Here is a 55,265-nt window from a genome sequence, read left to right as displayed (position 1 = left end):
ACGCCCATTTCGCTTGAGTTACAGAGGATTAACGGTGCACCCATGTTTGCTGCTGAGGTGTAATTGCTGTGTTTACAGGTGAATGTATGAATGAAAATACGGTGGCATGACCTCACTGAAAAGAAGGGTTTCTTAGCTTCTAGCTGTCCTTCACAAACGGCTGGGACAGCCCCAGCTAAATTGGGATTTGTGCAAGAATGCTGTGCAAATGAAATATATTGTTCTGCTTAGACGGTGTTAATTGAAAATAACCCATGTTTCACCTGTGGCTAATGTAAATTCCACTTCCTGGAACATCTTTATTGTTCATTCATCTATTTCCCCGTGTCCTCTCTCCTCTCCCTGGCTTTAATGAGGTGTTCTGTTCCTCTGTCTCATAAACTAAAACCTTTCAGATGAATTACATCTCCTTAAGATTCATCTCCAGCGCCATGGCTTCTTTTCCCCTTTTATGATTGTATTTAATCCACATCACATCTTCATCCGAAACAAATACCCCCCTTATGACACCTCGCGGAGCTCGGGCGGGAGAAGAGGAATGTTTCTGTGAAGGTGTAGAGACGTGGAGATGTGCCAGCACAGCCAGCTCAGCCCGTTCTCTGATGATATCCACGATAAGACTTTTAGCTAATTACCGACCGCTGCCTCTGAATGCAGCTTCAGAGAAGAGAGAGGCAGTGAACCTGCCTGCTAGCTCAATAGAGAGGCAGCAGGAAAAAAGAAAAGGGACGCGGCTGTTGAAAGAGAGACAGATTAACATTTGTTCTTTTACATGCCTCCCTCTGCCACACACACAATAACTTTGCTTATACTAATTAACAATTAGCAAAGACTGGTTGGCTAATTGTGTTATTGCTCCTAATCAAGAGGCTAATTACCAGAATGTCAATTTAGATTTAATTACTAAGTGCTTTGTTAATTCCCACTGAGCATAAGTTACCCTTTCTCTCTCTCTCTCTCTCTCTCTCTCTCTTTTTCTCCCCCCCATTCCAAGTTGAACCTTTGGTGTGTTCACTGGTCCTGCGTTGGGTTGGAGGGGGGGTAAATACAGAGATAAATGAGGCAAGGTGTTTGAGCAGGAGGACCAAGAGGCACAGACATTAATGAACAGCTTTTACCGCCGGGCCTCCAATTAGCCAACTCTCTCCCGCCAACATCACAGAGAGCAGAGATCTGCTAAGATCCACTCAGCTCCCTCCCTCACCACCTCCAGTCCCTCACTGCTGTCCTCACACTCCACAGACATCCAGTGCACGGAGCCCTCAAACACAACCTGACTGACTATGAATCAGCAGGTGCACTCGAAGAATTTTTAATCTTATAGTTTTTTTTTATAATAACTCAATTAATAAATTATAGATTTTATATTTCAGTTTCAATTTTATATCATACTATTGCCACTTTTCTCTTCCTGTAATTCTCTCTTTTCTTTCTTTTCTCTGTACAGTGATAATAATAAAGGCTCAGTTACCGTTAACCCTGTCCTTTTTTTTCTGCAACAGAGGTTCCTGTTTGTAATGTGTTAATTTTAACATGATAATTGCAGTCATTTATTTTTATTTACTAATTTATCTATTTTCATTCCACATGAACAGTGGCCGTCCTCCCCCCCATAGTTCCCTCTTTTGATCTATGAGGCTCTTCTTTGCAGCTTGGGGTCTGGGACATGGATTTAATGTTCATTACTCGTCTTCCTGACTCAGACAAGGCAAGCAAACTACAATATATCATACACACGTGCATACCTAATCACATTCCCAATGAGTACTACATTTGTTCTGTCCCAGAAAGTCATTTATCTTACTGCGTTTTTTCTGTTTAAGTCTCTCTACACACTCCAGTCTTAAGTGGCATGTTGCCTGGAACAAAATGTTCAAACTCTGGTCTTGTTGTGAACGTTGCTTACCTGACGCCTGTCTGTTTTATGCAGGCATCTTCTTCAGCCACTGTTTGGTGCTGTTGTCTTACTATTATCCATCCTCTCGACCACTGCCGAAGTTGGGGGGGTTGAACACATACATGCGTGTGTGCACACACAAACACACGCGTGCACATCTCTGTCTCGAAAAGAGCAAGCGCTTTCACTCTCCTCTCTAACTGCCTGGCTCCTCACGCTCCTGCCAAAATACCATAAGACAGGGTATAATATATATAATTATCCCCACTTACATTAGCCATTATGCCAGTGGAGCATTGCCTGCAGAATGACACACGACCTGTCAAGACTTCATTCACGCCATTAATAAGCGTCATTAGTGTCTGCTTTGAATACCCCTCTTGCACACTGCAGTCATTTCAACATGTCATAGATTTTAATTTGAGGGTAAAAATAGCTGTGAGGATATTATGCACTCTCCCAGCCAGTCTTTGTGGTCTTCTGATGGGGAGGAAGTTCACAGTGTGACCTTGGATTTTCTCTTTATTGGAATTATAACCATTACTGTTCTTTAGTGCTGTGGGGCAGCTTCTAGCACCACGGCTGCTATGCTTAGTGTGCTCCGTCTTTTGTGACGCCCATCAACAGCGTTAAAAATCAGAATTTTAAACCATTAGTTTGTCACAAAGGACATTGAGGCAATTGACCGGCATCTTATGTAGGCTTATACAAAGTGGGTTGACTGCTCTAAATTATTTCAAAAACAGAATGCACTTAAGGACCTTATGTCACAATGGCCTGCTGATAAATGTCAGCTGTTCTCATCACTACATAATGAGCGACACATAGAAGCAGTTGATCTAATAGTCAGGTTCTTCACTCATCAATGGAGTATTTACAGAACAACTAAAGTGAAAATAGGTTTGACATATTGAACATACATATTGTTGACAGACACATATTTAGGAGATATAGATACAACACAGTATCTGTATAGTGTGTCATCTCATTCACCATGCTCAAATGATGTTCCCTGGTCACCTTAATACCTCAACACGCCAAAGTATTATGCACACAATATCCATCTTTGAAATATTCTAATCAATTTAAAACTGTATTCTGCAAACCAGTGATATAATTGATGTACAGCTGACTGCCAACAGCTTGAGGTGCAGGGGTACATTAGCTTAAAAAGAGGACACAGCCAGAGAACACTGTGCAGAAACTGAGCTTTACAAAGCAAACAGTAATTGATGCGTCTTTGCTCAAACTGCTGTCCAATGCCAACAGGGAATCATTCTGCTGTTGTGATTTTTTCAGTGTTGGCTGATTTGTTGGACTCTAGCGCCACTGCCAACTATAAGGGAGTGTGTCTGGGTTTGCATTACAATGCATGGACAGAGATATTCTGGAGATCCCAAGGGAACAAATTGGAGAAGACAACGAAGACCTGTATGACAAACAGAGCAGATGACCACTGCAACATTACCACGTTTGGCCAAAAAGGTAATAGCTTCAGTCTGGAGTAGCATAGACAAGATACAGCAACATTATATCAATGTATTTGTTTATGTTTCATCTGTGTTTTAGTCGAACTAGTGAAAGGATCATTATTACAGTGGCCGTTACTTTCTGAAAACCAGCCAGCTGGTTTAAAATTCCCTCTGAATCATCAGGACAGGTTGCACACAGGTGCATGTAAGCAGTTTAATAATGACTGAGCATGCAGGCAGCTATTGACAGTCAGTATCTCGGTATCTCAGTCAGTATTCTTCATATGGGGCAATTTCTTTCTTCAAATGAGTACATTACGATCAAGCCTAACTGCCTAACATGCACATAAAATTTTTACCCTGTTACCTTATCTAAATATGCAGTAAATGTCATATTTGGTCATTATTGTAGAAGTCTAAGTCCATAGTATCCCATTGTCCTATCCACTCTTTAACTGGAAGTACAATAACTTGGGTAACAGATGCTTTAGTCTATGTTACAATGTGAAACGCTGTTCCTCTCTTTTCAGTGCTGATCAAGTGTTTAGAGAAAGTGTGTGTGTGTGCACCTGCGCTCGCGCATGTGTTCTAACATATATGGCAGCATGTGTGTTCTCATAAAAAGTGCCCCTGTGTGTGAGTGTGTGGCACTTCATCCCAGGAACGAGAGACACTGGGGAATCTCCCACAGGTACTGTACTTGATGAGTGTGCGAGAGTGTGCGCCTGCGTGCGCCTGTGTGTGTGCGTGAGACAGAGAAAGTGAGTCTGTCCCACAGGTACAACCATGTGTGTCTCTGTGTGACTGTCCCACAGGTGCAGAAAGTGTTTGAGCCTCCTGACAGGCTGTGTCTTTGATCGTTTGGTGAGTCAGTCCTTGTTTGCCTCGCCTGTGCGCAACTGCTGTAGGGGCTAATTAACCAATGAAAAGACTTAATCACTAGAGCCTGCTGTCAACTGCACACCTTTGGCTTGCTTTCAGAAATCTTTAAAAAAAAAAAAAAAAAAAGGGTGGCTGGGGTTTAGGGTGGGTAGGAGGAAAGTTAAAAGAGGTGTTTATTTAATTTTTTTCCCTATATGATCTGTGTTCAGATAAAATGGTTATAATGATCTTCAGCTATCTTTAATTTCCTTCCATGGAAAGAGTACGGAAAAGGAATGAGAGAAATAATCAAAAAGACACAGCCATTAATCCTGATCGGTGACCCATCACAGCTTCCCTCTGAAAAAGAGAGAAGGAGGATAAGGAAAGGAAGAGGGGAGGTGAGGATAGGAGAGGATGGGTATGGGCGACTGACACACTGTGAACCTCTCCTCCATGTAAAGAGCCAATTAGAGCCAGGAGAAGCCTCTCCTGTTGTCCCAGTCACCTCCAACATGGTGGCCCCTTCTCCTCTAACACTCCCCTTCACTCACCTCCCATCAGCGAGCTGCCAGCCAGGCCTGTATGCTGTCATGGCTGCTTACCTCTGACCCCCGGTAAACAATCATTACATAACAAACACAAACTGAGGTGTGTATATATGTGTGTAGGACGATGACCTGCAAGTGGCCACTAAAGTTTACTTTTTTATTCACAAGACCCTGTAATTAGAGGAACAGCGTCAAGCACAGAGCTGAGTATTTTCACACTGGATTTGACCCTGATGTTCAGCGGAAAGAGGTTGTGTGTGTGTGTGTGTGACTGTGCTGTGTTGGTGTTTTAATTGGTTTTTGTTGTTAGTGTCATCTTGTCACTATCTCTTCATGCAGATCTCGCTGCCCTTCGTGGTGCCTCTCTGACTTACCATATTGAGGGTGTTGTTTTTGTCTCTAGGGTGATTTATTTATGTGATTTACATACAATTTATAAGTTATGACCTGGGCAATTGAGACGGTGGTGTTATATGAAAAGATCAGAATTGTCACATGCTATTTATTTAAAATGTATTTCCTTGGTGTAACGTAAAGTTTCATGTGTTGAATTATTTCCAATGTATTTTCAGATAATAACATGTAAATAAAAGAACCCGTAGATTCATAAATCAAAACAAAATATAAGGAAAATGTCTTTCTTCCAAACAAAGCCCAAAACCATCTATAAATGTTCAAATGAAAGCAGCGCATTTGGGAATTAAAATCACCACAGCAGGAAATTATGAACTGACCGTGAAAAAAAAAAGGAAAGAAAGAGCTTTTTAGGAAAAATAAAAAATAATCCAAATGCAGATTCCTATTAAAATACATCTCAAAATATTTAAACAACAAGGATTTTTCAAAGCAGGCACACACACACGTGAGTCGTTTCAGACAACGTCCCATAATTCCCTCGTCCCATAATCTTTTAAAAACACCAAGGACCTTTGGGACAATGAAAAGATCCCACCAAATTATATGCAACAGAAAAAAGAAATGCTGTGATGCTGTAATTTGAATAGTTATCTAGCCCCGAAAGTACACAAAGCTGCCCTTTCTCGCATGAGGAAAAAGAACATACTAAAACCTTGACAATATGCAGGCCGAGTGCTGTCAGTCCATTAAAACAGGGAGACAAAGGCAAACCTGGCAACCAACAGAAAAGCGGCTCTGAATGTAATCTGCATTTTGGAGCTATTGACTTCATGTCCTTGCAGAAAGCAGCATTATACAGACCTACAAGGACAATTATTACATGATGCTAGCCTCATAATGTGACATTAAAATCCTTGAAATGGCTCCACTTGAGAAAAAAATATATCTTGTTACATAACAGTAAATTCAAAGTTTGTACAAGTTAGTGAGTGCTGTTAGTCAGTTTTAGATTGTCTCAAGGATGTATTCGTATTATTATGAAGTGTTATATGGATCAGAATAGTATCACTCAAACAGAATTAGATCACTATTTAATGACCATGTTAAATACAATATAACGTCTACAACTGGGGGAAAATTGAGAAATAATTGTATGTTGCAGCACTCAATGCATAATGTGACCTCAAGATTTTTCATATGTATTCAATGATTTGATTTCATATACTTGAGAGAGAAAATTGTATGTAAACCAATTTTAATTTCCCTTCATAAAATAGATTTTTAGGTAAATAAAAAAAAGTTTTCACTGCACACATTCTCACTCTCACAGCAGCAGGACTGGCCTCATTCACCTGAGTGTACCATACCTACCTGTGTGAGCGCTCAGCACGTTGGCAAAGCACCGCAACTGTTACATGGAATGCAGCTGTTTTACGCAGCCGAAATATCAGCTGTGTAAAGAATAAAGTACGATGATGTTGCTCGTGTGTAGCACTCGAGAGAAAGTTCAGCAGAGTCACAACTTCCTGCCCCGAGACTTTACACTTTACTTTTGATTTCTGAAGCCAAACTTCTCGCCTTTCACTCTCGTGCGCCAGCAGAGCTGCGCCAAAAATCAGACTGTGAAACTTGGAAGTGAAGAGAAAGTAAAGAGGGAGCGGGCTGGTGGGATTTGCGAAGAGAAGCAGGGAGCCCATTTAGGAAGTCAGACACATAAGAACAGATGGTATAGAAGAGAGGACTAAGTGGGGAACTAATAGACGATGTGGGAAAGTGATGAGAAATGAGTTGCTGCCTAAATACCCCCCTCCCCTCTCCCTATTTCCCCTCTCTCATTCTCTCCTTCAGCTCTCCTCTGAATATGAGTGACTGACAGGGATGTTAAGTGCCGTTTGACACCAAAGATGGAGGTGACTATGTGAAGGTAGCTATCTGACAGAGAGGTTTTTTAGTGTGTGCGTGCACGCATGTGTCAGGATGGGGTTGTGTAATGAATTAGAGACATGGGTCCGATTAAAATGACTGGTAATTTCTCCGGGGAGATGAGAGCCTGGAGCAGCATGAATCAAACGACAGCCAGGATGACTCACCAACACCATAGCTTCAGACAGAGAGTTGGACGGAGAGAGGGCTGGAGAGGGTGGCCAGTGGGCTGAAAGAAGAGATGGGTGAGAGCATGCTGGGATGCAGGGTGAGAGAGACGTGAGGGGAGATGCAGGGTGTGTGTGTGTGTGTGTGTGTGTGTGCTGTCCAAAGAAGAAAGGGACATTGAAAGAGTGCTATTAGCGCTCATGAAGAAATATAGTGAGATTGAGCTGACAAGATGATGGGGAAGGGAGGGGTGATGAGAGTGAAAGGAAAGGTCTCAAGCATCACTAGTTTCAATCTGTCCTCACCATTCCCACCCGTATCTCTGGCCTCATTGCAGGTGACAGCAGCATGGCTAAATTACCTCCTGCTGGCACTCAAATTAAACAGGGCATATAGCGAGGGTGAGAGACAGTGAGAAAGAAAGGGTCCAGGGGAGAGAGGCTGTGAGTGCGTGTGAGATGTGTGTGCGGGGGATGCTTATGAAAAGAGTGTCCATGGTCACATTAATGCAATTTCTCTCTCGATCCCTCCGTTCCCTCAGCCCAGCCCTGGATAATGAGCTAGCGAACACTCTCCCTTCCCCCCCACCGGGCCTACCTGCTATGCACAAAAGGCTCTGAACGCTATTTTTGGAGCCCCTCTTCTCATTTATTTCCTTGATTTGGTGATGATAATAATCATTGTGGCTTGAGGTGCCATATTCAAATTAACTGCCATTCCTCCAGTGCTATCGGCCCAGCATCACCATGCCTGCAAAAGTGTCCCTGCACCTCGTCTGTGTGCCTCCTCCGTTCCTCCCCTCCCTCACCTCTCCTGGAAGCAATACAAAGACCATTGAAGCAGCGGCGCCTGATATGTTTCCTTGTTGAGCTTATTCAAATCAGGTGTTTGAAAACTAACCTTGTTTGCATTGTAATGTCTCATGGCAGAGCATCTACAATTGACAATTTACTGATACAGGCCTGTAAGAGGGCTGGGTGCAGCAGTGCTGTGAATATGAAATGAATTAGATTCCCGCCTGTAGTTATTCAGATCAGAGTGTAACATGATCGCTTACATGAGTGGCTTTGAATGGAGGTCTAACTAAATAAATTTGATTTGGAAAGGGTGTGTTTGGCAGATTGTGCCACTCACCAGGTGCTGCCACGGATAAAGCAAGCAGTTTATTGTACATAATAGGATGCAAGAGTCTTTACATATACATTAATTCTATTAGGAGTCGCTGGTGCTGGAGGGAGGCACAAAAGGCGGCGGCGTTCACTGAGAGGAGGTGAGGGAGCCGCTCGCATCAGTCTGATAAAGAGATTTGCGTGCGCGAGTCTCTCTTCCTCCGTGTTTGTGTGTGTTCTCCAACAAAAAAATAAAATAAATAAAAAAAGAAATGCCTCAGTGCTGTCACTGTCACTTTGCACTTTTTTAGGAACAAAGAAAATAAAGTGTTTCTGTGAGACAAAACACCTGGGGGATACCTGTCACCTGCAAGAGATTCTTCTCAGTACTAAAACAGATGTGTGTGTGTGCACATGCATGCTGCCAAGGCTGTGTGTGCAGTTCCTTACCTAGGGCTGCTTGAAACCTTGCCTGGTGTAATATTTGTGCAGGGTGCTACAGTAACAGCGGAGACGTGCGTTCTTCAAACGGCGGAAGTTTTCGAGAAGTAGAACAGGAGTGATTTCTCCCATCTGTGACACTTCCATATGTGGGCATCTGTGTGTTTTATCTACTTCAGCCTAGCAGCTGCTGTGGGTAATCTGGGCTGGTCAAGGCTAATGGCTGACTTGTTTTCTGGTCCAGCTGAGCTCTTAATTATATGATTGAGCTTGTTATAGCCTAATTAAAATTGCAAAACACAGGGCAGAGAGAGAGCGAGAGAGAGAGAGAGAGAGAGAGAGAGGAATGGATGAAAGAGAGAGCAGAGAGGGAGAGAGTTAGACAAGCATCACGCACTCTCTCCCTCCCCTTTATTAAACTGTTAACCCACAATGCCCCTATCTCTCCCCTTCCCTGCCCCTGGCTATTTGGAACAGGCCGTGAACTGCAGCCATAATCAGCGGGCCTACATTTCAATAACGCATTTTATCATTTAACCTCTAGTCACACACATCAAGGTGGCAGAGAATGTTCCATACGGGGAATTGAGGTGGGGAATTTGCGTCGATAAGAAAGTTAAACACGAAAACAAAATTACCAGCGAGTTATTACAAGGGCCCGAGGACAGAAGCAAAAAGTTGACAAAGTTTGGATCAGAAACTATAAGACACAAGAGGGAGGGAAAGGAGGGGACAGCGAGAGGATGAACAATGTTTTTGTTGTTCAGTTTTATAAGAGTATACTTTTGGGTCAATTAACAATAAAGATCAATTGATATCTCTTTATCCTTTCTTCTGTGATTTTTAGCCTGCAGTAATGAGATAAATATTTATGAAGGCAGAAAGTCCCCTGCCTCCCCTCCTTGTGTCAAATGCTCAGTATGATCAAAGGCTCAGCCCAAAAACACACGACACACTGAAAGCATCAAGGCTCTGTTGGCATTGTTTTTCTGCTGTCCCACAGCTCAAATGCAGAAAACTGTTCTGAACCCCCTCACCCATACGAGAGAGAGAGAGGGAGAGAGAAAAAAAATGCAGATAGGTTTGGGACCAGAACGCTGTCGCTTTAAGATAAAATATTCTATCTTCTACATCATAATTATCTCCTTAAGGTAGAAATATTAGCATATCCACCAATCTTATTATCTGAGAAATTGGCTCATTAAGTCGACTGGCTCCCCTTGCGCCCACCTTGTTCCTCATTGTCCATACTTCATCAGCGAGGGAGGATGCTGAGGGGCATTCTGACTGACAGGAGGCGCACAGCACTTGGAGCAGGCCTCTGTGGGGACCGGCCCGGGCCAGCATAGGCTGATGGGACAGCGCTCTAATGTCCTGCGAGGGAAAAAGAACAAGAAAGCATCCTCGCTGCTGCTGAAGTCACATCTCAGTCTCTCCCCTGAGACATGGAGAGACTGAGACGTGCTCTGACCTAGTACAGCTTCAATAATGCTTTGTGATTTCAGAACCTTTGAGCGGGGGTAATTCAGCGAAAATTGATCAACATTGCTTGTGGCAAGATAAAAGTTGCACAACACGGTTTGACCTTCCTGAGTTGTGCTTGACGCAGCTGGCTGTGAGGGAGACAGTGTGTGTGACCCTGCCTGGGGATGAGGGCTAAACCCTGGACAGAGACAGTGTTCAAAGTCCAATTTATGGTCTTAAAGAGCAAAGCATACATTTGCTTAGTAATCAGAAAGACAAGCTTTCCAAATTACATCTCCTGTGCTATTAGATATTAATGACATGCTGGAGAATAGCCCTGGCCTCTAATCTGCAGGATTTAATCCCTAGAATGAAACCTGACACCCGTGGAGGCTAATGAAATCATCCTTTTAATCCAGGGAAATGTCCCCCATAAGCCTGCAGCTTTAAGAAACCACGGGACGCATGGACTGTGCAGCGGACAACACGGTACGGGATAAGTTCGGGCTCAGGCGGAGGATTGCAAGGAGAGACACACAGCTAAAAGTAGGTGTTTTTAAAAGCACAATGTGAAACAAACAGGTGAGAAAGAAATGAAGTGTCTGCAAAGGCGTAATTATATTGTAGTTTTGGTGTATGATTAAAGATGAACCAATTTTTTTGACGTTTCTCCAGAACACAGAGATGCTTCCGCACAATACAAGAGCTCTCCCTCTCCCTCCCTTTCTCCTCTCTCTCTCTCTCTCTCTCTCTCTGTGTCTGTGGGTGTATGGGATTGAGTTGTTAATTAGAATCGTGGCCAGGCCAAATGAATTCAGACCTTCTTCCTTCTGTAATGGTGCTGCAGACCCCAAGCTGTGGGCTTTAATTCTCCTCTCATCAGTCTGATGGAAAAATCACCTCACCGCCATTCAGCTCTGCCACTCATTAACCAAGCCAAGAAAAGGTGATCGGCACAATGGACAATTTTTATTATGTTTTTTTCCCCTTATCTTTTTTTTAGGGCACGTGTATGCATATAAATCATCCAGTAACAAAAAAATGTGTGCATATGCATGTGATTTAAAAATGGGGAAAAGAAGAAAGGTAAATCACCTATGTAGAAATCAGACAGACGTTCTTCTACTTTCATACCAAGAGGCTGAAGATTTTTTTGCGAAGAATTGACTTTACACTGAAGTGGTTAAACCTGGACACTTATGCATCTACTTCCTCAGGAAAAAACATACAGGTGCATGTGCCTCTGCTGTATATGTGCAAGTCTAAGTGCCCAAATACCTACGAGGGTGCAGCTGCTCTGCTTGTGTGTATTAACAGGCCACGTGTGAGGCATGAGGGTCGAGTTGTGATATGCTTAACAGCCAATTTACAAAGGTCAGGTGAGTGGGATCAAACGGGTGGGAAGATCACACCTCACACTCCTAAATGAGAAACAATCATCCCTCCAAAGGTCACAGAGACACAGCCAAGGATTAGAATAATAGAGCAGGCCTTCTGCTCCTCATCCTCCTCCTCCTCTCCACAGGGGGTACGGAGAAAACAGCACAAGGCGCCTCTCTCCATTTATTTCTGGTTTTATTCTGATTTCTCATCTTCATTTCACCAGGTAATCTTACTCATCTGTGCGTCTGTGCGAAACTGACCACTGATATCGTAAAATGACTGATTATCAAACTCAGCTGGTCTCAGATAAGAACTTCTTTGCAGGGAGCATGTACTAAGAAAAAAAAGATATTAGTTAGTGTTTTTTATTTTATTAAATAATAAAGAAAATATATGACTATTATTCTTAGTTTTTTTTCTTTTCTTTTTTTTTTTTTTTTTTTACTAACTTTAAGATTAAACTAAGAATTTTGCATGCAACTCATAAAATAGATGAGCCTCCCACAAACAAATGTCCATTGCTATTGTAATGGAAATTTATGGTTGACTTGGAGATAAAATGTACACATATTAAACATATGACACGAGTATATATTCATCACTCTAAAAAACTAAATGGAAAAAAAAGTTTTTTTTCTGGTTTTGAAACCCTTTTGAACTATTGTCAAAATAAAAGTTTAATTAATTTGAAGATGATGATGAGGTTTGAGGCTGACACGTTGTAGGTCTGACGGGATGAGGATGGGAGGAAGTGTTGTCCAGCCTGCAGATACGAGCAGACACACAGCAAAGCAACAACAGGGGGCAGTGTTGGGTCACACTAAACACCCAACTCTCGGTCCACTTCTCGCTCTCTCTCTCTCTCTCTCTCTCTCTCTCTCTCTCTCTCTCTCTCTGGCCACAGTCCAGTCTCGCCACCTTTCAGGATTAATTACACTTTTTCAATTAATGTTCTAATGAGAGCTGCTGGTGCAGAAGTCTGATAAGGCAGTTAGGCAGTGAATGAGACAGAGAGACACGCACGAAGTAGAGACACAGAGAGATGTACTTACTACCATGATTGATTGGAGTTAAAAAATGCTGATGGGTCGATGCAGTGCAGTCAGTAGCAGAGTTCAGGGTGACCAAAATTAGTAGGTGAACAAACAAACAAACAAACACACGTGAGTGTGGGGTAGAGTGGGGGAGAGTGGTATTAAAACACACACGCACAGGCCTTGTGTTGTGATGAGGGTGTTCGTTTTGGTGACACAAACCCACACATCTGCACACTGGGTTTCCATGGTAATGAGCTCAACTGGTGCAGGAGGGGACCCCTCTCTCTTCCACACACATACGCGAACTTTGCCGGCACGCACCAGGGGACCTGTCAAATATAAATTAGTGCCGTTGATGTGTCACAAGATGCCCCCGAAGGTCATTAATTGGTCAGTGATTGGAGGTTGGCATGTCATTTATATGAAGATAATTTGCATAAGGCAGTAGACTACTTTCCCCTCAAAAGAGCATTTTACAGATACTATAAGCTGAAGCCCACTAACTAGGACTTCTGCTTCTTCTTCTTCTTCTTCCCCAAGTGAGACAATCTGCTTCCTCAGTGGCTGCAGCTTTAGCTTTCACAAAACAATCCAGAGCATCCTGTAATCCTGTAAGCATCCTGTAAGCATGCAAATTCATTTTACTGTCTAATCGGAGCTCATAATGCAATAAAATCAATTTATCTGCATTTAGTAATTCAAGGCCATGTTGTCCAACAGCCATTCAGATACAGATAATTAATGGTAAGGGAAAAAAAATAAATAAATAAATAAAAAATTCATCCCAATAAAAACATTCTCAAGTTTAGGAAGCTTTAGAATTTCTTAATTGTGTTATGGACAATATGATTTTGCATATGCATGGCTATTTTGTCAAATAGAATACGGTCATATTATCATTTTGAAATAAGTCCCTGAAAGAATAAGTACATTTCGAACGAGCGGAAATGAAAATCAATGGAGATATGATTAATCTTAAAGGGGCCCATTGTTAAAGAACCAGAAACAGATTGAAGGTCAAAGGGAGGGGGGGAAAAAAGAAAATCCCTGACTTTTTCCATGACATCCTTTTCAAAGTGTGGAAGCTGACTGTTCTGGGAGGACAAAGGAGGGGATAGTGTGTGTCTGTGTGTGTGTGTGTTAGCGTATGTGAAAGAGACTGAATGACAGAGGACACTGTAGAAATATAGTTTTTAATTTAAAAAAAAAACACTGTATGTAATTCTCACTAATCAGAGCAAACCATTACATTACATTTTACACTTTTAAAGATAATAAGAATTAATAGTGTCTTGTCTGTATATGCATTAGTCCGTATATGTATTAGTTAAGAGTTTGTCAAATTAGAATACCATTTCCTCTCATGTACTTACACAGTCTTCACCAAAGGAGAATATGAAAGTACGAGTGTGAGAGATTACTTTTCTCTCCACTGCTGCCGCTACTGCTGCTTCACCCCCCCACCACCACCACCACCACACACACAAACACACACTTATCCACTCACTTTCTTTCTCCCTCTGTTTCATTTTCTTTCCCTCTCTCTCTCTCTTCGTCTCATTGCCCCATAACCACAGAGAGATGAGTTCAAGCCACCATTAAAGCGTTAAAAATTTAAATATATATAAAAAAAAAATCTTAACGCTCTTTTTAATTAAAAAGGATCCTAATAATCCACATCATATTATACGTCGCAGATTCATCGGTCAATTTAATAACAGTGAGGCTTTTGGATCTTAATATCTCTGCTACCAGGTTTCCTTCATAACTGAGAGCCCGTGTTAATTACAGCAGAGCCTAATGGTGGGGAATATTCAGGGCCTCTCCATGTTTTGATAAATGGCTTTCCACTAAGATTTATTCCTAATTATCTCATTTGTCTTTCTCCATTACTTTTTATAGCTTAAATTTATGAAGTCATTAAGACGTTAGTGGGCCTGATAATGATTAGGAGAAGGAATTGTATGAAAGTGAATTATATGAAAATGATTATGGCTAAAGGAGTGTTTAAAATGAGGGCTGCGGAAGTCTGGATATGTGTGTGTCTGTGTCTGTGTACGTGTGTGTGTGTGTGTATGAGGTACATGGCTTTGTTTGAAGGTGGTTCATGCCACCCCATCCACCCTGTCACCACAGACCCCCACCCCCCACCCCCCACCCTCATCCTGCCCAGTTGATGCTACCACCTCTCACCAGTGGAAATAAGCATGATAAAACATCTTTGTCGCTCTCCTCATCCTTCTGTGTCTCTCCTCCCTGCTGGCTCGCTTCAGCTCATATGTCTGCTCCATCCATCTGTCTGGTCTGACTGTGTTAACGCGGGGCAATGTTCCCTCCGCGTAATGAGAGAGATGATCTCTTTCTGTAAGATACTTCTACAGATATACACACACACAGACACACACACAAAAGAAGATTTTTCTTCCACTGCAGTTGACTTGTGTTTAATCTCCTTTACCGTGGAAGATAATGAAACACATAAATACAGTGGCCCACTTCTGCATTTGGGTTTTTTATGCTCTCTAGTACAGTCTCTGCAGATAGCACTGTGGGAAACCGCACTCTTCCCCTTGGCCAGCACACTAACTGTTTGGTCTACAATGCACATGTATGTTTGACAATTGCTATTCTGAACTTAAACTAAACCTTTCATGCTGGGAGCCCCTCTTGTCATTCTGGACCCTCCTTGTTTCTCAGCAGCCATCTCCTCACCCTTCTGAACCTGTTCTCTCCACCCCGACAGGCTGTGTGCCAGAGATCATAAGAGGCAGTGCAAGCCCCTGCTTAATGAATTAATTATTTGATTATTTAATCATCCAGATGAAGAGCGTCTTTAACACTGGTGTTAATTAGCCAACATCTGGGCCAGTCAGCGGGCCAGCCACACAGAAACAGAGAGCACCAGCACACACTCCACCTCTCTGCATGGTGTCATCACCAGAATCTCTGTATCCGATATTCTACTCTCAACGATGTGACTGTAAGGAAAATAACCACCAATATACAGCATTGAAAAAGTTTTTTCTTTTATATCATATTTGATATGTTTTGTCTATGCCATATTTACTTGTAAATTTAAAAAAAAATGTCTAGGTAAGATAACCCTCTGTGTTAGTTTTTCCTCTCACCTTTACTTGCCTCACCCACATGCAATACTGCCTCTCGCCATTGGGAGGAGCAATGCCTTTTCTTTTGACCTCCCAAGACAGTCCTTGAGTTACTATGATTACTGATAATGCATGCAGGTAGGGTGCAATTTAATACTTTCAAGTGATAACAGCACGGGGCGCTCCAGCTGTAAACACATGCACTCCTGTCATCGTTTATTGTAACAGGCAACAATAACATTCTGTTTCACATTGTACTCCTTGTGTTCCGCTTGGTATTCTATGACTGGAATTTACATGTAAATTTAGCAAACCTGGAGGTCGTGTATTCTTGTCTTTCTCTTTTTTCTATTCGATCTTGCATAAACAGAAGAAAAACGCAGGGAGGATGCTGGAGGAAAAAGATGTTTGTGACTCCCTGGCCTGATTAAGACCACTTCAGTGTGGCTGCTGCTACTTCACACTAGGGACATTCACTGTCATTGGACGAGGAAGGACTGGAAAGGTGTGTGTGTATGTGCGTGTGTTTAGAGAGGGAGAGAGGGGTAGGAGGGTGGGAGCGGGATTCCCTTTAATTGCAATCATTCTGGCAGCACTGCAGGGATCTACATGCCATGCATACAATTAGAGAGGAGAGGAGAGGAGAGGAGAGGAGAGGAGAGGAGAGGAGAGGAGAGGAGAGGAGAGGAGAGGAGAGGAGAGGAGAAGGAGGCAGTCTTGCCATGACAGCACTTCCAAACCAACCCTAAACACACGACGATACTTTTTTGCCAGGACTCTTGTCTGCAGACAAGTCATTCTTTCAGTTGGGTTGGCAGCAGCATCCTGATTGTCTGTTTGTACATGTTTGTATGTGTGCTTTCTGTGTGCAGCCGGGGTTAATTGAGACACGCAACTCATCTCTGCCCTGATGAGGGTCAGAGCACAGAGGCAGATCTGCATCCCATTAATCTAACCCCAATTTATGCTGCCACACACTGTCACTCGCAACCGTGCCCATTAATTTAGACCCAATTTCTGTTGTCCTCAGCTGCTGTGATGCATGCATACACGCTCTGGGGTCTCGCAATCACAGTTGCCCACAATAACACTCACACACTCACAAAGGCAATAATACTTCATGCAGGGTTGGTATAATTTATCACCATTGTGCAATATGCAAGGTAAAGAGTAAAGCTAAATCAGCTGCTGCAGAGAGCGGAAATCAAAGGGCACCATGCCAGCACACACCTTTCTCAGCAACACCCTCGTTCAGTATCTCACATCAGCGTGGCCTCTATTATTCCTGCATAAGTTCCTCGCAGAACACTGGCCTGACAGAAGCTAAACCCTGCAGCACCCAGAAAAGGAAAGGCAAATTAACCAGCTTCACTCTAACACTGAGGGACCATTAAAGTCGAAACGCCTGATCTCCCTGCCTGGTTTCCCCTCTCCATCCTCTCCCTCGTTCCTCTCTCGTTTTCTCACTCGCCAGCAGGAAAGGTTAACCGTGAGAGCCTCTCAGAGACACTCCAGCAGACACACAAGTGATCTTTCCTTTAATTGGCTTTTCCACTCCCCTTCTCCTCCTCTTTTCTCCCTAGCAGGTCAGCACTGCCCAATGCAGGGCCCGACAGAGGACACACATACACACACACACACATGCGAGTGCACGCACAGAAACACACAAAGCCAGTCAGGCTGAACTGAGGACTTGATGCACTGGACAAGGTGTGTGTGTGTGTGTGTGTGTGTGTGTGTGTGTGTGTGTGTGTGTGTGTGTGTGTGTATGCGTATATGCCTGTGCGTGTGTGTGTGTGTGTGTGTGTGTTTAAATATCTCCATCCGACCAGTCAATCTGTCGTTAGTATTACAGAAGTAGCAGCGCTGCGTAATTGAGCTATCTTGCTCTCGGGCCTCCATGACGTCCTCATCCATGAGGCAGCTGACACTGTGGCTCTACTCCTCACTGTCACACAGAGAGGGCACACTGGAAATTCATAAGGAGAACACTGACAGGTGTGGAGCCATTATCAGCCATAGTGCAGTCTAGTTTTTGCCAGCAGTGAGTCTTAGAGGCCTCTACTTGCTCCAGAAAGAGAATTTCAAAAAATGAAAATGTTTTGGGGAAATACAAGTATGCTGTTTTAAGAAAAAAAAAACCTTTCAGGCAGACTTTAGTCTCCGTCAGAATGATAAAAGAGATGCATGTATTCTGGCGCAATGACTGCTATTGTTTCAGACTTGGCTTAGAGGCTAAGCTGAACTCTTGCCATTGAAAACAGAGCAGAGCAAAGTTATCCAATTCTATAACTTCTCATCACATCTGGAAAAAATACTTAATTGTGTTCTTCTAAACTCAGTCTGGCAGCCAGCAGATCTAGATAGGAGAAAGAGAATCACAGTGTGAAATGAGCTGCACGCTACAGTGACTTACCAGTGGTAGCCTAGAATCAGAGCAAGAGGACTAGACAAGGCAGTTCAGACAATGGCATCCTGGACTCACTTATGCTGACTATTCTGCCCCATCTCGCTCTATGCGCTGGGCCTCGACACAGCCATTATCCACAGGGTGCACTGTGTCAGAGGACATCATTACCAGCTGTCTGCAGAGCTGACTCTTTCCCCTATCTCCACAGACACCATCCTATCTAACGGCCCAGTCCGAGGAGAACCAGGGCAAGGCCGGCAACTGAGAACAGCCTCATTCCCACCTGCCACAGAAACAGATAGGACACTGAGATAGCTGCAGCCTGCTGGTGACTTTCTAGTCTCCGTTAGGCTGATAATGGAGTGAGGCTTGTGAATCATCAAGTCAGAGGTTCAGATGTTCAGTCCCCATCTCAGACAGTGTTAAAACGAGACTGCTGCGGTACAGGCCACCTTCAACCTGACTGAACCCCTCCACAACATTAAAGGTTCATTTTAAAGGATCTCTGAAAAAACTATGGTACCATTCCAAAATATTAATCGTATAAAGTCTTATTCATCTCTCTTTATTGTTCCTGCTGTGACCATTTTTTTTTTCATTTCCACCTGAAAGTTACAGCTATGAAACTGTAAGGGCAAAATGAACGCTCTCTGGTTTTATGGGTAAGAGACACATGAGAGAATTTTGTAATACAATTACCCTCCTTATCCCCATCCCCAGACCAGAGGGAGACTTGGAAAAAAAAAAAAACTCCAACAAAATTTATATTTTTACATCCGTCCCAATCAAACTGTATAACTAATGAAAATACCCATAATAATGAGTCACTGATAGTGATGGAATTGAATCTGCCCTGTAAATATTCAACTGCCACTCCGTCACATCTGATGCAACAAATGACGCACAACAAGATGTAGCAACATTGGTTTTAGTCATAGTGGTACGGCTAAATAGTCTCTGCAGCATGAAGAAGTGACTACAACCGTGCTTAGCAAATGTAATCAAACCTCTTATTGTGCTAATGTTGGTGCGAACACATAACACGTAAAGTGTGACTAAGACTTACTTTTGTAAAATAAATTAGTTATTTAATTTAGACCTGATCATAAATTCCAGTGAAAAGTCACAGACGGAACTGCCCATGATTCATCCTCAATGTGAGTAGTACATTTCACAGAAATCCATGTAATCTGAAGTTATTTTGCTTAAAAATAATAATGTTAATCTCATGGTGGTTCACCTTTGTTTCTATCCCACCTCCCTCTTTTTGTCTCTACTTGGCCGGCCTTGAGCAGACGGGTCCTCCTCATATGAGCTGGATCTACTTTATTTGCCTTACTGCTTACTCTGGAGGTTTCAGGCTCTGGATTCTCTAAAGCGTCTTGAGACAAATTGGTTTGTTATTAATGTTGTATAAATAAATGTATATTGAATTAAACAATCCTGCAGTTGTGTCACCTGGGAACCACAAATGGCTGTGCAACATTCTGCACCATGTTGAAATGTTGTACATCGAATGTTAAAAAAACTTTTACCTGCTGGTAGTACATGAGCAAAAGCCACGGGGATAACCTAATTCAGGAGGGCACCTCTGAGGGCATGAATGTCTGACCAAATATCTTGACAAGAAGTTAATTGATTATCTACTGTAACAAAAACAGTAGTTTGGAGTTTGGAGGTCATCATATAAGTTTCATGCAGCTAACAATAAAGTTGTAGTTTGTTTTTGTTTTTTTCTTACCCCTTACGAATGAAATGGAAAGCAGTGGCTGTGATCATGGTCCGTTTGATGGAGGCCTGTGATGTGCTGCAGTTGAACTGGGTGGACACAAGACAGCAGGTGGGCAGCTACACAAGAACAACAGGCAGCAAAAGGAAATGGCCTCTGAAGTTGTCATGGCGATCAGAGCGTTATGACCCAAACAGTCTACGGGATATTACCCCAACCCAGGCTGCTGTCCGTCTCCTGACCCCCCAACTCCCTTCACACTCGCTGTGGTGTAGGTCTTGCATCGAAGTGAACTGGTCCAGATCTTTCTGGTGTCTTGCCACCTCACCCACCCACACTGCTGTTACTGTGTCCCTTTTTTTCTTTTAGTCACACGTACAGACAATGGTCCAGGGAGCTCTGTCTGACGAAGGACAGGAAATAAATGTTTATACGGACGAGGCGCCCCTTCCTCTGTGTATGTATGTGTGCTTTTGAGTTCTACCTTCCCCTTCAGCATGCTAACTCTCTTTTTGAAAATCATTTCTCTCACACTTGATTCTCTTAATCCTCGCTGTGTCACTCCCCCTGATTTTCTCTGCTTTTACTGGCTATGGAAAACAATGGAGTTTTGTTCGTGGATTTTGCCTTTATGGGCATATTCATTTTTTTTCTTTTTCTCTCCAGATGATTCAGTAAATGTGTTCACATTGGATTTTTCAATTGGGTGCCCAGGGCTCCAGTTCTGCAGTAGGTCACTGGTGAAGTAGACAGTACTGTGTGTACTGAGGCCAAACCAGAGAGGCTGTTTAGACCTGTGAGATGTTGACTTGTTGCTGTTGCATTCTGTGTGTGTGTGTGTGTGTGTGTGTGTGTGTGTGTGTGTGTGTGTGTGTGTGTGTGTGTGTGTGTGTGTGGGTGTGTGTGTGTGCGGGCGTAGGGACAAGGCTCTGGTCTGTGCTCCCTATTTGCTTAAGGTGGCATGAGTCAGCTTGACTCAAAAACAGGAGTCTGTTTTCGTGTGGCTGGCCAACTGCCTGTCTGACATTTAGCTAGCTTTCTCTTCCACATTTTACACACACACATACAGACACACTCACTTACTCTGTGGCAAGTCAACATCACCGTGCAGAGCCAAACTGCTGGGTCTCCATCAGCCCAGTGCTCTCTTTCATATAAACATATATCTAGTTTCACATTTGAATATTATTGAATGGGGAGTTTCAAGTAGTAAAAGCATGATAATATAAGGTGAGCAATAATCCTCTAGCTAGTTCAATGCTGAGAGCCAGGCGAAGTTATGATGGTGATACTTATTGGACAGATTCGGGGCACATTGGCTGGTTCAGGCAGGATGGGGGTGAGCCGTGACCTTGGGAGTTTGTGGGGTTTGGGTCTTGAATGGGAGGGATAGGATGTGCTAGGAGGGCAAGTTTCCAAATCCCCTCCTCTTTTGCGCCCCTCACAGAGAAGCTGCCGCGGTTATGAGGAACTAGACGGGCCTGAAGTTGCATAATCATACCCTTAAACCAGTGAAGTACCATACATCTCCTCCCATCCTTTGTATCTTATTTCTCTTTACTTTTTGTCACCTTAGCTCTTAATCTCTTTTGGCTCATTTCTAGTTGCTCTTTACCTGCTTCACATTATCCATTATCCATGATAATCATGCATAGTCCATTTATTCAGTCCATCAGATGGAGCGTCCCTGATTATCCATTCATTATAGTTCTAAAGGGTTGACTGCTTCATTAAGGGCAAGCTTGTCTCATGATGATTTATTAATGTCTTTAACAAACACAAACCAACATGGGTTTTGAACTACAGCGCTAAATCAGTACACAGATAAGCATGTTGGGTTTGCCAGTCCATGTGGATTTGCTACTAAAGCATGAGACTGATAAATATTCTTTATGTCAAAAAATCCAACCAACAATCTGAAACAAACAATGGTCCTGCTGAGCAGTGCCTGTGCAAACCGAATACATAGGGTTCCTGAGAGAATCTGAGATAAGGACACAAAACTTTAAAATACTCAAAGACAAACGAATCCATTGTATTTTTATGGAATCAGTTGGGAACCCAATTTATGGGACAGGCTTTTGTTGGTTCTATGAAATGGTGGATCTTTGCATGATGTACAGTAATTGTTGAAGTAGATATTTGTGAGTTGTCTGTGAGTGCTGATGTTTGTAATGTTATGATCATCTTCCTAATATTGTTTAAGTCTCCCTTGTGCCTCACAAGCATTTGTGACACATCAGGGAATGGACATGGGCCTTCTGAGGGTTGTTCCTAAATCATTTTTGCATGTCTGCATCAGGATGCATCCTGCTGGGGATGGCTGCCACCACCAATGAGTGATATTACTATGGGGTGGTGGTGTCTATGTAAAATCCAGACGAATGCCAGGTCCAAATGTTTCCCAGCAGAACACTGAATTGTCACAAGATAGTAAATGTTATTTGCTTCACCAGTCATAATGTTATGCCCGATTGGTGTATATTCTGCCACACTCCTTGCAGGACTTGCATTAAGCATGTGATAGTCCCCACATGCTGCACTATGTCACTCCAGGTATTTGGCTGTGGACTATCCACGCTATTTAGATGAATGTGAAAAAAAACATGAGCAAATTAGCAAATTAGCACTGATTAATTATCAATTATTGAAATAAATTATAATGTCAGCTGCATGAGTTTTACTGTTTTTATAAGGCTGTGTATGAGTCATCAGGCTAAATACACAAGACTTACTCAAGACTTAAAGTAACAGCCAAACAGGAGGACTACTCCTAGCTAGCTGAGAGCCAACATTTAGGCAGTGTTTTATTGTAGCGCTGCCAGCCCTGGGTATCTGGCATCTCCCACCCACACAGATGAAAGCCAACTCTTAAGTGGCGATGTCTGCTCTGAATGCACCTCCCCTGTCTGACATAGGAGCGCTCCTCTTGAAGAGAGAGAGGAGTGCCAAAACTGTGAGGGAGCTAATGTGCGTGTGTGCATGCGTGTTTGCTAACATGGCGCTCATTATGCATTCAGTTAGGAGTTATATCTCCCCCATCTTTCAATTTCTCTCCTTTTATTGTTCGCCTTTCTCTCCCTTTATGCAGAATTCACAAGCAGCTGGGATGGATAAAGCATTTTAATCATCCCCGACTGATTTCTTTATGTATTTGCTGGCCTTCAAGTTGAGGCAAGGGTAAAGTTATGGTTGTGGTTGAAATTTGGAAGAGAGGTTGTGGTTGAATGCGTAGGAATGGGCTTTTACCTCAGATCCTGGAGTTCAGTTACGTACATTGCCACAACCATTTATGGAGTTTATTTAATACGTGTCAGACTGCTTTTCCAGCACAGTTGATAGTATTAGTAAACCAATGGATGTACAGATTTGCTATGGAACAAATTCTGCTTAATTGTTTTTTATTTTGACATTGATAGAGCAGCGAATATGCCACACATGGTCTTTATCTGAACTACTGCATGAAACTGACCAAACTTATGCCAGGTCAGCGTATCAGATTGATCATGAATTTCCTGCTGCAGTACAGGTATTCATAGCGATTAAACCAAATGACTTTACTGTGTCTCAGAGTGAAATCTTCCAGGTGATTCATCAGCGATTCATTATCTAACGGATGCTCCAGCTGCAGAGGGATCTAGCTCACTAGATTAATCTCTCTGTCATTGTCTTATAAGGAAGATGTATGGTCATTGTTCATCAGAGCAGAGATGAAGTAAGGGGGCGGGTTTGTATCAGCAATGGACATAGACAGTTGTAATGAGAATATCACTCCAACCACATACAGGGAGTCTGGGGCTTTTGTGCTTCTGTCCTTTAAGAAGAGGCCTCACACCAGACCTGGATGCTCCAGCGGCTGCAGAAAGCTTTTCCTCGTCTCGTCTTCATCAGCTGACGTCAAAACCCATTTCAGATGGTCTGGAGTTCTTTTTACGGCTCACGGATGCGAATGCTCATCTGTCCGCTGCCCAGTGTTCCACCCACTCTCTCAAAGCGCAGGCCCTACTGCTCAGCTGCTGCTGCTTCCGTGAGACCGAAGCAGAAACAAATGTCTCAGCCTTGCCAGCTCTGTGTGTATACATCTTTGTGTTTGTGCGAGTGTGCATGTGTGCGAGTGTATGTTCCATGAGAGCCTACTGAGCTGTGGTTGCCTCAGTAGTTCTGCAGCAGGAGTAATTCGATACAGCACACACACATTTTTGTTGCTGATCCAAGCTTGTCTGCCTGCCATGATTTTGGTTTAGTTCAACTTGTTGTAAAACACTGAGCACCATTATGAAAAGGAACATGTAATCTGCATCCAATGAACACAGAGTGCCATGTTATGAAATATAATATGTTAATGAAGTTGATTTATCGGCGTGGTCGGTTTTTAATGGACTTATGAAATTATATTTCATATTTTATCAGAAAAACTGAACCAAAAATATCTTTTGAACTTTGGATAATTTGTACAACCATATTCCACATGGTACACAACAGTCTCTGTAATACGCTCTTTCTGTCTGTGATTCGGCCACCCCTGACTCTCATGTAGGAAGAAAAGATGTTGCTTTGTAGGAAATCATTGGCAAAAGTTCCACTGACTCACACAGCTGCTCCCAAAGAGCTCTCCTCCCTCTGATTTACAGTCAGTAGTGCACTTACAGATATGCTATGTACTTGCACTTTTAGTCCATCTGCATCAGTTCCTGTGGATGGTGCAGGGACACTTTTATTTCTGATCTTTAGAGATCTTTAGTCGATGAGATGTGGCATTATTATATGTGATGGCCATGACTTGTGTCGGTGATCAATAAATAGCAAAGTTGCTTGACTAAAGGTTAATACAACATTGTTAGGAGTAGCAGTGCTGTTATGAGTCTCAAACTAGTTTTTCAGATGGTTAATTTTCTTTGGGTGTGGCCAGAGGTAGAGCAAATTCTCCACCTATCACAGTAATGATGATTCCGTCTGCAATTTGTCCCCTGGCAAGACACCGATGTGTCTCTCGATGGCAGGCCACCATCTTGCCTTACAGCTCAGACGCCATTAGCAGAACTTTGTAGCCACTGAGGTCAGGTAAGGTCTTTACATGCTCACCACTTCTTATTAGAATTACTGCAGAAAAATCCCCACATGAGTGTATGTTTCTAAATGTTGATGTTAAATGTGAAGGTGTCGAGGAGTCATATAAACACGTGTTATTCCAGAGTAGGAGCTGGAATTTGTCTCTAGGAGTGAGACAAATTCCAGCTCTCTATGTGTTGTCAACCAACTGTAAGTGATTCTGGATGTTTGGGAGCCTCCGTCTTAAATATATACAGATGATGTACTGATGAATGGAGCAAAACCTAGACTGCATAAATATTGTCCTGAAAACTATAAATTCAACCCTGCATATTGTAAATGTAACCCATTGTAACTGGCTACAAGTGTGCACGACTCTATGCAAGTCACCCAAGGCACAGAAACAGTTAATAATCTCTGAAAGGGAAGATTTTACCAGGCGATTTAAGTGACATTGAAAACATACTCCATTTTATGCTTCATTGCTCCTTACAAAGATTTAAGAAGTGTGCACTTCAGAAAAATGTCCTCCCTCTATGCTGATTTCTTCTGCTTGGATGATTATAAAAGGCTTATTTGCAAAGACTTAGAAATGAAAGGAGACTTACACTCGGGTGCTGGATGAGGCGAAGCAGTCAAATAGTTAGGTTAGGTTATAATTAATAAGTTTTTTGCATAAGTATTGTTCTATTTCCTGAAATCTGATAACCTGGGTTTCACACATGACACACGACTAAAACACAATCAATCAATTAATCAACGTGCACTATCTCTGTGTGATGAGTGACAACAAGTGATGTGTAAATTTATTCAAGTGTTTGCACATTTGGGCACAAATGAGTTCATCTGAAAGTCATTGTTTTAAGAGCCTCCAGTTGAAAGAAATCAGTGAAATGATATTCAAGTTTGCTACAGTATCCTATTCTCTGGCTCTCTGTGGTGAATTCCCCTGCCGTCTCCTGCCAAGCGGTGCATTTATGCCAGAATTACTGTTCGGATTCATCACAAAATATGTTGCCAAAGCACAGATGAAAGGTACAAAAATTGAATTACAGCTATACAAAGGATGCACAATGGCTGACATTGTAATAGTGGTCTCGTGAGAACACTTTAACAATAGCCCTTACAGATGTATCCACACATGAAGGTTACATGGTTGTCGTCTCATACAATAATCACATCAGAAAAGTGTCAGGCATATTGTATGAGTTCTGTGTGTGTTGTGGCATTCCTTTGACCCACTATTAATAATAAATCGAGTGTTTCCTTTTCTAGGTGTCTTTCTTACTTCACTGGAGGAAGAGAGAACTGTGTTTGGTGGGAGCCAAGGGCAGGCTGCTTGTCATGTCAGGAGTATTAATTTATGATTTCCATCCCAGCTTCTGACCTCATCACCTCCATTAGAATGCAGCCTTTGTAATTTCATGGTTAATATTCAATAGCCACTTGTCCCCTGCGTCTGCTTTGTGCATGTGAAATTGCTGAGGAGGGGGCGTGAATCTTTTTTTTTATTATTTGCCCTTTTGCACATGTGTTTGTGCATGCGTGTTCGTGAAAAAAGGAAACGAGGGTCGACTGCAGGATGGCTTTCTGCAAAACAAATGCAGATGTTCTGTGAAGTCCTCTGTGTCTCTACTCCCACTGAGCAGCTTGAATTGCGTCTCTGTCCGACCTCCGTCTCTGTCTCCCATTCACACATTCACATCTCGATGCATGAAGACACACACATATCGTACAGTAGTCGACCCCTTTGGCCTTGGGGCCAAATTCTAAGCCTCTTATCAGTGAACGCTACAAGAAATAGAGGCTGGCCAGCACCTCAAACCCAGAACAGCACGCACAAAAGTATGCACACACGCACACACAAGAGCTGAACACAGAGACTGTTTTCACGAGACATCCAGTAAGCACTGACCACAAGAGTTGAAATAAGGAGAGAGTAAAAAAGGCTGAGAGTCAGAAGAAATCTCAGTATCAGTGAAAAGTCCCTTCTCTGCACACTGATGTCTTGGCCTGGATGCACATTCCTACCGAACGACTTTGGCAAAGCTTTAAAAAAAAAAAAAACACATTAAAGAGTGCTGTTCTGCACGAGTCCTAATATCACTCTGTTTTCCCCCTTTTTCTTTACCCTGAGAGCTTGCAGACGGCTAATCTGACGTGCTGACGCTACATCTGCTGTTGGTAAAACATGCCGGTGACAATACACCAAGGGAGCATCAGTAAAACACAGCAGGAAAAAGAACAGTGTAAAAAAATACCACTTGCACCACACAATCACTTTGCGTTCTTTAGCCTCTTTTCTTCTCTTTCACATACCCTCATTGCCCAATAATACCACATTTTTGCAAGTATGCAAAAAATGAAGGAGTCTAAACGAAACAACCAAGGCCATCATGACCTGTATTTTGAAGGCTTTCTGTTAGTGCGATTCATTTTGTAGTCTTGTTGCATGGAGACTTTCTGTTAGGGTGGACTGTGCAAACATAAGGTAATGATTTCAAAATGTGTATAAGAATGAATGATACGCCACGCTTGGAGTTCACATTGTTTATTCAGTATTAAACAAACAGATGATAATGCGACTTCCAGGACAGCAACTCAAACCGACGTTAAATTGGGGTAGTGTAAACACAATGACATTATAGTGGACTACAGTCTAGTAACAATTCAGTCGGGGTAGGGTAACTTTCAGACTATTAACGGAGGTGACCAGCCCTTAAAATCAATATGACAATTCCATCCCAAAACAACACAATAAATCCATAAAGTCAACACTCTGACATTTCTGTGGTCCATGTAAGTCTAACAAAAACACTTCTAATACTGGACACGAAAATCATTTAAAGTAAACTTGAGTTTTCTTCCAGTATTACCATAATAGCTTGCGTGAATACAAGGGGATTATTTCAAAGTGAGATGACAACCTTTCTGGTGGAGAAACAACATCAGATCCACATCTCAAAATCTTCTTGAAACTCCAGAGATTCATCTAAGTGCATCAGTTCATCTGGGACCTCTCTATGTCCAACTAAACGGAGTGTACATGAATTGTAAATCAGCTCTCAGTCATAGACTGGAGTAGAATTGGACGACTAAATATAATTTAACAAATTTAATTGGTTTTGAAGTTTTTCAAACCAGACATTATACTAAAAAGTTGTCTTATCTTGTTTATTATGAATAGCACAACCAAACTTTAGAACTGACAATCAGTCTGCTGCAACCTTGTCATTGCACTTTACAGACCATCAGGAGAATTTTAGATTTTTTATTTATCTCCTCAAAGGGCTGGGAGAAGGCATTTTAAGAAAACAGCATGTAAAACAGGTTGCTTTAAAAACAGTTGCTTTTAGGCAGAAGATGAGCGAGTAGCCAAGTTAGCCAAGTAGCTTGAAAGATAAGATCCTGCAACTTATTACCAAAGGCTACCAGGAAGAGGACCTGTACTACCTTGCTGACATTAACTATTAGGCTCAAATGCACAAACTCTAAATTCATTAATTAATTCATTAAAATTCCTGTGCCCCTCAGTGAGGTTTATAAGCATGTGGTTTTTGACAGTCAATCAGTAAAGATCAAGGCAACATTCTCAGGTCAAATGTGGTTTACAAGATCCCAAATCAGCACTTATGTTCTAATGGTCCAAATACGCGTTTACATTTGTTTATCAATTAAGGGCAACGTCGAAGATTGTGAAGATTTTCACAAAAGTAAAGTCTTTTTATGCCTCGCACCACTCTAGGGCTCAGATCTTGAATTTCCAAGTATTTAAATCATGTTCATATTGCAATAGCACATTGTTACTTCTGTACATATCATTATATCGTTTAAATCAATTCTCCCTTCATAAAACTATTCTAGGTAGGCTACTCTTTGTAGCCTACTTTATAAAATCGCATCATTTTCCAGGGCTCTCCAGGATTTCGTTTCCGTTGAGTTTGAACATGTTGCATTCTGTGAACAATTCAAAATGGATCTTGCATTTTCTGCTTTGGCGATTGCAGCTGGGCTGCTGTAGTGTATTCCCATCATCAGTGTCAGATTCCAACCCTTAAAATAGAGTTAAATCTAACACAGCCACGTTAGCACTTCTAAGTACAAGAGGTCTAAAAAGTAAGGTAAGTAAGAACAAACTCTTCAGTATTTCCAAGAAAAAAAAATGAAGGTAATTCAACAGACAGGAGAGAGAATTGTGTCAAGTAATTTTAAAATGCACAACAGATCAAATCACATCTCAAGAGGTATTGGGTTGGAGAAGGTATGCGCCGGAGCATATGAGAGTGCAAGCCTGTTATCAAAAGTGTACCATTCATACTACGAGCATATGGATCTAACTTAGCATAATGTCTTGAGATTTTCACTCGAGGAATTAAATTAGATGTTGAGCAATGTCTGCTTTACAGAGAGAGCCCGGCAAAACCCGATAACACAGAAATGTGATTTTCACATTAGAGGAGAAATGCAAATATCTTAACTAAAATCTACAAAACAAGGATTAATACAGATTTGGTAAAGACGAAGGAACCTACTTGAGAATTCAGGCCTTAAGCTATAAGCCAAGGCCATTTGTTCACATAGCAAGATCGACAGAGAAAATTGAAACATATTCAAAAGATGATGCCTTCCAGTCCTTTACCAGAAGAGCAGGAATTCACTAGATACAGTCAAAATTCTCCAATGAAACGTAAAAGTAAACAAGACGTGAGACATTAAACCAGGAGAGATTTTTGATTAAGAATGCTCTCCCTTCACATGTTAGTGTTGCAGATGCTATCAACCATTCTCTCTGTGGTGTCCACGAGCTTTACAGTACTCATTTATTAGGACCCATCACCAGGTTGACGCGTGACTCTCTCATTAATCTAAATCTATCCATTAAGCAAAGATGCATATGAACAAAAGAGATCCATCTCCTATATTGCCACAAGCCACCATTTACGTTTTCTCAGATTTGTACAAAGCAACACGAACAGCGACAGCAGTGGGTTCAAAATCTCCCACTTGGGCTGTGAGTGTCACAAAGGCCACTGTAAGCAATAAAACTGGAAGAGTTTAACCTTGCCAAGGACAGGAGGACAGCCTAGGTTTCTACTGAGATCTGAGTGTCCATTTTCCCATTATGCTGCTGCTCTTATCTACAAAAACACTAAAATCCGGTTAACTGGAGCCATTTTCTCATTTGCCTTTGGAGGTCATTTTTCATGCTTGGGGAACTCAAGTCATTCAGATGACACAAGGGGCTCCATTTTAACAATATCTTGTTCGGAGAGCTCGCAGAAGCCCAGTCTGAGCAGCCCAGCAGACACTCATAGACCACAGCTGGAATTCACTGTGCACCAGCTTTGTAGGAATAAACCAACAGTAATGACAAAGCAGGGAAGATTGCTGTCCCATTGGGTGATCAATAAAGGTATGTCGAATTCACCAGCAACTGCTCTCAGCATCTTTTGCTTGGCAAACACTGTAGGAAACAATGAACATATCGCATGGCCAACTAGGCCAGCCAATATAATGTGAACTACTTCTTATCTCTGATAAGACGCTGGTTGAAGTTGTTCCTGGGCTCGTGGGAATTCATAGCAGGCATCTACTTTGCCCCATGTGGCGTTGGCTAGGGCCTCAGGAGGAGAAGCAAAGGCTGCAGCACTCCATACAGATCTCTAGGCAGTCTGCAGACTCACAGCAGGCGTCTATGATGCCACAGTCCATGTCACAGGGCAGGTCACAGTCACCACACTCCTCAGACGCACAGCAGCAGCAGAAACACGAGTCGTCCCCCGCACAGGAGCCACAGGTGGCACAGTCCAGCACAATGTTGCACAGAGTTAAGAACTCACAAAAGAGGCAGGCCAGAATACAGTGAACGCAGCAGTCTGCAGAGAAAGAGACGAAGTGAATTTCTTCATATTATTCTTATTTTATTAGTTTATTTGCATGGAAGCAAAGACAGTGTTGAAATCCTGCTGGCAGTAGCACACTGAGTCACAGTCTGTCATCTTAAGGGAGTTAAAAAAAAACACATTTCATGTCTAACCAAATGTTTTTTGGTAAGAAGGCTGTAATTTTACCCCTCTGCTCAACAATGTGCCTACTTCTTCTTCCCTTGGCTGAGCTCTCACTATTATAGGTAGTCATGTAGAAGCCATGACAACGTGTACTTTTGGGTCTTCTATTTCAAGTTAGTGAAAAGAAAAGGCTGTCCCCTAAACCAACACTTACCTTGAGGTAAAAATGACTGTACAATTTGAAGTTTGTCATTACTTTTCAGTGGTGGTGGATCAAGTCTGCTTGTTTTTAAAAACAGAAATGCTGACACAACCACTCAAACCATGATAAGAGGCTGTAGAATAAACCTGCATTTCAAATGAGACAATGGAGGAATGCTAATCAGGTTGGTTTTTGATTTTTAGTTAATCACTTTGCAGTTGGGATTAACAGCGAGGAAAGATTTCTATTATATTACAAATTTAGACTAGGTGAAAAGTACTAGTTTACAATAAGTCAGTTATCTTTTCAGCTGACTTTTTAAATTCACCGTGTTACAGAAAATATGCCAGGGAAGCTTCTGATCTTCTCCTCTCACCAGACAGTTGGAAAAACTCTCTGACGCTGAACCTTGCTATCTATTCCTGCCTCGCCTTCTGTTTCACACACTCTTAACGTCAGTATCTGTATCTCACCGTCCTGTGCCTCTGTGGGAATGTGGGAGCTGTTGCTCTTGGAGCTGCTCTTGCTCCTCTTGCTGCTCTGGGAGGTGATGGAAGGGTTGGACTGCAACTTCTTGGTATGCCTGGGTCCTGCTGAAGAGGACGAGGAGGTGGATGAGCCACCCCTCGGGAGGGAGCCCAGCTTAGGATGCTCATGGGGTCCTCCGTTCTTGACCCCGTTGGACTGGAGTGAATGTGTGTGAGGTGTGTGGTGTGGACAGTGTGTATGAGTCGAGGGTGTGTGTGTGTAGTTCTTGGCTCCGTTGCGAAGCTGGCTGTTGGGTTGCGTCCGGCACGGCTGGGTGTGGTGGATGGGCGTCGATCTGGCTGCAGGTTGAGCTGTGGACCAAAAGTGCATCCTTTAAAAATAGACAATAACCCTGTTTTAAATCAAGTCAAGCTTTTTTAGTGTTCAGCATGCAGACTGATGCAGTGTCGCAGAGACGGAGGCCCTGGGAAACTGAGTCCAATTATGAAGCCCACCCCATGGGCGATAGCTCATGGGAAGAGCTATGGTCTTTCTGAGCCGACCCCTGATCCTGCACGTCTAGACTCTTACACAACTAGAAAGGAACAGCAGGAAGTGGTGTGAGACAAGGAGAGGGGAATTCTTGTCTCTTGGAAAGCTCTGCAATAATCTATCTGATGCTTTCTAAGAATGCACTTTTGACACAACATATACCATATCCACAAACAGAAGTACTTTAGGATGGGCACATGGATTAATATTGACTCAATATGCTTACCTCCAACGCCTCAGCTAAAGAAAAGGAGGCAGGAAAGCTCACATTCACTGCCAAGCCAAACACGCACCATGAAAGTAAGAATAAAATGGAAGCCTGGTTTTTATATGTTATCGTAGTATTTAATCCCAACCTATTGAACCTATATTTTTTTGGTGAACTGGAAGCATATAGTGCTGTGAGCTGCGGTGCGACTCAACTATTTTTTAAAAATAAGCAGACGGACACATACAATTCAACGGCAGTAAGAGACAAAGAGAGTGTGATCCTGGTACCTACCAATAAAACAAGCCAGGCAGTAAAAGCAGACCTTCGATAACCACTTGGAGACAGATAACCCGAGCAGGCGTATTTTGATTGGCTGATGGCTTCGGTAACGCATCCAGTCCAGTGTTATTAAAGATTCTTTCATTCAGCGTTTTCTAACTTTGCTCCAGATGTTTGGCAGACTGCAGGGTCAGTGTGTGTGTGTGCATATGTCTGCATGAGTGTGTCGACATGCATGCATTAGCTCAGGCTGCAGGGCTGGTGAGAAGAAGACACACTTTCTTCTCTTAGGTATGTCAAAAGTCAATACCTGCTGCTCCCCTGTGTTATGTCTTTCTCTTTTCCTCTTTTCTTCCAAATATCAATCTCCTCCTCTTTCTTGTGGCTACCTTTTAGCACTTCGCACAACACACTTTGTTTTAACACCCTTAGCTGGCCAGGATGTCGGCCGGTAAGAGAAGAAGGGGATTAGAGAAAGGGGAGGGGGAGGGTGTGCACAATTTTTCACCATTCCCCTTAGTTCTGTATTGTGCTCCTGGGGATTTTGAGTTGTTGAGAAATTCATACTTCTTATGAGTTTGTGGTGTGTGTGTGTGTGTGTGTGTGTGTGTGTGTGTGTGTGTGTGAATACACTACATGGGCGGATCTGGCAGGCAGACAGACAGGGAGAGAGACGGGGAGTCAAGACTGTCTCCAAACAGAGCTTGAGGTTAGGCCCACTCACACACACGCACACACACACAAATATATGCAAGCAAGAACACGATTGGACACACACTCATGCACATGCACACACAGAGAAAAAAAAAACAAGGTCCCTTTGTCTGTGATCAAGAAAGTTAGGGAGAAGGATGGAGTGAGGAAGAGAGTTGAAGAAATGGGTTGATGCTTGTGCCTTTTTCTGTCTTTTTTTTTTTCTTTTTCTTTTTTTGGGACCAGGAGGATGCATGGGTGTGACTCATAAACACAATGATTCAGCAGTGGGAGCTGGTTAAAAATAACAGAAAGATAAAGAGCCAAATGACTGTGGGATTAACATGATGAGACAGGGAAACCACAGAGAGTGCGTGTGTGTGGTGCTAATACAGCAGTGTAGTCCAGTGTGGTCCTGCAAACTCTACATGGACAGTGTGCCTGTGCAGATGTGTTCAGCCTGGAAAGAGAATGAGTGAGTCACCATCCATTGAATGCTGCAGCACACTGCCATGCGTATACCCTCCACCTCTTCCTCCTGCTCCTGGCGGTTCTCAGCTACCCTGTACTTACACACCTCCCTCCCAGACCAGAGAATCGCTCTCTCTCTACTTATCCTTTGCTGGAATGAGTCAACATTAAGACTGTGAATCCTGTCTGTCTCTGTTCCAGCTGCTTCACCCAACTGTCTCTTCTACAATATGTCTGTGTTTCTAAAGTGTTGAAAAGACGGAATACAGACAGGAAAGCAGATGTGAATAAATACAGTATGCACCTGTACTGAGGGAGAAGTGGATGGATGCTGCGGTCACCTACAGACTTCTGTATGCTGACTTACAGTGCAAATGTATAAATGTATGATCTTCTGCAATATCAAGCAGAATACAAGAATCAGTGTGTCAATCCAAGATGAAAAATAAAGACATATGTTTGCTGAACTCAACTGGCACAAATAAACTGTTGAAACATTTGCACAACATTTCAAAATCCCAGTCAAACTGCTCTGAAGTGCCTGTAATTTGCCCCAGAACCCATATTACCAATCGACTCCTTTCTGGGATTTTCTTTCATAGCTGCATTGTTTTTAACTCCAAGCCAAAGCATAAGTGTCAAGTACTAAAACTGTGTGAATTGGAAAATGATATGCTGGTGCTGTAAAATGCTATTTAAAACTGTTTTCAATGAGACATGCCCACATTTTTGGCTGCTTTATAGTGCTCTAACCAACATTACAGTGTAAATGAGGCCTGTTTAGTTGCACCCAGTCACTACACTGAAACAATCATGTGACAGCAGAGTTCACAGCACAAGACTGGTGAGTCAGAATGAGAGGTGAGTAGGACAAAGTTGTGACTCACTTTTGGAAAAAAATGCCTCTGTGGATCATCCCACGGATATTTGATCAGTTTGGGATCTAGTGAATTTGGAGGCCAGGTCAACATCTTGTACTGTTGATGATTTTGAGCTGTTCCTAAAACATTTCGTGTGTGTGTCTATGTCAGGCTACATCCTGCTGGAGATGGCTGCTGCCATTGTTATGGGGTGGGGGTGCCTGGTCTGGTCTAGGTGGGTGGTACATGTCTAAGTAACATGTAATGTTGTGGTTGATCAGTGCAGGGACCCAAATTTAACATAAATGATAGATAGATAGATAGATAGATAGATAGATAGATAGATAGATAGATAGATAGATAGATAGATAGATAGATAGATAGATAGATAGATAGATAGATAGATAGATAGATAGATAGATAGATAGATGCTTTATTAATCCCACACTGGGAAATTTCACAATTTTATATAATAATCCTCATATAATAATGAGGAAAACCAGATACCCTTGAAGTTGCACTACTTCTATGGTGACAACAATTCAGTTAAGTATTTGTAGAAATGTTGAGTAAGTTCTCATTATGCTTGCAACCTCTTATTATAAAAATAGATCAAATAAAAATAGATACAAATATGGATGATGATATTGTCTAGGCCACATGGGATCAAACACTCTCAGCACACATAAAACTGACAGATAGCAAGTTGACTGATGTTTTCGTGCCACTGAATGTTTGCGGCAAATCCTTTCCTATACCACAAAAAACAGTTGTGGGTATGAGTCTTTATATTTTGTTTGCCAAGTTCTTTGATTTTGTGTTCCCATGAAAACATTAATTATGATGTGAGTTGATGCGAACAACAACAACTGGAAGAAGAAAGTTCTGGAACAACTTATCTTTTGACTCTTTGATTTTCATCAAACTATGACCAGAAACAGTGTTTTCTAATATTCGAAGGAGAAAGGACTGTATGATATTCAACAAAACTAATGGCTGACCTGAAACATCAACCAACCAACATGCACACACGACTCCTGATGTGACACCAAACTTCCAACACTCAGCTACGTGTCATGTTATCACCGAATGTTGTTTATGTGTGTGTGGTGCTTAAAACTAATTCAGAGGAAAGAACAAAGGCTGAGAGAGGGAAGGTGACTTCCAGCGTCTAGTCTCTAATTAAAAGAAATGTCACAGTTCTGTTAGATTCCCCAAAAACCACACCAGGCACACACCTCCCCTTTGACAACAAAATAATAACAAACAGCTTTGCTCAGCATTTCCCTTACACATTCACATAAATAGATCATGTCTCCTTTCTCATTTATGTTCATCCAATCTAGTGAAAATATTTAAAACCGCTAAAAATAAACAAAGTGGAAGTCTTATAAATGCTACTGTGATTCTGTCAATAATTAATTACACGTGTCATTGTTTCCAGTCCAAGCCAGTGTAAGCAGTTAAACATCTGCGAACATGTGTATCCTGCTGTGACTGTGACGTCAAACACAGCGTCGTGTTCATGACATCACTGACTCAGTGTGTTTCAGTGTGTGCTGGAGTGTGTGTGCGAAGGCTCGGGTCGTAACACACACTCCCATATGTTAGCAGATCTCGCTGCACATTGTTTCAGACAGCTTGTCGCAGGCTCAGGGCCAGACACATACTGCAGCTGTGATGTCATCAGTGCGAGACAGAACATATGGGTGGGAGATTTTTCTGTTTGTGCTTCTGTTTCCTCATGCTCTCGCTCACAAATACCCTCACACATGCACACATTTACAGATGTCACACAGCCATGATCTCACCACCAACCTGAGTCACAGCTATTTTATAACGGCAAACTCTCATTATGGAGCCAGATAAACAGATGATTGAGTCATGGGTTGCAGCTGACATATTTCACCTTCCTTCATGCTGATAGTAGGTCATGAGGTTCTCAGGAAACACACAAACCAACTCACACAGACAAAAACTAAACAGACAGTTACGACGGATAGATGTGTAATTATGTAGTCAAGCAGACATAAGCTGACAGTATTCACCTGTGAAAAGGATAGTTTGGAGACTTGCACTGTTTAATTTGTGGTTCAGGTCCTGTGAACACATGTGGAATTGTGTAAGTTGCAGAGGGAGGAAGCCATGGATGAAGGGAGGAGGCACATGAAGGCTAAACCAAAGCCAATGAAGACTGGTGTGAATGGCGGTACATTTTGTTCAGGCCTACTGTAATTGCATGACCCTCCCTGCACGGCATATGGAACTGGTGGATTTCATAGATTTTACTGGGATGTAAAATAAAGCAGAGTTAAAGAGCAAAAGAGACGGGGAGAAAATCAGGCCCAAACCTCTTCGTCTTCCAGCCTGGGCCTGAAAATAGACAGCAGACATAACAGGTACAAACATATAGACGGCAGACATTCACACACCTACTCATTTTGAAACACTGCATTCACCTACTTATCCGTTTCCTGTCTGAAATGCTGGTTATTCAGTTACCACAAACTAGCTATTACAACGGAGCTACTTTGTGTGTTCATGCATGTCACCCATAGCTGGCCCCGGATTCCGGGAAAAACGCTCACAGTTTTCTAACACACGCTTGGATGTCAGCTAGTCCAACCCTCTTCTCACCCCTAAATTCCTCCTTTCATTCATTACTCATTCACTTACGCCATCCCTTTTTTTTCTGGGAATGACAGGAAGAACAGATTTAAACCACTGAAGAGCAGTTTGTAGGTTAGTGGCCAACACTGAGACAACTAAGCTAGAATTTTGTGGGTGTTATTGTTGTGGAGACTGGTCTTCAAAAGGAATAAATGACATACTAGAACTAGCTTGAGAAATAGGTTGAGATTCTTATTTCAAAGCAGAGCGAAAGCAAATAAATGTGGTGTGGTAATGGCATAGCATGCTTGCGTAACCTTTGGCTTTGATACAGAGGGTTGAAGGGACTGCACATAAAGTAGAGGGAAAGAGAGTCCCTCTGTTCCTGAAACAGAAGCGTTGGAGTCTTAGCGTGAGGGAAGGGAATGGGTGGTGTCGCTGATACGAGGAAAGAGAACTTCTAGGTATTGTGATGCTCCTTTCCAGCCATACGCCCACTGTGCAGTGTAATGACTAGAAAGCTGAAGATTTTGGAATACAGTATAGACTTGGAGAGCTGAATGTAAACACAGCACTCACAACATGATCATCCACCCATTTGCAGTTTTCTTCCTCTGTCCCCACTGCCAAAAACCTATTTAATTTTACAGCAGTAAAAAATGTTACTGGCATGGAGCCGTAGAAACCGTTTCACAGATGGAAAAAATAGGGACATCAAACAAATTAAAACAGAACTCTAGGTTCTCCCATACAAATGAAAATAAAACGATTTGTTATAATGCAATTAGTTAAAATCAATCTTCAGGAAATGGTCCTAAATCTAATGTGGCATGAGTCAGTCCATCTTCCTACATAGACAGGCAGAAATAGACTTTCACAAAACAATGCACTGTTTATTCATGGTTTATTTCCCATTTCTATTTTATTCGCATCCCCAAAACTGATGGATGAACTCAACAACCTTGATAGAGTAAGACAAGTTCAGTGGCAAGCCATGCAAGTGGTTATGTGAAACCAAAATGTAAATTTCCCCTAATGTCTTTACTTATTATTGGGCTGTCTTTTCTGCTAAGTTTAGGCAACAGAACTATTTGGTTAGTGTCATAATATAATTCACGCTCCTTTCACACTGTCACTGTATTAGAAAGCCTTTCTGACAGAAAGCCCAGAAGACAAACTCTGTTCGCCATTAACTGCAGCTTTCTATCTTGCTTCTGACCACTAACCATAAGTGCACTTCAGGCTAAATTCACAGGGACCAATGGGCTGCAAATATGATTCACAATAACATGAGGTGTGGTTTACTTCAACTTCCTGAAGTGACATTCCACAGCTTCATCGTGTAATTCATAAAAAAATGAAAATGAATGATAGTATGCGACCAGTGAGACACAATGAAGCAGCAGTGCTGCTTAAATATTGAAACTGAAGTCAAGTGAGGTTTTAAATGAGTGGTACCACAATACCACAAGGGCAATACATGCCCATACTATTGTTGACTTACAGACTTAAAGACAGGTCGATAGAATTCGTAGACAGTAATCATACAGAGTTGTTGGGAGGGAACTTGGAGTGAATGGAACAAGCTAGCCTGAATGTGACATCAGGACTTTGGCTCTCTATTGACCAAATCCCAGAACATTTAGGGGGATTTATTTTGATTTGACCTACCAAGATGTCCAGTGAACCCTGAATAATCTAAGAGACTAGTAAATGGAAGCAAACCCCTCAGTGCCAGTCACACACATCTGTCGTATTCTCTGCGCTGCTCTTACAATCCCAGCTTCAAATAAGACAGGAACAGCAAGAAAATCAGAAGAAAGTGGAAGAAAAGGTGTTTCATTTCCAGAGTGTAGGTTCGGATGTAGACTTTGGTGTATTCAGAAATCAGAAACTTAACCTACTTAGCTGACAATGTAGATATTTCTGTCTGTGTGTATGATTACCTGACCTATTTCTTCAGGGTGTGCAAATTGTATTTGTTAAAGGTCAGGACAATGTGACTCATCAGATCAGTAATGGAAATAAAATCTCACCGGTCTCTTTGTGCATGTGTGCATGTGTGTGTGTGGTGGGCGTTTTACTCACATGTGATACTCTTGTTGGGTGTCGTGAATGTCGAATGTGAGCGGCTGTTGTTGTAATTGCAGTTGTCTCCATCATCGCCTAGCAACCTTTCTGAGGGGCCATTTGACCTCAATATGAGGGGCTCAGTATAGATGTGGGCCACATCTACAAAAAAGAAACACACAAATAGGTAGGTACAATTAAAACAATTAAGTTTTCAAAACATGTGGAAGAGCGCAATGTATAATATTCATGACATGAACTGAACAAATCTCTGTTTACACATTAGTAAAGTATATTTCACAGGTCATTCAGACTCCCCGTTTCCTTTTCTATTATCTGAAATCACCAGCAAACCATTTCCCCACTAGTAGTAGTCTTGTCTGCTCCCATGTCATTTCCCATCCACCAACACTTAATTAATTTGAACAGTTCTGCTGACTTCAACAAAGCAGAAGATTTTGTCTGTTGGTGTGCGCTCTGTCCTAAACTTGCATCTGGAAGCAGTTAAATCCAACCCCTTGTGACTGTTTAGGGGTCTGTGCATGCTTGTGAAACCTGAAATCTGTGTGGGTCTGCATGTGCATGAGTGTGTGTGTGTGTGTGTGTGTGCGTGCCTGTTTGTGAGTGAGAGCTGATGTGTGTTTTAAACGAACACATAAGAAGACATACACATCATATACATGCAGTAAATACATGTCTGGGTGTTTTATGTGTCCAGGTACCATGCAGTCCTCTAATGAAGCTGTTATTATTCAAACGCACACATATATACAGTATGCACACACACAACACAGAGGCCTTCAAAGCAAGGCAGGCGCGGGCCTCTCAGAGGTGCAGACTCATTCCTGGGCAAATGGGAGCCAGCTGGGCTTGATAAAAACACACACATGCTCACACACACACACAAACCAAACCGCGTCCTGTGCGTGGACTCAACACTTCCCGGCTGTGTTTATTTACTCTATCCACTCTCCCTCACTTCTCTATCTGTCCTCTCTTTCCTGTCCACTGCCTTTCACCCTCTTTCTCTCCGGTTCACATTCACTCTCAACTCCCACAAATAAATTCCTTTGCATATTTGGCATAATTCTCTGGATTAATTCCCACTTATAAGGCTAAGAATATATACTGTCTATGCAGTATATATGCTTATGCAAAGAAGCCAAAGAATCCAGTAAAAACAGTAAAAATAAAATGCTGATCTTTAAGAATGAGCAGAGTAGTTGACACGATCCATATTTTTAGTTCGACTAGTGTTTGTCCATGATTGATCAATGTTTTGTGTTGCTGATTTTGTGGAAATAAAAAAATACTAATCAATGCAAATGAAATGACGTTGGACACCTTTGAAATGAAGCAAAACAAAACACACAAATTCACTAAGTAGTCGCAAACATTACATAGAACAGAAACTGACTGAAATTTGTCATTCAGTTAAAGGATTATCTTATCTTAAGAGCAGTTACTGGCACAGTCTGTTAACTCTTGTATAAAACTGGTTAGAAAGATAAGGGATCCAGACTATGTGAGCCTGCAGAAAATTTCAAGATTTATCACATGGGAAAATGACAAAATTCTCAATTTCAAATGTCAGAAATAATGATTTTCCAGCCGCATCAATTTTTCCACTTCATTGATAATCACGTAAGTAATCAGTGAAGATTTTACTATTTATTTGTGAAACCTGTAGATAATGCTCTTCAATTAATTTATTGATTGAATAAAAGAGAGACAGTAACTTCACAGCAATGTTATTAGTATACTGACACCATCCATTAGCATGCCTGAAGACACACTGAAGCTGTGTTTCCTTAGAAGATAATGTACATATCAAAGCTCCTGGTCTCGGCCACTCTGTCACGCAAGTTGGTCTGACCCTGATGAGGGGGAACAGTGTCTTAAGCGCTGCAGGATAAGTGTTTACTTTTGCTTTTGTAAACTTGTGTGTCCAAGTGTATGTGAGTGTATCTTCACAGGCATTTCTGTGTATGTGAAGTCGTAAACAGGACCTGGTGGGATTCTAAGTGCTTCCTGGTCTTCCGTTCTATTGGACAGTGGTACACACAATCCCCACACCCATAGTGTGCACAAACACAAACATGAGACACCTACACTCATACCCAATTGTTCTCATATTTATCACTAGCTCTTATCACACACACTTTTGTCTCTCCTGCATGTGGAAGTGATTTCTAAGCTTCCACGCTGTTTCAGCCTTTAGATACGAAAGCCACTAGTAAGACCTGCTGTTGTCAGTACTAGTTTAGAGATATGTTAGTTGATTGTAGGTCATGTGAATCAGGGACAATCATTGTACATAGTATGTATATATGTATGTTGCTGTACATCCGTTCACCTGTCCATCATTATTTGTATAAACTTTTGACAATAGTGTTTAGTATGTGACGGTATCACACCATATGATCTATAACATGGACTTTAATGAGACGAGTTTTTAGAAAATATTCGTCAAAATAATACAAAATAATTTAAACAAACCTCCCTTTGTGGTTAATTTTCATCATGTCTTGTTCTGTTCTCATTCTCTGGAGGTGGATTTTGGGAGCAATTCAGATGTTGTGAAGGCTGCATAGAAGAGCAGCGTAAGCAAAATTCAGGAAAAGAAAGGGCAGTATTCTTCAGCGGAAGGTCACAGGACATCACAACAATAGCTTAAAAAAAGAGTCCAGTATCATTTTGTTTGAGAAATGTGTGACAAAAGCCAAACAGTGCATGACTACCCTTGTTGAAAAAAATGCACGTTCAAATCAAATTGTCTTTATTGGCCTTGAGAGTACAATGTACACAGAGAGCACACCTGAAGTAGTAGGCAGACATGCTTGGTCTCTGGGGAGCAGCTTGAAAGGTTTAGGTGCTTGTGAACTTAAGAACCGAATGCTGCCTCTCTGAGCACTTGTCCATATATAATAAATTCTCTCTTTGCAGCAGCCACACATTAATACACCATGAAAATACATTAAATGAATACACAAAGTATAAGCATATAATACACCTGTACATCCCTACTGAGTACATGCTCAATATTCTGAGCTCATGAGTATATCGATGCAACAGTGCACTAGTCTGTTATCTACTTAGACTTCTGTTACCCATGGAGTACTATGGGTTAAAAGTGTATGGGACTTGTGATTTAGCCAGTCAAAGCATTCCGTCTGTAAATCTACAAAACCACGATTGTTGGAACTAAACACATTCCCATGAAACACACAGTGCCATCCAAGCAGGCCTTCAACCAATCGTGTGCTGGCACCAGCATCAAACCACCAAACCGCTCAACCTCAGAGCCATTTTTGAGATCTGAGGAAGATGAGCCTCTAATTAAAATCAGACCAGAGCAATCAAGAGTCGCTGAAAAGATCTGGCTGTGTGTTTACACGTGAGAACGAGCATGTGTATTTGTTTGTAAATGCTTGACTGTGTACCTGTGCGTGTTCCTGTTCGTGCATGTTCGTGTGTTCTGACACGTGTCAGTGAAGGGGGGATTCAGAGGAATTTTCACTCTCCTGGTAAATAAACAGGTAACTATTAAAGCATCAATATATGGATCTCATAGGGTCGAGGCTATTTATATGAGCAGGCGAACGATATGACATATCCTGGATCACCTGAAGAGGCGCACATCATGCTGTTCCTCTGGGCTCGGTGCAAACTCAGAAGGGGGGGTGGTGTTGGTTCATAGAGAACAGAGAGTTTACCTGCTTCCTTTCAAACTACCTCAACCTTGTTTTAACAGCCTCACCATAACTTCTGTAGAAGCACAGAGCTCATGTGTGTATGCACAGGGACCTCTCTTAGGTGTATACATCCCTTTGGTACACGTACAGTGCACATATGCACTTTCTCATCACTAGCAGACAAAAGGAAAAAGGCATGCACAAATCCAACACATGAGGTAATAAAGTGCAACCTTCATCTCTGATCTCAAAACAGCTTTGTACTACATTTGATCATATGTTGCCCAAACACAATTAAAAGAAGCTTTATAGTAGTAAAAGATGAAGAAAAGAGAAAACATAAGTTTTCTATGATTTTCTTTTCTGTTGTGAGTAACTGCAGCCTTCCTTGAAAGGACTAAATTCTGGCCCGACGATAAAGATAAGAGTAGAAAGAATAGTAAAGGAGCAGAGTGATATAAGGTGAAGAGCAGCGGAGCAGAATAATGTTCAGCAGAGCAGAGTTAGTGGTGAAGATGCCATAGTAGTGCTCGGGATAGCAGTAATGACTGGAACTGATTGAAACCACACAAGTACACGGGGGTTCTGACCAAGATGCAGGATGATACAAAGAGAAGAACGTACAACTGCAGTAGTGGGTGTTTTTTAGCTCTAATCAGAGAGATAAACACATCTGTACATGCACACAAAAAGAAGGAAAGAGGCGAACGTTAAACTGTAATCCAGTCAACAGCAAGAAGCACACACACAGAGTGCTGCACTGGAATATGTCCAGAAACAGAGATTAGAGTTGCTGTGAGAGAATATAAGCTCATTAAACACAAAAAGTGTCTGCTGTTGAACAGGCTTAAGAGGAGTTTAATTGTGTTACTTTGTCTGTAGGATTTTTCGGGTTCACAGGGAAATAGAGTGGCTTTGCTAACTGTATGCTATACTGCTGCATCAAAGACTAATAAACAATGGGATTTTCCAATTAGGAAGACATATGTTAGAGATGTGCAGTATGTCATTTTTTTGTATTTATATTTATGATTTAAAATAAATCACTCATATTTGTCATGTGTCAGATTTTTTTTCCTACAATCAGAGAACACATTGGCTGTCGTCTGATGGCTTAAAAAGGCTTCATGTGTAGAAAACCTATATCCAGGTGAAAGATAATGGATGTCGGGCATAAGTTCGTGTTCTCTTCAATGTGCTCTCATTGTTAAGGGTCCAACACACAACTTGAGATGAAAACATGAAGCCTGAGTCAAGACACAACATCTATAGCCATGGACACAACAAGCAGACGTCACACAACCACCAGCAACTTGTCAACAGGGTACTCCCACTCATTCACACTCATACTACATATTTTGCTTGTTTGTGTGCAGATGTCTGTTTATAGCGATAACATGATGCAACAACTAGAGACAACAACAACACACCAGAGAGGGTTCACCATCACAGTTTTATCTTCACAATTTAATAACAGCTCCCTAACTCAGTTTTTTTTCCCAACGAGAGACAGTTTTCTGACAGTTTGTATGATCACATCTTGTCAACATTATCTGTCTGCAGCTTATGTCTAGCATCATGGGGATTAGAGACTGTACTCGAGCAGGCCACTGCTGAGAGAGGAAGAGAGAGCGAAGAATGCAGGCCACCAGAGGAGCAGTAGCCGATTCTCAAATGTTTGCGAGGTGGTAAAGGAAAATAAAGCATGCTCATTTTCGTCGTTCAAATATGCAGTAAAAATGCCTCAAACTGCTCCCAGTTTATTTCAACCTCTGTGAGAAACCAAATTAGACACAAGGTTCAACAAACCTCAGGGACCAAAAAGGGACACACAGGAAAATGGCTGCACACTGGAGCCAAGAGAGAGATAATATAAATGTAGTTCAGACTGTGACATAGACAGAGGGTTTATTTTAAATGACGACAGCACCAGACTGAACACAAATGCTAATCTACTCACAAAAAGGTATGAAAAGCAAAACTCACAGAAAGCAGACAATTACCTTCTATAACCTCGATTTCTGGCTCGTACAGTGGGGTAAACAACGTGTTTGTACCAAGCAGAATAACACACATACATTTTAACAAAACAAAACAAAATCTAATAAAAGGATGTAGGCACTTATTCTGTCTTGTTGCGACAGTCTATCAGTTAGACAACCATTTGCTGTTTAAATGTTTTGTTTACTACATATAGTTGGCACAATAGTTGGATTTTGTTAAGTTTGGACAGCCTGGAGGCTATTTTGTCATTTTTGCCGAATCTTCTCACCTAGCTTTTGAGGTGGTAGATATATACATATTTATACCTAAAAAGCTTACATGAGAAGATCATATTTCTTATTTTTTGGTCCTGACACGTGTATGGTACAAAAATTTTGATGCTTTCTAATGATTCCCATAGACCACTCACTGGCCTGATGAATTAACTCACACACTGAATCCTGATGGTCCAAATAAAAAAAGATATGCTCGAGATAAGGCCAAATCTACTGTGTGCTAAGAGCTTTAATCGTGAAATTCCACTGTTTATTTGCGGGATAAGGAAGAAGTAACTCCGTATTCAGCATGATGCTTTACTGTTAACGCCAAATGATATTTTCAGCTTAAAATAATAGCAACTGGTTTTCCTTCCTTCAGTATAGCTTTTCTTCTCTACACTTTAGATATGCATAAGGTTTGGCATGCGGAGATCAGTATGGCGAAATAACTGCCAAGGTTTTCATTTTATTTGGCCACCTTGAGAAATGTAACATTAATCAGCTGCAGCTGACTAAATTTGCTTTCCACAGTTGGCAAACCACTGGAAAAGGCCGACTAAATCTTTAACCTCCTACCTCTAAGACAATGATAACGACACAGCTCATATCGTGGCTCGCTTAAAATTGCATTTTTCAAATGGCATTTTTGGAATGAAACCAAATTAAAGTGTTCGCCCCTAATCAGGACAGTAACAGGAAGAAAAGACAACGACAAGGAAAGTGAGTATAAACGGATAGACAGAGGGAAGAAGAAAATAGAGTAGCAGTGGTGAAAGAGAATAGCATGTGTTAGTGAGAGGATCCTACTATATAAAAAGAGCCTCATTGTATCTTCATGTCTGAGTGAGAGCAACACTCACAACAAGAAGTGGCACACATCTGTCAACACACATATCGCCATTTTATGACCTTGTGATGACTGAGCAGAAATGATTCACATCTAAATATGCAGTGCATTATGATTGGCTCTCATATGCTATCAGGTTATTGCTTGTGGTAGTTAAATATTTTTTTTTTGCCACCTTGGAACTTGTTCTGTCTTTCTAGTAATTCACCAGTAGCCAAAAGTCTGATTCAGTCTCATGCAGGTCTATGCATGTGTCTGCGGAGTTGTCCGTAGCCTTGAAAGTACGCAGAGGGCTGGGTGAGGGGGAGTGTAGCAGAGCTGAAAGCAGGGCCTTGTTGCCTTCGGTGGTAGCCTGACCAAAGCTCTCCTCCACACCCTGGCTCACCTACCTACCTCAGCCTACACACATACGCGCAGACCAGACAACCAAAAGACATCTAACTTTAGTAGGAGAAGCCACAGTGATATGTTGTGTTGACCTACTGCTGAGCAAGTACATGTAGGACATGTTGAGGCACAAACCACCTGTTTAATAACTGTATAACATAATATATATATTTAGGAATTATCATTAGATCTACCCATTGCGGTAAACCGCAGTCAAGCCGAGAACAAGACTGTGTGCGTGTGGAGATTTTATTTTTTTCAGAATGAACAAAGTAATCATAATGGATCAGGTTGAGACTTGTCTTTTTAGAAATTTGAACAAAACAAAAATAATAAAAAAAAGAAGTCCATCAAACATTGAACATATTTGTGGCAGGTTCTCATAGCAACAAGCCACTTAAATCTTTGCACACTACCCTACTGTTAACCACACCTACACTAATTACCCCATAGGACCTGCCCTCTGATCTACAGTCAGTGCTGTTGTTTTCTCACTGACGTTTGAGGGAGTCTGAATCACTTTAGCTGATCCTGGTTGAGTCACTGAGACACAGAACTGCCTGGAGTTGAGTCCACGTCCTCCTGTTCCCTCCACAGGATCAGACAATCATTACCATGACCAGCCTTTAAAGGGGAAAGGGTCATGGGTTCATTCCCCAACTCCCAGGAGTGCCATTGTGGTATTTAGGCATTCCACAGTGCTGAATCGGTCCCGACCCTTCAGATCATCCAAGGTGGTACGTCCTCCGGCACAGACCAGTCTCCCATCACCTCAATACAACAGTTGTTTCTGTCACTGAGGAGGCCTCTGATCTAATGAATCACAACGACATCTAAGATACACGCATAGAGTGGGACATCAAGAATCAATACGTTTTTGTCACACCGTTTGCTAAGTTTACTGTTCTGTTCTTAAAAAACATTGAAGTAGCTTGCTGCTGAATCCATTTTAAATTGAAAACCCCAAAATTGTGTTTTGGTCTGGATGAGCACAAGAGGATACTTCTGGAAAAGATGACGCACGCACATAGATCTGCTTCCTGTTTGGGTCTCAGTTACGTTTCCTTGTCTGATTCGTCACGCCCCTATCAAGTGACCCTTTACCAGAAAATAACAAAGACATCAACCCCAACAACTACCAGAAGTTAGTTCAACACTATTGACTAATTGCAGGCATTGCTGACCTTGTTTTCTATGTCAGCAGCTGTTGTACTGTATTTTTTTTTCAAGTGGCAACTGCCTACATGCACAGAAAACCAGCTGTTATTTGAGTGATTTGCAACAATTTCAGTGTCCCGAACGGCGTTATCAGTCCTGCATGGAGTGGTTTGCATTTCCAAGAGTTATGGATAAAAATGATTGCTGGAATACATATAAAGTGCACATCTGGACAAGGATTGTTTTTGTATGAAACACATATTTTAAAATGGAAAAACATGTTACGACGAAGCCATAGTAGAAGTCACTACAACAGAATTTCTACTATTGGTAATTACTAATCATTAGTCTCAAAGTCTTAAATTCAACAGTGACTGATAATTCTTAAGCTGCAGGAAACAAACACTAACCTATGTAGAACTTCACAGTTTTGAATACAACCATTTTTATTATTATTTTTTTCAGTCTTATGACTCATAAAGAAAGACGAATGGATTACTTGCAGTTATGCAGCATTGTAAATTCACATACACACTGACCAACAAATTGGAGAAGCCTTCACTCTCAGCACTAATCCCACAGCTCCCTTTTTCATAATAAAAGGTTTAGACTTTTAATAGGGTAACTAATTTCTACTGCTCCATACAGAGGCAGCCACATTTATATACAGACGCCACACCAAAAACAACAACGGGGCCTTTACAGAGTTTGGTGTCAGCAGCTGTAAACATTAGCAAGTTTGAGACATGTTCAGACCCATCACACAACCTTTTCTACGGTCTTTTGTTCTTTCTTCCAACACATAGACACATAGAATCCCTTACTAATCTAAACACTGCTGGAATGAGGTGAATGCTCTGTGTATTTTCTGCTGCAACCTGTCTCTTACCTTCACTAGGACATGGCTTGGGGCTCGGGCAGCTGTCTTCTCTCTCCATGTCTGAGGTTGTGTGTGAACTTGGTTGTGGAGTTGGTAGACCGGGGTCTCCATCATCGGGTGGTTCTGGAGAGATGGCAGCGGCATTCCTCTCCTCGTCCATGGGAGTAGACCTGACTCTTATGGGAGGAGGTGAACGAGCCTGAAGCAGAGAGGAGACAGTATTAATACAGATTAAGGTACACAGGGAGATGTAAGAGATGTGTCATTGTCAAGAGTGATGTCAGAGCTAATGATATAATTATACTTTTAAATAATAGTTTTTCATGTCTTTAAATTTACATTGCCTGAATAGTACCAAAAATGGTACTTATAGTAGCAGAAATGTCAGTATTTAATTATATGTAAAAGGGGACTAAGATTAAACCATGAGATAGAGAGAAACAACAAAAAAGGCACAAGAAATGAATCAAAATTAACAAAGCATTTTATTCTATTTTTAAACTGAACAATACTAAATGTTAGATCCATGTCTGTTGAATTTTATAAACATGGATATGAATATTTCTGTCAATATAGAAATGACAAATTCAATAAAGCTGCACATTTGCTAGATGATGGCAAGTATTAGTTCATGTTTTGTTGCTATTCATATGTAATGGTAAAGTCACTGTTTGACATTTTTAAATTAGTTAGATGATAATGAAGATACAGCAAGAATAATACTCATCACTCTCCTGTGTTGTTTACATTCAGTGGATGCCACTCGTTTATATTTCAATACAGCTGTCATTTATTTTCTTGACTAAAGCAGTTTTTTTTTCTTATTTTTGAAGGTGCTTTTTTTAAAAAAAAAAATCAAATGATAGAACTTTTATAATAAAGTGATGTCTTCAACATGGGAACTTTGTGCTTCCATCCTGCCATGATTGTCATGTGGTACAGCTACCATGGGAATATGAATAAAGGCAATATTTTCCTTTTTTTATGCTGGGATCACTTTGGGAAAGTCATACAATTTTTGTTGAAAAAGCAATATATATATTTTTCTTCTGCTAAAACACACTTGAGGATCACTTTCAACTCGAAGACGACATGAGGGTTAAACAGACTGGCACGACGACAGCTTTACTTTATATCAACTGTTTGTATGTTTTTGTATGTATATAATCAGTTCTTGCCTCCTTGCTCTCTGAATTAGGGCTACCTACATTCACGACACAGCAGGTCTGATAAACAACACGCATTACAGCCAATCACATTAGAGCACGCGCACGTTCTATAGCTTATTAAGATTCAACCTATATACCTCACGTGCCAGTTTGTTTGGCGCGCGTCTGTCAAAGCAGCTCAGCTGGGCAGCTGTGTGCGCGCTCCCGTCTCTCGCTGCGCACTCTCGGCCCCCCGAAAAGTTTTGACAAGCCCCAACTTTATTAGTTCTCAAGAAAAGAGTTTACGGAGTTCACATCGCTTCATAAACATTTATTCGTCCTTAATGAGCCAAACGGGGCTCTGCTTAAAACCCCTGTAATGGTACGAAGTTTACAGAAGGTTCGATAACAGTCGCAGCGCACATTTAACAAAGTGCCAAAGTTTTTATAGTAAATATGGACTTATAATATAGGTTTTAGCCTACCTTTAAGAAGAAGGGTTCTTTGAAATTTGGAGGATGAGCGTAGTATATCTTACTGTTAGATAATAACGGGCGTATTCTGTTTACCTTTATTGCATGTCAGCGCTCTGTTTTCCCAAAACGAGTCCGTGCACGCACAGACCCAACTCATCTCCAGTGTGGGGATCCTTCTTTTCTGTTCCTGGGCTTATGCCTCAGACAAAACTTTCTGCAGCAACAACAACAACAGCGAAGGGCTTCTTACCTTCTCTCTGGCTGGGATTCTGTGCAGCCGACCTTTGCACTAATTCATTCTCTGATCACTCCAGGTGGACTTGAAGCCCTCCGGGACCTGTCCTGTCCCCTCTCCCCTCCACTCTTGTCACTTTCCACGATCGCCAAATCTCTCCACGGCTCATGCAGGTGATCCAAACTCCCGATTCAGTGCATTTTTCTCTCCAGCGGGGATAGTTTTCTCTCCGCCTCCAAAGTTTCTTTCTCCGGCTCGCCCCGTCCTCCAGCACACCAGATGTTGGGAGGTTTGACTCTGCAGGCAGCTCGCTGAAATCCCTTTGTTTGCGCTGCAGCTTTCCTCAGCATTCACTGCTATTCTGCAGCCACAGACCGAATACAGCAGCAAATCTGCCCAAACCCTTAGCAAATGAGCGGTAACCTATCCGTTGTGTGCATTCAGTCTCGCCTCTGTCCTACTCGCTCCCACTATACTTGCCTCAGACTTCTGCTGTTGGACAGGAAACAACAGTCAGCAGTGATTGTGCTTCCTCCAGGCTAGAAAGTAGTTGGGCTGAGCTATACTGTCATATAATTACCGCTTAACCCGAACCAGACACAGCACTAACACAGGCAAGCTTTCATCAGGAATTACGAGCTCAGAAACCATATGTCATGTCATTAATAATAGGCAAACAGTTTGTGAGAAGAACTTTTTATTTGCATTAGCACCAGTACAGTTGCTGCTGCTATTTATGTGCACTCACCGGTCACTTAAGGAATACATATAGTAGCTCTGGAGGAGGTATGTTGTGGTGCTGTTAAAACGCATGTAATAAACAAATAAGACTAAAATGGGGTTGCCAAATCACATAAGACAACGCAATAGCACTACAAATAAATTAATAGTCAGTAGATCAACAGGTATTTCAGTTATTTTAAACTAATGCTGAAAACCATAACTTTCATGAAGCAGGGATTTAGCGGAGGACTTATTCAATAAATGCATTCATTTCCCCTAGTGTACCTAATGAAGTGGCTGGTGACTGTTTCTCCAATCTATGCTGTCTATGTAATGATATAGGTTAGAAACTTACACTATCATAGTGAACTTATAGCTTAGTTGCTGATTTTGCCTTCTAGTACAAAAATATACGCCATTCAGGCATAGCATTATGACCACCTGCCTAATGTTGTGATGGTCTCCTTCTTCAAAGCATTTCTAACTTGTTCCACAGCATCAGTTTGGGATCTAGTAAATTTGGAGGCCAGACCTTGTGCTGTTCGGCATGCTTCTTTTTAGTTGTTCCTAAAGTGTTCCTGTGTGCGTGTTTGTGTCAGGCTGCATCCTGCTGGGGATGACTGCTGCCATCAGGGAGAGTCATTGCTATGGGGTGGGGGTGTCTGGTCTGGTCTAGATGGGTGCTACATGTCTAAAATCCTCAGGAATTAATGCCAGGTCCAAATGCTTCCCAGCAGGACAATGAATTGTCTCAAGACGTTCAATGTTATTTTTATTTGTGGTTTTAATGTTGTGGCTGGTCGGTGTATGAACACAGTAGTCATTAGATAAGATAAGATAAGATAAGATAAGATAAGATAAGATAAGATAAGATAAGATAAGATAAGATAAGCCTTTTGTTTTATCCCAGTGTTGTTACATAAACATTGATAAGATGCCAAACACATGGACAACACTGAGCGGATAAGAGCTGACCAAACATTTGTTCTTCTGCTGCCCTGTCACTGCTTTTAGTTTACGTGCTGCCGTGACTCAGAGTGGAAATTTCCCTCTTCATTCATACTGGGGCGCATAGTGTCTTTAAAGACCAAACAGCTCATTTTGAGAATGATTCATCCTAATGATGGTAATACTTGAGAGCAATTACAAGAAACCAATCCAAAATACATTCCCACCTTGTAACGACATCGGCTTGCTATTACACTGACAACATGTGTCTCATTGTGAAACCGGTCTATCATCATTTGTGTCACTTCGGGAGCTGGATAGGTGAGTTGCCTTTTATTAAACATATGAACACTTCATAAGGTTATGATGTACTCCCTAATTCTGTACGTGATCAGAGATGTGGTGAATAAATCTGCTCTGGGAACACATTTATTACGTCAAGCTGAAATACAAATACTCAGTGACTGTTCTCAGCTACGGACAAGAAAGACTATGTGCAATATACTGAAATGAGACATTTTTTTTTACTGCCTCATAAATGATTACAAATTGTGTTCTCAGTTTTACACAATATCTAAAAAAAAAAAAAAATATTTCAGGATGTATCAAAAGACCTGTAAAATAAGAGATGAACTAATATCAGACACATTGGAACAAATTATGTCAAAGTATCAAAACACTGAAAGCAATAAGATAGGCTGAATAATGCCACACAACTGTTTAAAGCTAAGGCTATAAAAATGACAGGAAGGGACTAATTAGTTGCGGTTCTGGGGTTACATCTAATACAGAAGGATACTGCACATGACAGACACGCCTTGTCTGCTCCTGCCATGTTGACACCTGGGGGTTAGCTGTGTTTCCTGTGATTGATGTTTGCAGGTGTGACAAGGGCACCAGGTAATTCACGGCAGCAAATCTTCTAAGGCTTTTTGAGGCAGGCTCCATTTTTACTAACAACTAGATATCCTCCCATTGACTTTGTCTATGCAGTCACTCATCGGAGGCGGTCAGACTTTGACAGTGAAATATTTGTAGGATTTGCTCTCTGCTCATAGCACCTGTTTGGGGTGTTGCTCCAGCAGGGTTTTTGCTTTTAGTCTGTTCCTTCGATTTATGAAATAAATCCAGGTATGTTACTTATAGGACAGATTGAAGTTCAGGAAACTGACATTATGATAAAAGTATTTTGTTTTCACATAATGCCTATGGATGTAAAATTGAGACATCATTCAGAGAGGCTGCTTCCTCAATGTAAATGCTGCTTATGGAGGTCTTAAAACAATAAACCAGTGTCTGCAAGTCTCTTTGAGCTACTTCATATCAACACATTTTGAGTAGCTGCCCTCCCTCCCCACTGCTTCACATGCATAACTTACCAATTTGTCATCGACTGCGGGGGATTTTGAACAGGGGTGGGACGAGGGCACTCCCACATTGTATCATATTAAAATTCAGAGTTCATTTCCGTTAATTCACGGGATCACAGCGTGTTAATGAGGAAATTCTCGTCTCTTATCCCATGTCATCATGTCAGCGAAAAAAGGGATGGCGCACAATTACAGTGTTGAGACAGGCAAACAAACCGCAGCTTCAAAAGACCCTGATAGTTGTTGCTATTACACTGTGGTTGCATTAAAGTCTTGTGTGTGTTTGTACAAGATTCAGGTCCTCCACCTATTCCAGCGGTGAACAATGAGAGCCGGGAAATTATTTTGTCATCAGCTTCCGGAAAAAGCGTGTGCTCTCTATCCTTTAACTTCCGTTCGTGACCTACATCCCACTTCACCATTTCCCACAGCCGCAGGGTGCTTTACAGTCGAATGGCTTTCATTTTTGCACTTTGGTGGTGTTTACACAATTATTTGGCGCTAGCAATTTAATCAAGCTGTATTTAACAGTCATTTTATGCTATTTGAACACATTTGTCAAAAGAGTAAGTGGCAGCTGCTGAACTCCCTGTACGTGTAAATCTGCTGATTGATCCTTTGTTCTGCCTCTAACAGCGTTTTTTACTGCATGCAGGGGTGAACCGGTACACTTTGGATCCTCCGTGGCATTGTGCGCTAACCGAATGAATATGGCAGCACCCTTCCACATTCCTCACCTCCAACAGTGCTATCAAATCAGTTTCCAAATATATAAGAGAAGCTTTACTGCTGATGCACATGCAGGCATGTCCTATTTCTAAACACATAACTGTGCAGACGGAGGCATAGAAATAGTTGTTGTGACAACAATAAGATTTTCTCCCCGATTCTGAACAAATTACATGTGTTTTCTCGTTCTGAGAAATAATGTTGAACTATTCCTCGTTTTCTTGTTGAGACTAAAACAGGACAACATTTTCTCTTCTGCACAGTAAGTCTGTAGCTGGAGCCAACGGTTGACTAATTTACTTTAACACAAAAAAGGAGCAAGCAACAACAAGCATGGTCTGTCAAAAACAAAATGTGTATAACAACACCTCCAAAACTCCTTTATTGACACAGCATAGCTGGTTTGTCGACCAGACTTCAAGTGTAATGACACGCTCGTGCACAAAATACAAAAAGAACAATAGTTTATCTGTCACTATGTTGACAATATTTCTCCTACTATCGCCTACTCACAATGACATCTGTATTTTCATGCAGTGGAATGAGACTTTTAAATAGAGTTCTTTTCGGCTGGAACGATGGGGGCTAACGCTGTGCTGCAACTTTAGGTTGGATCTTTAACATCAATGCATAAAGCAAAGTTATTAATGATCCAAAGACAATGCAGTCGTTCTTAACTAAGTAGTGAAAGCACTTCCTCCTGATCGGTGCTTGGCTCAGGAATCTGGAGCTCTAGAGGCTGCAGAGAAAGAACAGGTAGCTGTTATAAGCTACACGCTGGCAGACTGGCTCCTAGAAGGACGTCTGACCAGACCGCACGGGATCTCATGTGATGGCAGGCCCAACGTTCAGACTGAGAGAGAGACAGGGGGAGAGAGAGAGAGCAAACGTAGAAAGAGAGATGTTTGTGTGTGTAGGGGTGTGTTCACCGGGAAGTGAAACTGGAGGACAAAGTATGAGCGCCCATCTCTGAGTATTATTCTAAACTTAACACAGTGATTGTTTCAGTGCTTCTGACTTGGGACT

General features: G+C 41.7%; 1 protein-coding gene across 1 annotated transcript; it reads right to left on the bottom strand.

Moving 5' to 3' along the window:
* Positions 1-27,493: 27,493 nt before the first annotated feature.
* mdfi (MyoD family inhibitor) lies at positions 27,494-50,956 on the bottom strand. The gene is made up of 5 exons (XM_047584215.1): positions 50,485-50,956; positions 48,620-48,809; positions 39,401-39,544; positions 31,642-32,007; positions 27,494-30,834 (listed from the first exon to the last, which is right to left on the bottom strand). The coding sequence occupies exons 2-5, from the start codon at positions 48,768-48,770 to the stop codon at positions 30,581-30,583; spliced, it is 915 nt and encodes a 304-aa protein (XP_047440171.1). The 5' UTR covers positions 48,771-48,809; positions 50,485-50,956; the 3' UTR covers positions 27,494-30,580.
* Between the last annotated feature and the right edge of the window lie 4,309 nt (positions 50,957-55,265).

Source organism: Mugil cephalus, chromosome 4 (assembly GCF_022458985.1).
Source record: "Mugil cephalus isolate CIBA_MC_2020 chromosome 4, CIBA_Mcephalus_1.1, whole genome shotgun sequence".
Classification (NCBI taxonomy): Eukaryota; Metazoa; Chordata; class Actinopteri; order Mugiliformes; family Mugilidae; genus Mugil; species Mugil cephalus.
This window is presented reverse-complemented; position numbering and strand designations above follow the sequence as displayed.

Excerpts from the sequence above, each read along its gene's own strand:
- mdfi (XM_047584215.1), bottom strand. The coding sequence starts at position 48,770 with ATGGACGAGGAGAGGAATGCCGCTGCCATCTCTCCAGAACCACCCGAT. Across the intron at positions 39,545-48,619 it reads CAAGCCATGTCCTAGTGAAG|ATGTGGCCCACATCTATACT; the intron begins GTAAGAGACAGG and ends TCTTTTTTGTAG. Across the intron at positions 30,835-31,641 it reads TCCCACAGAGGCACAGGACG|ACTGCTGCGTTCACTGTATT; the intron begins GTGAGATACAGA and ends CTTTCTCTGCAG.